At 39.9% G+C, this 54,203-nt stretch overlaps 1 protein-coding gene across 1 annotated transcript, besides 5 other annotated features; it reads left to right on the top strand.

Moving 5' to 3' along the window:
* Positions 22,839 to 23,133: an enhancer, noted in NCBI's record as "tiled region #11274; HepG2 Activating DNase matched - State 9:DNaseU". NCBI's record gives its function as "activates a minimal TATA promoter and a strong SV40 promoter by Sharpr-MPRA in HepG2 cells {active_cell/tissue: HepG2}" and the evidence as "EXISTENCE:reporter gene assay evidence [ECO:0000049][PMID:27701403]".
* KLHL31 (kelch like family member 31) lies at positions 30,548 to 48,388 on the top strand. The gene is made up of 3 exons (NM_001003760.5): positions 30,548 to 30,703; positions 40,999 to 42,203; positions 43,974 to 48,388. The coding sequence occupies exons 2-3, from the start codon at positions 41,032 to 41,034 to the stop codon at positions 44,704 to 44,706; spliced, it is 1,905 nt and encodes a 634-aa protein (NP_001003760.2). The 5' UTR covers positions 30,548 to 30,703; positions 40,999 to 41,031; the 3' UTR covers positions 44,707 to 48,388.
* Positions 44,198 to 44,417: an enhancer, noted in NCBI's record as "active region_24700". NCBI's record gives its function as "activates an Ori minimal core promoter by ATAC-STARR-seq in GM12878 lymphoblastoid cells {active_cell/tissue: GM12878}" and the evidence as "EXISTENCE:reporter gene assay evidence [ECO:0000049][PMID:35858748]".
* Positions 44,448 to 44,507: an enhancer, noted in NCBI's record as "active region_24699". NCBI's record gives its function as "activates an Ori minimal core promoter by ATAC-STARR-seq in GM12878 lymphoblastoid cells {active_cell/tissue: GM12878}" and the evidence as "EXISTENCE:reporter gene assay evidence [ECO:0000049][PMID:35858748]".
* Positions 44,879 to 45,173: a silencer, noted in NCBI's record as "tiled region #14005; HepG2 Repressive non-DNase unmatched - State 1:Tss". NCBI's record gives its function as "represses a minimal TATA promoter and a strong SV40 promoter by Sharpr-MPRA in HepG2 cells {active_cell/tissue: HepG2}" and the evidence as "EXISTENCE:reporter gene assay evidence [ECO:0000049][PMID:27701403]".
* Positions 52,539 to 52,833: an enhancer, noted in NCBI's record as "tiled region #10125; HepG2 Activating DNase matched - State 5:Enh, and K562 Activating non-DNase unmatched - State 21:Repr". NCBI's record gives its function as "activates a minimal TATA promoter and a strong SV40 promoter by Sharpr-MPRA in HepG2 and K562 cells {active_cell/tissue: HepG2 | K562}" and the evidence as "EXISTENCE:reporter gene assay evidence [ECO:0000049][PMID:27701403]".

Genomic DNA, 54,203 nt, shown 5'->3' with positions numbered 1-54,203 from the left:
TTTCTCTACTTGTCTGTTGTCTGAGTACACTTCCATATTCAATGGACAGTTGACTTTCAAAGAAAAGCAAAAGATTTCTGAATAATATGCAAGAGTTGAGCATGTAAAAAATTCCATGGAAATCTCTTGACCCAGACTGATAACTGAGTAATAGAAAAATTAAATTAAGCTATTCTTTAACTTACCACTAAAATTAAATTTTAGAGAATTTCCCAATGCTTTTATAAGGAAAGGAAAACATCTTGCCTTGTGTACCTCTCCTATTCCCTCAACATACTCAATAGAGACTTATTCAGGTTCAATGTCTGGGTCATAGTAATAAATTGGCTGAAAATAAAATTTCTGCTAAAATATTAAGCATGGAGATATTAATTCACAATGACTTAAGGCAAAAGTTTTCTGAAGCTTTCTGTGTTTTAAAAGTAAGCATATAAAACATGAAAGTAAACATATCATTCATTCATTCATTTATTCACTTAACAAATATTTGTACTGAGAACGTACTGTGTGCTAAGCTGGAGGTACAGAGCAAAACACATAGAGCACAGGCTGTTCTGGTACAAGAGCATTCTCGTGGTGGGAGATCTCAAAAAAAAAAAAACTGAATATATAAAAGTGGTTATTTACACCTATATTTTCCTGAAATACAGCTCTGGATTCCAGAATGGCTCTGGAATCAGCCATTTCTCCAAGGAACCGTGATTCCTTTTAGTAGAATTTAGAGCCTTCTTGCTAAAAGAGTGCCACTGCTACGGGGCTCTCAGTAAACACAGAGCTCTATCTCGTTATCTGCACATGCACACAAAATAAGTTTACACCAATAATGCCAACTCTATTCAAACACCACAGGGTTCATTCTGTTTTTCTCCCTTTCCATATTTATATCCCCCTTCACTGACAATGAGAAACCTGGCACCCATTATTCCTGATCTGCTTACTTACCTAATCAATCCTTCCCTATCACCAAGTTCTTATTGCTGCTGCCACTTTCTCTTACCACATATGCTCCCTTCACGCCACCCCCACGCTGCCACATCCACGCTAGACCCCGCTGGTGAGTGGGAGCCCTCCTCACTCTACCTGTGCCCTGATGGCCTGCACTGAGCCAGCCACTGCATGGGCACCCTCCTCACCCTGCTTTGGCCTCAACACCCTGAGTCAGGCTGCTCTCCCATGGGTACCTCTTCCTTCCTCTTGAGCTCTAATGTGAACCCCATAACAGGCCACTCTTCCAAGTGCACAGCCTCTTCACTGGTCTTTGAGCCTGCAATCTTATCTACCTTGTCAAATAGGTGATACAAGTAAAGAACAAAGACCAGAAAGCTAGCGTATGCATTATTTAAGGGAGTAGGGCAGGAGAGGAAACTTTGGATGTCAAACAGCTCCTCCTGCCACAAAGCAACCTTTTACTCTTTAACTTTTCTCCTTTGTACTGCCCCGGTTTATTAAAGACATTCATCTTCTATTAATCGAATTGAAATTTAACTAACAGCAGTGATCATTGGTAACCAGGGCAATAAGTTAAAGGACATTCTATTGTACTCTAAACATTTTTCCATCAAAAATAAGCCAGGTCTAAGGATCCTGTGTTGCTATTTTTCAGAAAATTCCTCTGGGGTCAGGTTGACCTACAAAGAAAGCTAGTTCTACTTCAGTGGGCCCCTTGTAAAGGTCTTTTGTTTGGCTGCTTTTGTTTTATTTTTATCTGGAAGACTCCGCAGAGCTTGTTACATAAGGAGAATAAGTTAAAACTTACTGAAAGTAGACTGATTGACGGAACCCTGAGACATAAATAATGTACTCACCTTCCAAAGATCCTTTGTAAGGCAGGGTTTTCTATTTAATGACATTCTACCCTTTTGATTCCTCTATTTAATGACATTCTACTCTTTTGATTCCTCTCACTATAGCCGTCCTTGACATGAATGCCTGAGAACCCTTGCCCCTGACTTTTTCCCTTGACCTTGCTCTCCAACCTAATCCTGGAATTCCTTCCTAATATAATTATAAATTCTGGGATTCCACCTGAGACCAACGATGACTTCTTCCTAGTGTAATTGACAGTCTTCAGGGCCCGGACATCATCTGTCACAGCCTGGAGCGCATATGGAGAAAAAGAATGGGGTATGTGTGCACAGGTGTGTTTGTGGAGAGCCCACATTGCTTTTCTCTCTCTGTCTCTCTTTTTTTTTTTTTTTGAGATAGACTCTTGCTCTGTCACCAATGCTGAAGTGCAGTGGCATGATCTCAGCTCACTGCAACCTCTATCTAATGGGTTCAAGTGATTCTCATGCCTCAGCCTTTCAAGTAGCTGGGATTACAAGTGGTCGCCACCTCACCCAGCTAATTTTTGTATTTTTAGTAGAAACAGCATTTCATTATGTTGGCCAGGCTGGTTCAAATTCCTGACCTCAAGTGATCCTCCCACCTCAGCCTCCCAAAGTGCTGGGATTACACGTGCCCAGCCTGCCAGCCTTCTCTTCTTATCTTTGCTTGAGTCACTTTAAGTCCCTTATTTGCCATATCCTGGGCAAGACTTTGAGAGAAAGAAAAGACGACTTAGAAGCCTCTCCTGCTCAGCACTGGACCACAATTTAAATTCATCATAGATGTGGTATATGTTACCCAAGCATCAACCCCAAATTTGAGGATTTAAGTCAGGATTCTCTCACGGGCTCTATGGGCTGAATCCAACCCCTTAAAAATGTTAGCATGTGTCCAGCAAAGCATTTAGGAAGTGAATGTGAATGTTGCAGATAGGGTGTGCCCTCCCGAGGCTGGTCCAGTGCCTTCCATTTCTGTTGTCCCGCAGCAACCACCACACCCTCTCTACATACATTGTCTGTTGTGGGGTACATGACATAGAACCACACACATAGTTTCCTTTATTTATTACACGATCTTTTCACCCATCCCTGTTGTTTTAAGAGGTCTTATAGATGCTTTTTCCTCTGCCTCTCCTTCCACCTTTTATCATACATTCCTTTTTACTGTTTACTTAGCCACAAAATCCGACTGTCTTAGAGCTGGCTCTGCCCACAGTTTTTGTAAAGAGGGAGCCAGATTCAATCATGACACCTGGCTTTATTCTGGACTCTTCCCTGGTGGGTTGAGTGACATCGAGCAAGTCACGTGGAACTCCAGCATCTGCTTCCCCATCCCAAAGTAAAGGGATGGGAACAGGTGATCTCGATTTCCTACCAAGTGCCACATGGGGCCCTCTCGGACTTTTTTTGGTTGCAATCCAAATAAAAGAAAACAATAGAGAAAAGGTAACATCTACTTTATTCACTCAACAACTATTAATTGAGAAAAAAGTAAGTGCTGGGGATACAGAGATGAATAAGACAGATAAGGTCACTGTATTAGAGGGACACAGTACACGAAGAATGGCAGATTGTGGTAGGTGCTCTGTGGAGAGTAAAGCATGCTAGTCCAATGAAGAGTGATTGAGCATGGACTAAGGAGGCCAGGGAGGGCATCTCAAAAGAGATGATATTTGAGCCATGACCTGGGTGAGAAGTAGCAGCAAGCCATACAAGGAATATTCAAGGCACAGGGAACACCAAATGCAAAGGCCACAGGTCATGTTTGAGGAAAAAAACCAGGCCAGTATGTCTGCAATGCATTAGACAAGACAGGAGAAGGCACAAAAGGAGGTGAGCAAAGGAGGCAGAGATCGGATCATGAAGGGCTATGCGGACCCTGACAATAGGACCACTGGAGGAAGGTAACAGAGAAATGACATGGAACTTTCTATGTGTCTGCTAAGTGCGTGTGAATGGCAGCAGGGAGTCTGGGGCAGTGGAGTTGGAGAAAATAGGCAAATTTGTTATATTTTGGAGGTAGACCTGGCAGGACTTGCTGAAAGATTGTTGGGTTGGGGGAAGAAAGTGAGTCATTCAGAATCACTGTTGGGTATTAGGATTGAGGAACTGAATGAATGCTGTTTTCACATGGGCTGGTATTAGCAGAACCTCAAGTCACAGGCATTAAATCCAATAGCTCTTCCAATCTTCTCATTGTATCTCCCTGCTTATCTCATAAATATCAAAGCTTTATTCTCCCATCGAGCACATGTTTATTGATTGCCTATATGTTTCAGGCACTATTTTAAAGTAACATAGCTATTTGGTTAATTTTAGTGTGGTTGTTTAAAACAGCTTAAATTGGAACCTACTTAATCAGTAATCTAAGCTACTGGTGAAATGAATTCTTTTTTTAGTATTGGCAGGCATTTGCAACAAATGAAGATGCCTTAGCTCAGTGCCAGCTGTGAGCAAATAGTTTCGGTTCTCAATTTGTGCTAATCTAGAAATTCATAGGAAATAGCCAGGATAAGGCTTGGGAATGTCTTGTCCTTGTTAAACTCTGTCCAGCTGTACTGCTCAGCACTCTCAACTGAAAATTTTACTTGCTGGAGAGGAGCGGCACAGATTCTAAGGACTCTTCTGGAGTCTGCTATTAGTAGGGGATATACTCAGTCCAGTCAGCTCCTTAGAAATGATTACCTTGTTGCTGCTTTTGTAAAGTACAGGTCTGAGCATGCTCTATGCAGTGTTTTTAGGTATGCAAATCTAAAGCTCAGCTCACCACTTATTACACGTCAAGTCCTATGTAGTTACACTAAGAATTGAGACCCTTTACAATTGAAACAAAAAGTAAAAGCCTATTTAACTGACTTGAAGGAAAAAAACAAAACAAAACAAAACAACAACAACAACAACAAAAACCTCACCCTGACTTATTCAACTGTGTAAATATTTCTGCTCTCTTGGTATTATCATTTTAAGATTCTTCTGATAAACAGGTGCACAGCCATTTATTGAGGTTGGCCCACTTCCAAATGGCAAAAGCCTCATCTTAACTGAACATTTTAGCTGCCATTTGCAGACATATCAGCTCATTTCCACTTGAGCAAGGCCCAGGCTCACATCCCAAGTTTACTCCTGGTGTTAGTCCCTTGTGTGAGTGCAGCTACATTGTAAAATCATCTACTTCTCATGCCTGAAAGACTCACAAACACTTCCTCACACCCCAGATTTCACCATCCCAACTCACAAAGTGATAGGTATTGTACCAGAGTAATAGGATATTAGGCAAATGCTTTCTCCTGTTGTAGAGAATTTTGCTAAGGCTCAAAGAGGTGGAAAAAAGGCACTACTACACCCTACATCTAGCAGCTGAAGCCAGCCACAGATCTGATAGAGTAACACCAATTGAAGAACCAGTTTTTGTGCCCCAACCCACCCACCCCAATCCCAATCATTATACGAAGACAATCAGGTAGCACAGGGGAAGGTAGTCTCCTCTCCCCAAACTCTGGGCAGAAAGGGAGTTTTGATTCTCTTTTCTCTGTTTCAATAGATCTATCCAAGCTGACTCAGGGAAAGGAGAATTGAGAGAGATGGCAGGGCTGAGAGGGAGCAGCAGAGGAACACCCTACACATCCACCATTTGGCGTGGCAGGATACATAAGTATCCCTTGAATGGTGGGGAACGTGGAAGTTTACTAGGACTGACTGTCTTTCTGATAGTTCTCCCAAGAGACAGCCACCCACTGGCAAGAGGTGGCAAGGGGTGAAATAGAGTAAGCATTGGAAAGTACATCATAGGTGTTAATTTTATTGCAATGCAGGTAGTCCTCAGTAAACTCAAAACATATAAATATTAGAATATGGGGCTTCTAGGATGTTTACAAAGTAGGAGGGTAAAAAGTGACTAGGACGAAGAAAGTATTTATTGATATTTCAATTAGATGGTTAAATAATTTAAATACTAAAGAAAGTGATACTAAACAATTTATAGATAAGGGCATCTCCATACTCACCCCTAACGGTTTTATATATGGTAATGAGCAAGTGCTATTTAGTGCCAAAGAATTTTTCCTTGTGACCAAGAAACTGAAATCTCCTTTACCAGGATAAAATTCTTCTTGAAGCTTTTTATTGTGTTTGAACACATGAAACACCTAAGATTTTCTCTTATGACCTTGTTAAGAACATTCTGGGGTTAAATGTGCACTTTGAAGGTAAGCTTTTCAGGTTCAAACTTTTAGATGACAGTGGCTTCGTGCTACTGCTATTTTAATGTTTGGTGTCAATGAAAAGACCAAACAAGTCCCACTGAAAAATATCTGTTCTGTAAATTGGATCATCTCTCAACCGTATACGTACAATTCGATGTACATGTTGGAGTTTTTTGTATCATGTCACCGCCATCATGTTGACATCTCATTCATCATAGGCTTGTCACATTCATTGCATTATTTCTATGGATAAATTAAAACAGTTTGGATATCACATAAATTGTGAGTTGGAGTCAGGAACGCAAGCCATACTCAGTATGTAAAACTCATGCTCGTGCGTATGTGTATGGAAGATATTTATAGCATATATTTCTACACATATTTGAAGAAACAGATTCTGTATATTTGTACAAATACAGATCTGAAAATAATTCACACAAAATATTATAATTTTAACTTTTCAAATTGATTTTGTGATATGGACCAATATGATGTTTACCTTACATAATGCCTGTTCTGCAAGTAAGGCACACTTTTGTCTTTTAAAAAAAAAATCAACATTTTTTTCCCATATATCCTCTGTGTAGACTAAAAAATAATCATTAATGCTTGTATAATAGAGCAGGACTTAGTCAGTAGCATGAGAGAGTTAGGAGAAAGCTTGGGTTGAACTATTGTGTGTGCCTACCAAAGTTTCTCAGTAACTGATATTTCTTGATTTGGCCCTTTTTAATACATATTAATTCAGAACTTAGGTTCTATGATCTTAGTGTGACAGTCAATCTGCTGTATGGACTAATAATTTTGATTATTTAGACTTTATGAGTAATGCAAGGGAGACCAAAAGAAGAATGGAGTCTATAACTACAAGGACAGTGGAGAAGTAGACAATTACAAGAACATACTATAGTCAACTTAATACCAATAAGTTTATAAATCTATATATTTTTATCAATTATCTAGAAAAACATAAATTATTAAGATTAACTCAAAAAGACAGAATAGTAACTAGAACAATAACCATAGGAGAAAACAAAAATAATTACTCATCTACCACTAATAAGGACTTCACAATGAAGCATGAATTTTTTCCCATTAAAGGAGACTTCCTAGAAGTCTCACTGTAAATTTCCCAGAACAACTCATTTAGTCACATGGTTAAGAGAGTTTGGAAAAGGTAATCTTATAGTTGGAAAGGAAAAGAAAGGGTGGAATGGAAGAAGAGAATAGTTGTTGGGAGGAGGCTAGAAATATTTGCTACACCAGCAATAATCAACTAGATAAAGTAGTGGAAGAAAGATTCTGTAGTAAAAAATTAAAAGTCACAAAACCACACCAATAGCAAATGCACATTGTATTATTTTAATTATGAAACTTTGTTGAAGAACAAAAGGAAGACCTAATAAAAAGACTGGCTGCTTCAATATTCAAAATGTCAACATGTCACAAATCAATCAGTGAAGTAAATATAATGCCAATCAGAATTATAAGCAGGTTACTTTAGAGAATTTTTTAAGATGATTGTAAAGTTAACATGGAAGATAAAATTCACAAGACTAGACAAATAAACTTTGACAGAGAAAAAACAGTGAGGTGTCAATTGTCCTCCAGATATCATAACATACTCTAAAGCTGTTATAATTAATATAGTGTGGTAGGCCGGCACAGTGGCTCACGCCTGTAATCTCAGCACTTTAGAGGCCTAGATGGGTGGATCACCTGAAGTCAGAAGTTCGAGACCAGCTAGGCCAACATGGTGAAACCACGTCTCTACAAAAGAAATACAAAAAATTAGCCAGGTGTGGTGGTGGGCGCCTGTAATCCCAGCTACTCAGGGGGCTGAGGCAGGAGAATTGCTTGAACCCGGGAGGCAGAGGTTGAAGTGAACTGAGATCGGGCCATTGCACTCCAGCCTGGGCAACAGAGGGAGACTGTCCCAAAAGAAAAAAAAAAAAAAGTGTGGTATTTGGCTCAGTAGTAAAAAAATAAATTAATAGAACAAGAATCAATTTAAGTAAATTCAATTTAATTTATTTTAGTAAAGAAGCATTTCTAACAAATGGGAAAGCTTGGACTTTTGGCAAATGAACTGGGACAATAAGAAAAAAATCACTGGGAGGCTGAGGCAGGAGAATCGATTGAATCCAGGAGGCGGAGGCTACAGTGAGCCGCGATTGCGCCACTGCACTCCAGCCTGGGCGGCAAAGAGAGACTCCGTCTCGAAAAAAGAAAAAAGAAAAAAATCAGGTTAGACCCATCATGCTATCTTGTTTAATTCTCACAACTTCACCAGTTAATGTTATATAGAAATTAGAGCATTTAACTAGGGAACGACAGATGTGAAGAAATAGGGAATATAATGCACAGTTCTGTCTGTTGACATATTTAATTATATTGTCTGTTGCTATCTCACAAAGAGGAGTAAATTTTCAGACACATAATTTCTGTGTTATCCCCTCTACTAATGCTATATATGTTATTCACAATAGTTCAGAATCCATTCATTCACTTACTTGAAAAGTATTTATTATTTCCTGATCAAAGCACTTCTAAGTGCTACGAGTAAAGTTGTGAACAAAATTAAGTTCTTTCCCTTGTGGAGCTTGCTTTAGTAAGAGACAAATAATAAATAAATAAATAAATAAATAAATAAATAAATAAATAAATGGTGATAATTACAATGGAAAACTACCTGGTCAAGCAAGGGAAATAGGGTGTGCCAATGGGCAAGACCCTTAGATACAGGCAAAAGGAGCCCTGGGCCCCGCACATGCCTCCTCCAGCCATGACCCCCCTCACGGAGCTGGAATTCTGAGAGCGAAGGACACATGCCCACATGTAGCCCACAGCACTGCCTGACAATTATGCTCCAAGTTGCCCAGGATCATGGAATTACCTGCACTAAGAGAGGGCCTGATTGGCCTCATCCTTTCAAAATGAAGCTCACCACAGGTCTGTGTGCCTGTAGGCCCCGTGGGAAGTCAAAGGCAGCTTTTGGAAGAGGCATGTTGAGGGCGCTAGGACGGACTGACTGAGGTGTTAACATGTGCATTCATGAAGCCCTACTGGACCTTAGACATAGGATATATGGGCCTCCATTTTTACCTTTGTCCAGCCCTGAATAAGCCTGAGGTGGGTCTGGCCAGGGGAATTAGAGCTGGGGTTTCTATTTTATATAAGAAGGCAGAGAAATCCTCTGTTAAGGTGAATAAGTAGAAAGTTATGGAAAGAAAGAGTATTTCATATAGGTAACAAAATGAACAAGTGAGGATATAAAATTTTAATCCAGAAGAAAAAGCAAATCAACCCATCCAAACCCAAACTGTGTACACACTTGTGTAAACAAGTCACATGAGAAATGTTCTTAGAAAATTATCTTAAGAAATCTCAATTATGTGGATCGAGATCTATTCAGCGTTCTAAATGGAATTGTAAACCCCTAGCAATCTCCACCTCACCTGTGCTGTAAGAGTGATTCTGGCTGAAGCCTAAAATGGAACGGCTGAGTGTGCAGTGAGGTCAGCAGCTATGTGTGGTGCAAAGAGAGAGAGATTGTTACGCTGAACTATAATTGGGTGGTAGAAATGTCACCAAGCCAGGCCTGCAGCAAAAGAAGGGACCAAACTGAACTCAGTAACTCTCAGTAGCAGAACTTACATTAGCATTTCTGCACATTAGTGAGAAGCACACAGCTCCTTATAAAACAAACTCCCAGCAAAAGAGCTTTGCATATTGAAGGCATTTATTCTTTTAGAAAGTACACCCAGTTAGTTATACTGTGTGATTACAATTATGTAAAAGAAATTATGCAATATAAAAAGAATGAAAACTGATGCAAGCAAAATGATACTAGTCGTTATCAGTTGTTGGGGTAATTTTTTTCTAGATTTCTAATTTTCTTTATTGAGTGCTTATTAGCTTCATAGTTGAAAGTAGAATTTTTAATAAATGAATTTTGCCAAATAAAAGCTCTATAGCTCCAAAGATAATTCATAAAATGATTAGATCTTATGAGACTCTGGTAAGCCGCTTAATTGGAAGAAAAATACTTTTAAAGTAGTAGCTATCATATATCAGCAATAATCAGTTAGAATGATGATTTGGAAAAGGATATATATATTTACATATATAGTACATATGTAAATATATGTATATATATAAATATGTGTATATGTATTTGTGTATATATGTAAATATATATATGAAGATAAATATAGGCCGGGTGCAGTGGCTCATGCCTGTAATCCCAGCACTTTGGCAGGCCGAAGCTGGTGGATCACCTGAGGTTGACAGTTTGAGACTAGTCTGGCCAACATGGCAAAACCCCGTCTCTACTAAAGATAGAAAAATTAGCCATACATGGTGGCATGTGCCTGTAATCCCAGCTGCTCAGGAGGCTAAGGCAGGAGAATTGCTTGAACCTGGGAGGTGGAACTTGCAGTGAGCTGAGATCGCGCCACTGGACTCCTGGGCAACAGAGCAAGACTCTGTCTCAAAAAAAAAAAAAAAAAAAAAAGATAAATGTATTTAAAGATTATTTATTCCCTTATATATATTAATCCAGGAATAAACCTAACTCTTGTTATGTGCAAATCTACATTTGTGAAGACTATATAAAATATTTTATCTGAATAAATGAAGTGACATACCTTGTTTCTGCATGGAACATTCAATACTATAAAGATGTCAATTTTCCCCATACTAGTGGATCATTAGAATAAAATTTCAGTAAAAATTCCAATGCAACTTTGCTTTAGAACCGGATATGGGCATTTGAAATTCATCTAAAGAAAAGTAGAAAAAAAATTTGGTTTTAAAAAAGGAAGAAAAACTAAAAAATAATAACAGACTGGTCTTTCCAGAAGTTCTATAAAACTACAGAAATTAAAACAACTTGAGGCAGGCATGGAAGAAAAGGGATGAAAGGAGAAGATGAGACTTGTGCATATGACATTTCTATCGTTTAATAAATTTAATGATGAGACTTCTATCGTTTAATAAAGAGGGCATTTCAAATCCAGGATTAATGATGGTCTGTTCAACGAATGGTGCTGAGGATGGTATTTGGGAGTAAAAGACACAAAAAAACCCCTCTAACTTCAAGTCATAATTCTACTTTATATACAGAATATATTTTGCATAAGGATTAATGATCACATGAATTAATGAGTGACAGATGGAAAAAACAGGGATATGTATTTTATAATTTGAGGATGAGGAAGTCTTTCCTAAATAAGAAGTAAAACAGAAATAAATCATGGAAGAAAATTGACAGACTTGACATAAAGAAATGAAACAATTCTGTAAAATATTGTAAAATAAATTTAAAAAGTGAACCGTAGGCCCAGAGCAGTGGCTCACACCTGTAATCCCAGCACTTTGGAGGGCCAAGGTGGGAGGATGGCTTGAGTCCAGGAGTTTGAGGCTAGCCTAGGCAACATGGTGAGACCCTGTGTTTACAAAAGATTAAAAATTAGCTGGGCATGGTGGTATGCACCATCCCAGCTGCTACTTGAGAGGCTGAGGTGGAAGGGTCGCTTGAGCCTGGGAGGTCAAGGCTGCAGTGTGCTGTGATTGTACCACTGCACTCCAGCCTGGGCAACAGAGCAAGACCCTGTCTCAAAAGAAAAAAAAAAAGCGAGTATTAGGCTGGGAGGATGACATTTGCAGCATATATAAGAGACAAATAATATAAAATAGATAAGCAACCAAATAACTAACAGGGCAAAAGGATATAGACATACAAGCCATAAAAGAAGAAATATTAAGTCTAATGCACATATTAAAAGATTTTCATCCTCATGCATTCATGACACACAAATTAAGAATCATTGAGAACCACCTTTCATATATTGTATTGCTTAATACACAAAAGATTGATAATACCCAGTATTTCAAGGTGGTGGAGGAAAGGAGGCATTTTTATATATGATGGCACAAGTGTAATTCAGTGAACCTTGTATTTGAGAATAGCTTTTTAAATAAACCAGCAATTTCACATCTAGAAGTTGATTCTACAGAATGACTTATACACATGCCCATGGATATATGCACAAAGCATTATCTGTAAAACTGAAAAAAATTAGAGTCAGCTTAATGCCCACCTATGAAGGAATAGATAAATTATGGTTTCATTGTGCTATGGAATACAATGCATTATCAATAAGGATGAAGTAAGATGAAGCAGATTATAGTAGTGTATACTTACTACAAAAGAAATGTATGATACATCATGGAGTTAGAAAATTGTTGCATAAGTGTGTGCAGTAAATAGCTTGATTATATTTTATTTTCAAAAACTCTTGTTAAAGGAGGAAGATTTTTACCTTTTATTTTATAAACTTGTATATTGGTTCAAATTCATTACTATTTTTTGTTTGTTTGTTTTGTTTTGTTTGATACGGAGTTTCGTTCTTGTCACCCAGGCTGGAGTGCAATGGTGTGATCTCAGCTCACTGCAACGTCTGCCTCCTGGGTTTAAGCAATTCTCCTCCCTCAGCCTCCTGAGTAGCTAGAATTACAGGCGCGTGCCACCACACCTGGCTAATTTTTGTATTTTTAGTAGAGATGGGGTTTCGCCATGTTGGCCAGGATGGTCTCTATCTCCCGATCTATGGTGATCTGCCTGCCTCAGCTTCCCAAAGTGCTGGGATTATAGGCGTGAGCCACCGCGCCTGGGCACTACTGTATTTTTAAAACACATTTTTTTAAAAATTAAGGTATTTGAAACCAAGTATCACTAAGTCAATCCACTTCCACAACTTTTCTGCCTTTCCTGGAGGAACAATTATCTCCACTCTGTTTACGAAAGATTCCTGGAGAGCTTTTAGAAAACAGGGATGCCTGGGCTCCATCTCAGAGCAGTTAAGTTAGGATATCAGGATTTTCAAGATTTGGTCTGCAGACCAGCAGCAGCAACAGTATCTGGGCGCTTCTTAGAAGTGCAAAATCTCAGGCCCCACCCCAGACCTACTATTTCAAAGTTTTCATTTAAATAATACCCCCCTGGTGATTTGTTTGCACTTTAGAGTTTGAGAAGCACTGATTATTCATTTATTGCCTACGTGACCTAGAGTAAGTTATTTAATTTCTGTACATTTCAGTTTCCTCAACTGTAAAATGAAGGAAAGTATTATCTGTGAAAGCTAAATGAGGTTTTATTCATTTAAAGTGTGTGTAAAGTGCCCAGTGCCCTGCCTGGCACATGGTAGATACTCAGTCAATGGTAGCTTTTATGATGGTGTTTACATCTCAAATATTGGACCTAAAATAATGGCGCCTCAGTAGATTGTTGTCCATTTACCAGCTCCCTAGATAATCCTGCATGCTCTGTCTCTCAGTAAGATCTGGAGACAGATGATCAGGACACATGGAAAGCTCACCATGAGCGGGCTACTCTCCAGTACAGCCATGTGCTTCTGCTCCCACAAATTCAAGCGTGCCTTTACCAAGGGTCAGCTGGGCATGTGCTCTGCTGTTTATGCCAATAGTACTTGTTGCTGAGTTACATAATTTAATTAAATATTATGTAAACCAATGACATATGAGTATAAAAAGAGTGGTTGTTTCTATGAACCACTAAACTAAATGCTTTCAAAAGGCCTTTTACAGTTGTCTCACCCACACCCATTTTCATTTCAAAAAACGGGTGTGGGTGAGACAACTGTAGAAGACAAGAGAAAATGAATCGTATACATTTTAAACTATATTTGGGTTGTTTTGCAAATTTCTTAACATTTTCAATCCAATGTGAGGAAGCCAAAATTGGAACTCATAGTTGCTGTTTTGTGGGTGAGTTTAAGAAAGATCAGTTGCCTGTGCTTGCACAAAAGGTCTTGGCTCTACATCAAAAGATTGGGGATAAGTGTACATTTATATATCTCACGTTAAAATAAAATGCTTCAGGCCTGCTTACTGAAGGTTTGGAGCTCAACAGGCTACAAAGAGAGCAATATCGACTCCTCCCCAATCCCTCCTCCTTTATACCTACTGAATGGGCTGATTCTTTCCCTGTTCTTATATGAAGTCTCAAGCAGATCTCCCAGTCACTTAAAGGTTTTAAATATCCTGAGCTCACCTTTGGTCTTAACAGAAGTCTTATTTTAGTAATTAAAATGTTCAATTTAGTGTAATAACCAAATTCCAAATTTTTTACCCTCCCTGGGCTGACACCTGACTTTGGCCTACAAGCCTAGAGTGAGGGTCTTGGGAGTCTGGGGCTGGGGGCTTAGGGCATGGTTGGCATCTTTTCCTCTTCCGATGCTTCCCCTCACAAGCTGTCTTTCTATTCCCTCCAGGACTGGGCCCAGGGCTGGGGTTATGCAAAGGGCACATGGACGGAACCTCTGTGATCTGGCGTTGCTGCTCATTGAGGTTGAGTGCTCAGGGTGGACTCTCATGGGGTTCTTTGCCCCATGGGAAATCCCCACTGCACTGTCCATGATGAGGACAGCCACTCCAATGCCTGGCCACTTTCACTGCCAACACTCAGCCCTCTGGCTTTCAGTTGGAGGGGTCCTCTCTAGGTTTTTTTCCCCTAAGGACCTTCTCAAGAAGGCTTCAGGCTGGTTTCCTTACATGGACCCACGTGGCCAAGCTGAAAAACTCTCACATCCTTGTCTCATTGTTGGTGAAACTCCAACTTGCTCCTAGTGCCCTTGTTTTCCTCTTTGCAATTAACTAACTGCAGCTCCAACCACCATAGCTTACCTCTAGGAGAGTCAGACACCCAGAGTCTCCAAATATAGTTTGCAGATTTCTAAACATTGTTGTCTATGTGAATGGGACCTTCTAGAGTTGTGCATTGTACAACCTGAACAGCCATCCTCAGAGTTCAGACACTAGTCCACTGAATTCCAGAGGACATAGATCAAGTTCCTTATGTGACTCCCCCAAAGTCTTTCTCACTTGGATTAAGAAGAGGGGAAGCACACTTCTTCCCTCACCAAAAGAATGGGAAAATGCCACAATCCTTCAAAAACTTTCACCTTAGGAATCCTCGATTCTCATTCTCTGATCTCTTTAGCCTTTGTCTCAACTCTTGGCTCCATCTTAAATCTCTTCTAAGAGTCACAGAAGCAGTTGTTTTGGCAACCTGATTTGCATACTACACTTCAAAATATGAGTTTAATTCTGTTCTTAGAGCCTAGCCCTCCCACCCCCACAGATGGGACCAAAAGTGTTCCTGTTAAACCTTTAAGTGGCGTTTAAAATTATCTGAGCAACTGTGGATGAAGTTGCTGCTATACATGGAAATACTATATGTAGGAGAATTAGTCAACAGGAAGAATTCAGCCTTGTAGAAATCTTTCCCAGAAATGCTATTTTCCATGAGTACAATTGAGATCACCCTTGAAATATCTATCAGAACAAGTCTAAATAGACAGAGAAGGAAGCTGGGCTGAGGGGTGCTATTGGTATAGAGATTGACTTTGAATGTTCACATTTGCTATTATTTCTGTTAAAACTCAATTTGGAAAACATCAAAAAGTCACAAGAATGGAATAGTCTTAGCTTTTTTTTACTGCTTTATAATTTAAGATGATTGTGCAAGAAGTGTCAGGCCGAATATTTACCAATTTGCCTCATGCAAGAGCTTTGAACTCTATCAGAACCATGTCCCTAAACCACCAAGGATGCGGCAAGAGCCAGTCTTATTAATTCTGTCTGTTCTCTTGTCAAGTAATCTCATTTGCTCATTGGAATCCATGTCTCTCTAATTCTACAAGCCTACCTGTACCCTCCCTACAGAGGAGACTCTGTATCATAATTTTACAAAATGTTTTTGATTAGATGTAAGACAAATGATAGCCTTCTTTGTTCAGAGAATTTTAAAAAGGGTGACATTTTACCTGTCAACTATTATTTTTGCAAATTTCGTACCGGAGGAGGTTTTGGCTCTTGCTCTGCTGCTCTAGTTTTGGGAACTACCAAGGTAATGCCTTTAGACCTTTTTAGAGTTTTCACACTGATTGCTGATTTAAAATATAAATAGGTGAAATTATTGATGCTGTTGAACTTTTTAAAAATTAGTTTTCTTCTGCCCTTTAAAAGGCATTTAGTGATACAGTCACCTGGAGGTGGCTGTGTGCCCGGCTGAAAACTGGAGAATGCTAATACTAAGGAAAAGAAGGAAAACAGATGTTAAAGAGAAGCAACTAGCAACCTCTGCCACAATCCATTTTCTCCCTCTTTAGCCCTCTCCTCATCCAGACCTCCAAATTTGCCAAATCAAAAGGATTTTCTCACTCAAAAAAGCATCACTTTCACAACCCAGTAGAGAAAACCAAAAATTCCAGTCTCCATGACAATCACTGCTGTGGTGGCAGCCATATGATACTGCAGTCGAACACATCCTGCGTTCAACCACTGCTCACTGACACCCTTGCTTGAGCTATGAGATGGTTCCCCTTCCACAAGCTCAGCCACGTATCCCGAAGCAGAGCGCCACGACTGTGTTCTGATGGGCTTTACCCCTCATTCCTGGGCTGCTCCAGAACCGGCTTCCCCGTGGTGCAAGCTCAACCCAGTGGCCAGACCACCTCTTCTCTCCTGCTGAATTCCTCGTTAGGCCCTTGTCCTTTTTGGTGGGCTTTACATGTTGGGGGTTTCAAGGTCAGCACTGCAGGAAGCAAATTTCCTTGAAGCCCTTCAAACTGCAGTAAAACTACATGGCCACTGGGTGGAAAACAATACCTTGTTAATGACCCTGAAACCCAAAGAACAGGAGCTGCAAACATGTGACCTGTGTTTTTGTTTTGTTACCATGGACAATGTTGAAAAAAAATTAGTTGCCAACATTTAAAAATTAGAACATTTCACATGAAACGCTGAATTTCCAACTTGTATTATAATCTAGAAATTAGAATCTCTCTCCACATTCTGGGCCTGAATTCCTGCGTGGCAAAAGATAGTTAAAGTGTTTCTTGGTATCCTGTGATAATAAATGCATTTGAAAATGTGAACCCTGAAATTGTACAGCAGTGTCCAGTGATAAGTTGAATGAATAAACTTAAAAGTAACTTTAAAAAGATTATCCTGAAAGTAAAAGTCAAACTTAAAATTCTCATTGATGACTTGAAGACTCCCAATAATGCATTGCAGATTCACTTCCCAGGATGAAATATACTCTGTCAGAGTCCCCATCATTCACCTGGCAAATTCCTCCAACTCCTTCTGGACCCAGCCAGAAGCACTGTCCCCTGTACTGAAACTGCCCCAGTTTCCCCAGGCCAATTCTCTGTGTTTGCATTATACTGAAATACTACTTACCTTTTTCTGATTCAGAAGTCATCATTCATTTGTCTCCACGACTGACTTGTGAGCAATTTGAGGGGAAAAGATGGTAATTTATATAGTGTGTTCCTAGCAGCTGAGCCATAATAGCTGGTTAATGTTTGTTTGTTTATTTATTTATTTGTTTATTTATTTGAAATGGAATCTCGCTCTGTCGCCCAGGCTGGAGTGCAGTGGCGTGATCTTGGCTCACTGCAACCTCTGCCTCCTGGGTTCAAGTGATTCTCCCACTTCAGCCTCCTAAGTAGCTGGGATTACAGGCACATGCCACCATGCCCAGCTAATTTTTGTATTTTTAGTAGAGACGGGGGTTTCACCATATTTGTCAGGCTGGTCTCAAACTCCTGACCTTGTGATCCGCCCACCTTGGCCTCCCAAAGTGCTGGGATTACAGGCGTGAGCCACTGTGCCTGGCCGATTAATGTTTATTTAATAGCATATCATCCTTTAGTCTGTGATTAAATACCATTTCTAAAAAGAAACTTTCCTGGCTCAATCAACTTCCCAGAATCCCTGTTATGCCTCTCAGAATAGAATAGACTTCTCCTTCCTAATGTTACATGACGGGTAATTGTCTTAGGGAAATTATTTATTTATCATTGCTTTCCCTACCAGATCCGTGAGGCCAGGGTCTGTATTTTCCTGTTCCCCTATATTCCCCCCTTTGCCTAGTACAGTGCCAGGCAGCTACTCTCATGTGGTCAGATGGCACATTCACAACAGTCCTGGGTCATGAGCCTCCTACATGATGATCCTGCAGCTGCCACTTGCTCCTGTATGCCTATTCACCACCACCTACCTGTGTTTGCAAGTTCCATGAGGAAGGGCCCATGCCTCCTCCTGCTTATCACAGTGTGTCCAAATCAGTGCCTGGTTCAGGGCCTGTGTGTATGGGACATCTCCTAGGCACCACTTCACACCCTCTCAGCCCTACCTTCCACTCCAGCCACCACCTCAGCAACCAGTTCTGTGCAAACTTACACCCACTTTGTGTAGGTGCAATCTGTTAGTGCCTCACCTGGGTCTAGGCCATGTACCTCTCTGTTCCTGTCCTTGAGTTTCTCCAGCCAGAGGAGTGGGACCCTGTGAGAACACCCTGGCCACACAAGCATGCATAAGCCAGTCTGCACAGTGTTAATATTTGTGGGGCCATCCTTGGCCAATGTGGACAGTTACGAGACCCACTTTAGAAAGCTTCTCAGGAGGTCCGGCGGTTGGAGCATGGTCGCCTACAATACTGGCCAACTTCATAATACATCCTTGTACTGTCTTTCCCTCCTTCCTTCTGTCCCTGGTCTCTCACTCTTGCTCCCTGGAATCACTTCTCAAATAAACTACCTGTCTCTGGCTCTGCTTTTAGGGATATTCAGGTCAAGACATGATGCAACAAGTTTTTGTTGAATGACCAAGTGAATGAATAAAACTATAACCATGTTGGATACATAAGCATAGTTGGGTCACCAAAAATATCGTAAATGATTATTGGCATTTGTGTAGCTCCTGAGAACAGAATTATCTCCAGTAGAAACGTGTGAGAGACATTTCTATCCCAAAGAATCCATTTAAAAGAACTCACTTATTTAAAAAAAAGAAAGAAGAAGAAAACAGTGGGTGCCAGGGGCTGGGGCGAGGGGAGAATGAGGAGGGTTTTTTCATGAGTACAGTTTCAGTTTGGGAAGATGAAAAATTCCACCTTCCTGGGGATGGATGGTGAGGATGGTTGCACAGTGGGTATGTACTTAATGCCATTGAACTGTATACTAAAAATGGTTAAAATGATAAATTTGTGATATGGATATTTTACCACTATAAAATTATAAGTATAATACATTCATAACCATTAAAAAACACAATGGTCATAAAGAAACATTGGCAGGAAATAAATGCAAATGTTGATAATTCCTGTGATATGGAGGTAGAATTTCATCAAATATATTTTTTAGCTTCCAAACTTTCTCCACCATGGTTGTATTGTATTCCTAACCTGATAGCAGCAATTATTAGTAACTACAGTAATAATTATTAAGAATTATGGTATTAATAATTCCATTTTTCTTGACATGGCCTCAAAACATACATACATACATACATACATACATATAGGCTAACACTAAACTTTTTTTTATTTTTTTTTCGTATACTTTAAGTTCTGTGCAGAACGTGCAGTTTTGTTACATAGGTATACACATGCCGTGGTGGTTTGCTGCACCCATCAACCCGTCACCTACATTGGGCATTTCTCCTAATACTGTCCCTCCACTAGCCCCTCAACCCGACAGGCCCCGGTGTGTGATGTTCCTCTCCCTGTGTCCATGTGTTTTCATTGTTCAACTCCTACTTATGAGTGAGAACATGCAGTGTTAGGTTTTCTGTTCTTGTGAGAGTTTGCTGAGAATGATGGCTTCCAGCTTCATCCATGTCCCTGCAAAGGACATGAACTCATCCTTTTTTATGACTTCACAGTATTCCATGGTGTATATGTGCCACATTTTCTTTATCCAGTCTATCACTGATGGACATTTGGGCTCCAAGTTTTTACTATTGTGAATAGTGCCACAATAAACATACATGTGCATGTGTCTTTATATTAGAATGATTTATAATCCTTTGGGTATATACCCAGTAATGGGATTGCTAGGTCAAATGGTATTTCTAGTTCTAGATCCTTGAGGAATTGCCACACTGTCTTCCACAATGGTTGAACTAATTTACGCTCCCACCAACAGTGTAAAAGCATTCCTATTTTTCTACATCTTCTCCTGCATCTGTTGTTTCCTGACTTTTTAATGATTGCCATTCTAACTGGCATGAGATGGTATCTCATTGTGGTTTTGATTTGCATTTCTCTAATGACCAGTGATGATGAGCTTTTTTTCATATGTTTGTTGGTTGCATAAATGTCTTCTTTTGAGAAGTGTCTGTTCATATCCTTTGCCCAGTTTTTGACGGAGTTGTTTGTTGTTTTCTAGTAAATTTTTTAAGTTCTTTGTGGATTCTGGATATTAGCCCTTTGTCAGATGGATAGATTGTAAAAATTTTCTCCCATTCTGTAGGTTGCCTGTTCACTATGATGATAGTTTCTTTTGCTGTGCAGGTCTTTAGTTTAATTAGATCCCATTTGTCAATTTTGGCTTTTGTTGCCATTGCTTTTGGGATTAACACTAAACTTTGAATACAAAAGAATACATCATTAACTAGACTGCTGATTTTTAATAATGATAATTTAATGATGATATTGTAAAATTTTGTTTTGTTCTATTCAATCGCTCATTAATTGGGACTTAATTTTCAAGGAGCTGGAAATTAGACCAAAATCATCATATGGCTTGTTTTTATAAAGGATACGCTGATAACATACTATACTTTATGTAAAATGTGAACATTGAGGGAAGTAATGTGAAAGGCTCTTTATGAAAATAAGGCTAAACCCCAATAATTACTCCCTTAATCTCTTTATGGTCTCCCATTTTTTATGATTACTATGTATTTTTATTATCATTGATTCTATCTTAACATTGGTATTCTTCTTTTAAGGATACCAATGCTTTCTTCCTCCACAATTTTGGATTTAACCAAGTGTATTTATCCCTGGATATTTCCCTAAATTTAGTGATCAGTGCATTATACTCTATGAAACACTCCACTGAATCCTGCTAGGAGACAGTATTCTGGAATTCCAACCCCATTTCATAACAGCCACAATTCCTGTATTCTTGGGCAAATTGCTTTACTTTGCTTATGACTGACTTTGATGAATAATTAAGACAAAACTAAGAATTCCTATATGCATTTTCCAAGATTATTCTGTAGAATACTTGGGCCACATGACAGTCCCATAAAATTAAGTTTTAGGATCAAATATATGTGAAAAAAGACTGAGAATTTATCCTTGGCTTAGAGATCAACAATGCAGAATAGCACCTAAAGGCTCTGGGAAGTCTTTCACTAAAAAAGTAGTAATTTATCTGTTCTGATAAATATAAATATATATACACACATATATACATACATATATATATATATATATATCTGACTGCTGGATTCTTTAAAAAATTTATTATCAATTTTAACATAGCTTAGAACAAAGCGTTCTAAGAACATACTTTAGGAGACACTGATTTTACATAAATACAAGTTATTAATTCTAGAAAGAAAAAAAAGGCAAGAAGATCTTCTTGGTGGAGCAGAGAACTCCCTGTCATTGCAAAACCAGAAGTGGTTAGGTGGCTGCTTGCTGAGGATATTCTAGTCCAGTCTCCTACCCAAGGAAGTCACTTTTATAAAGGTGCTTCTAATTTCAAAATGGTATGACAATTAGAAAATGTGCCCTGATGGGAAGCCCTTCATGGCAAACTCAGTTGCCTTCATGACCAGGCAAGAAGAAGTAAAATCACTCAGGGCCTTGGTGCAGTACAAACCGTCGGTGGGTGATGGAAACTGTGAAGGGAGAGAACAACTGCCCTATCTAACGGGAGCAATCACCACTCAGCTTCAGCTGCCGTTCCCATGTAGATGAACAAGCCTAGCATTACTAGATAGTGTGATGATTCATGAAAAGCCTAAAATTTATATGTCAATGGAAAACTCCCTTAATTTTGAATATTAGCTCAATAAAATAGAAAATGAAAACACTGTAAAAGACAAACAAAATACTCATTGTAGGCCAAGTTTGACCCATAGGGCAATAGTTAGGAGTCCTCCTGTGTTTAGAAATGGGTAGCCCTACCCTAAATAATCTGAGACGGACAAGATGTCAGATTTCCTCTGCTTAGTTTTCACTAGCTTTCCTCCATTCTGGTTACCTGGTCACCTCTTGTTATGCCTGTCTCCTTGCTTGCTTAGGAACCAGATCGATTGGAACATGTTAAAAAAAAAAAAAAAAGAGTGAAAAGGCATTGAGTGAGGACATGAAGGGACATCTATGTAGAGAAAGCATGGATTTCAGAATAATAGATATTATAATTTATAGTATCTATTTTAGCAGCTCAGAGGCATTTTTTTTTAGTATTGTGCTCTTCCCAGCTGTTTTCCAGGTAGTAAGGAGTCACTGTGTTGCCTGAAAGTACTCACAGACTGCCATCAAGCTTTCAGAATGTAATTTTAATATAGTCTTCTGTTCAGAAATAACTCTTGCAATTTAAAACTGTCTTAAGACAACATGTAATTGATCTCAACATGCATAAACACAAGCCAATATGGTTTCAAGATTTTATGAATTTGGGTCTTAAAAAAAAAGAACAGGAATAAAAAATGATTACTAAGGTTTCACTTAAAAGGGATTGCATATCTCTTCTCAGCTTCTATAAATCTTTCATAATCATGTAGCTCTTGATCAGAGTGAAGCAAGCAGAAATATTTTAATAGAGTCAAAGGTCAGACTGTAGCTAAGTGGGTGAAATGGGACAGAGTGGCAGGCAAGCATTGGATGGGGCCATCTCTTCATTAGGGCAGTGAGTGAAAAGGATTTTTTAGTCGTTTAATCACCTTTTTAAGAAAATTTGACAGTGCAACTAAAGAGTGGATGATCTTTGGGGTCTTGTTTAATGTTACTTCAATATTGTTGAATTCCAGAGTTAGAAGGTCATTAATGCAAGCAAATGACTCATCACTAGAGTGACAGACTTTCTGGAGCATTGCCCAAGTATTCTGGCACCATGCTGGGGATAGAGATGTTAAAAAAATGAAGACGAGGAAGGAGACAAACACATTGTTAAAATGTAGTAAGTGCCAGGATAGACAGGTATACATCATTACAGAAGAAGGCACTTCACAGCCTGGGAGATGGGCAGGGGTGGGGGAGAGCCAGGCAGATCAGGGAAGGAGACACAAGGAGAAGGCAATTGGTAGGGGAGGTACGCCATTCAAAACTTGTTAAAAAGGAAAAGTTAAATCATTTTAACTCAATGTGGCCACATGAGCCAGTCTCTAACTTTTATTAAGACAAGTGCTCTGCCAGGAAAGCAGGTTCTCTGAATAATAGGCTTCTACATGCTAAAAGGGTTGACTTTTCTTTTCTTTTCTTTGCTTTTTTTTTTTTTTTTTTTTTTTTTTGAGATGGAGTCTCGCTCTGTCACCCAGGCTGGAGTGCAGTGGTGCGATCTCGGCTTACTGCGACCTCCGCCTCCTGGGTTCAAGTGATTCTCCTGCCTCAGCCTCCCAAGTAGCTGGGACTACAGGTGTGCGCCACCACACCCAGCTAATTTTTTGTATTTTTAGTAGAGACAGGGTTTCACCGTGTTAGGCAGGATGGTCTCAATCTCCTGACCTCATGATCCGCCCGCCTCAGCCTCCCAAAGTGCTGGGATTACAGGCATGAGCCACCATGCCTGGCCTGAGGGTTGACTTTTCAATGGTGCTACAGCAAATGAGAGTTTGGCATTCATATGCAGATTTTTTTTTAGACATGTTTTCTACGTTTTGAAAACTATGCCATACTGTGTAAGTGCTTGCAATAAATATGTTTTCTCCTTTGCAAGTGTGTCTTTACACTAGAATGGTGCTGCTGCCTCCAAAATGTCACAACAGAGCATGTGGTTTGCAAGTGCCCACTTACGTCAAGAACCTCTTAACTATATTGAGCACAGAACAAGTACAACTAGCACTTCTAGATACTATTGGGATAGGCTGTATGAATTCACCAAATTAGCTGCAGTTTCCATCAAAGTTTTTATTTCATTGATTGGACCCATTGTTATTTTTCCAAAGTAAAAATTCGATCAGACTTTTGAACACATTGTCTTGTTGCTGGAGTTATCTTAGCCAATGCTTCTCACTTAAAACTCATGTGTTTGAAATAATAAAACATATTTCTCTGTTTCTCCTTAAAAAGGCAATGTTTTGGCCAGGTGCAGTGGCTCACGCCTGTAATCCCAGAACTTTGGGAGGCCAAGGTGGGTGATCACCTGAGGTCAGGAGTTCAAGACCAGCCTTGCCAACACGGTGAAACGCTGTCTCTACTAAAAATACAAAAAATTAGCTGGGCATGGTGGTGGGCACCTGTAATCCTAGCTACTTGGGAGGCTGAGGAAGGAGAATCGCTTGAACCCAGGAGGCAGAGATTGCAGTGAGCTGAAATCACGCCACTGCACTCAGCCTGGGCAACAAGAGCGAAACTCCATCTCAAAAAAAAAAAAAAAAAAAGGCAATGTTTCATTTCTATTATCAGAAAATTCTTGGAATACAGACTTTCCTCCCACTTGTTTGGGGAGTCACTAACAGTTCCTTTTTCAGACAAAGATTACTTCTTCCACATAAAAGATGAAAAATGGCACTTGTCCCGTGTGACCGATCCCTGAGCCAGCCATTCTTAGTGAAGATGGATAAATACTGGTGTAACCCAGATGTCAGCTGAGGTCTCCCATAAAATTGGCTTGACCTTTCTAAGTCACAGCCATGGGGGACCTCTGTGTCCTTGCCAGGATTTCAGAGAATTTCCCAGGTCGTAGGCTCATGTCTGTCACCACTGACTCCAAGTTACTGCTCTGCTGAACTCCCCCTCATGGCCCAGCCACAGCTCTCCCCTCATGTCTGCTCTGTGCCAACTGGGGTGACTTTTCATTGATTCCACTCAACACACCGCCCAGGCATTTATGTATGGCAGACTTTACTGAAACTTTTGTGCTATGGAGAGCACTTGTTGAAACAGAATGCAAACGGCGGAAAATGAATCATTAGGCATCTTTGTGGTGGCAGGCCCTTCAACCACACAGCCATCAGTAATTCCTTGTTTTCCCACACACAACATCTTCCTGTGATGTAGCTCAGCCCCTGTCTTCTGCAAGACTCCTACCATCTCCATGCTTCCCTGTTTTCCAGGCTGTCTCCTCTCAGCTTCTCTCCCTCAATTCCCCTGCAATTTATTATGCAGAGCAGCTGAGCTCTGGAGCTAGCCAACTGAACAACCAAGGAGGAAAGAATCCTTTGAAAGGGTGCTGGGCAGCTCATAGAACCTCCGCTGTATGATCAGAGAACCAGGCCAGAAAAAGGGAGGGAGCAAAAGAAAGAGAAAACTCTGAAGCCAGGGTCAAGACCAACAGCTCCAGACACCACAGCTGCCTCCATGTCACAGCTTCATGTCCTAAAGCCTCCTGCTCTGGACCCAGGGATGCCACCACTGCCCCACTGCCAGTGCTGTTCATGCAAACCAGTGCTGCTGATACTGCTCAGCCCGTGCAATCCCCACTGCCAAAACAACGTCCTCTCTGCCTGCTTCTTTGCATCACTAGCTCCTCATTTCTAGTCTGGATGCAGGCATCTGATCAGCCAAGCCTATGTCTTGTACCCATTCTTGCCATAGCTGCACAGCAGCCTGACAAATGAAGCATCTGGTTTTTGGCTTCTATGGTGAAAGACAGACTTTGCTTTCTGCCTGACCTCACACAGTGGGAAAATCCACAACCATAGGAAAGGGGTTGAGATGTGGGGCAGCTGGAAGTAAAATCCGTCTCCTTCACCTTTCCACTGCCTATTTGGCTCCTGGCCTTTCTGGCTCCTTAATGACTTTGTACAACCAAAGACCTAATATAGTCATTGCTAAAAGGTCATCTTCTCAAGTCTCGCCTTCTAAGAACCCAAATCTGGGGCAATTTTGTTCTCTTAACCTTTCCTTTCTTTTGCCTGAAATGAAATTACCCATTTCATTAACCCCAATTTTAAAAACATGAAGGTCCATGCCCAAAATTAATGAAACCTTTCTCAGGTGTCCAAGGTGATGAGTCATTTATGTTCTAGCAACTATCTAAGAGCAACTTTCAGACAACTTCTGTCCCTAAAATTGTTTTTATTTTGAGCTATTTCTGATGTATCCTGGGATTATAACAGACAGAGCGGTCACAAGGGGAATGGATATTCTATAGATTCCCAAAGGTTGAATCTTCCATCCAAGCTTTACTCCTGCACCATTCACACACCTGCACTATTCACACGCCTGCCCTGCACTATTCATACACCTGCACCATTCACACATGTACAGTGTCCATACACCTGCAGTATTCACACACATGCACTGTCCATTCACCTGCACTGTTCATACAACTGCACCATTCATACACTGACACTGTCCATGTACCTGTACTGTTCACACACCTACAATGTCCATACACCTGCACCATTCACACAAATGCACTATCACCTGCACCATCCACACACATACACTGTTCATACAACTGCACCATTCACACACATGCACTGTCCATACATCTGCAACATTTGCACACATGCAGTGTTCATACAACTGCACCATTCACATACATGCACTGTCCATACACCTGCAACATTCACACATGTACTGTCTATACAACTGCACCATTCTCATACATGCACTGTCCATACACCTGGGCCAATCAAAACATGCACTGCCTGCACCATTCACACACATGCACTGTTTGTACACCTGCACCTTTCACACACTTGCACCATCCACACACCTGCACTCTCCAATATTAGCCAGTTATGGCTATTGAGTGATTGTAATAGGGAATATCCAAGTTTCATCACTTGAAATATACTAAAAAATGTAGAAGCCAGACCAAATTTTGAAGCTGTAGTACTTATTCTGAATGTAAAATATCTAATTACTAATTTTTATATTAATTATGTATTAAAATAGTAATATAGATATATTGACTTCAATAAAATGTTTTATTAAAATAAATGTCACCTGTTTCTTTTTACTTCTTTTTTTTTCTTTTTTTGAGATGGAGTCTCGCTCTGTTGCCCAGGCTGGAGTGCAGTGGTGCAATCTTGGCTCACTGCAACCTCCACCTCCCAAGTTCAAGCAATTCTCCTGCCTCAGCCTCCTGAGTAGCTGGGATTACAGGCACGCACCACCACACCTGGCTAATTTTTGTATTTGTAGTAGAGATGGGGTTTCACCATGTTGCTCAGGCTGGTCTCAAATTCCTGACCTCGTGATCTGCCTGCCTTGGACTCCCAAAGTGCTGGGATTACAGGCATGAGTCACCAAGCCTGGCCTCTTTTTACTTCTTAAAAGTAACCCCTAGGTCATTTAAAATTACATATGTGGCTTGCATCATGTTTATATTACACTACTCTACACACTGAAATGCACCTGTAAATTTCAGTCAATTAGTACATAGCCCTGAAGAATCAAGAAGCCTCTGAGACCAAAACAAGAAGCCTCTGAGACAAAACAAGAAGCCTCTGAGACCAAACAGTCACAGTTACACTTTTTGAAAACACTTATAAAATTATCTTGTGTGAACAAAATAAATCTATTCATCATTCATCTAGCAGTGTTCTAGATTAAGTAATTAATTAATTAACCATTATTGAGAATCTACTATGTGCCATACACTATGTTGGAGAATGGGACAACTGTGAACAAATCAGACTCAGCCACTGCCTTTGTGTAAAGTCAAGTAGTTAAGAGAGCACACCTGGGATCCTGACAACTTGGGTCCAAATTCTGACCCCATCCCTTACCAGCCATATGATCTGGAACAAGTTAAAACAGCCTTAGTTTTCTTATATATAAAACAGGAATTTTATCTGGTAAAGATGCTGCAAGAATTAAATTAGTAAAAGGCAAATAGAAGCATACTATGTTAGTCACCTAGTGCTGTATAACTTAGCAGCTTAAAACAACATGCATTTATTATCTCACTGATTCTTTGGATCAGGGATGGAGGCAGAGCTTCCCTAGGTCCTCTGCTTTAGGCTCTCTCACAAGGCTTCAATCAAGATGTTAGACAGGGCTGGGGCCTCATCTGAAGGCTTAACTGGGGAAGGATTGACTTCCAGGTTCACTAAATGATGATTGTCAGGATTCCTGTCTTTTGGGATATTGAACTGAAGGCTTTAGTTTCTAACTGGATGTTCCTTGCTTGGGCATCTCCAACCTGGCACTAGGCTTCATCAAAGCCAAGAGAGAAAGTCTGCTGTTAGGACAGATAAAAATCCCTGCCTTCATGGAGCTTACATTTGAACTGGCTGTATGGCAGAGAGTATCAGGAGGTTGGTGGAAGAGAGACAGGCACTAGCAATAGAAACAAATCTAAATTCCATTAAGGTTACATCCCCAAATTACGGAATGTTCATTCTAAAATGCCAATCTCATCATGACCCTCTTTTTTATTAAATATGCTCCAATTGGTAGACTCATTGCTTTAAAGACAAAGACAAAATTTCTTAATATTCACTACAACCTACTGTCCCATGCTGTGTTTCCAGTGTATCTACCATAGCAGTAGTCGAATGGTTACACAGACTAGCTACTCTGAAAATGATTTTTAAAGTGTCTTAGATTTTCCATTTTTTGCCTTTTATTCTTCCACTTGTGTTCATATCTTAACATTATATTATATTGAAAGGAGCATCTCAGTGATGTTCCAGTAAAACTGGAATTAATAGTCTTGAACCCTTGAAGAAGATAATATTGGTACCAACATCTTCTTGAAGGCCCTTTCCATCATTATATCATCATTATCATAAATACTGATATAAGGCTGACTTTTATTACAATTAAAACGGGATTGAAGGCCAAGGCAGAAAGATCACTTGAGACCAGGAATTTGAGACCAGCTTGGACAACATACTGAGATCCTGTCTCTACAAAAAACAAACAAACAAACAAACAAAGATGGAAGGTTCTGACCCTTTACCTGAGTCAAGGAGGTGGGACCAAGTAGAATTTCTTAGAAGCAAACCATAATAGAAGCTTCTTTGATTTGCTCCTGGCGCTTTCTGTGCTGGAGATCTATGGGTAGAAGCAAAGAATTAAAAAAAAAATCCAAATAGTTTTTCCTACTAAAAAATTGGTGGGAATTCCAGCAGAAGTAGTCAATAGACAGATGCTATCCAGTGAATTGAGAGTCTCAGGTGAACTGGAGACTGGCACATATAGAATCAGAGCCTTAGAGTTGGAAAGATTTCAGAGATGATGCAGTGCAAGCCCCCAGCCATAGACAGAGTCCCTTCAATGTCACACCAGTCCTGCAACTTCTTTTACTTCCACCCTTCTAATTATAGAGAACTGGCTCTTTTACAAGGCTGCCATTTTCATCATTAGAGCCCAGCTGTTATCTGCACTCTTCTTCTTTATTTTAAGGTATTTCCCCGGAATTACTGCACATTAAAATTTTTGACATTTTAGGCTACAGAAATTTTGACTGAATCCTCTTGCTGTACAACAGCCCCCACAACACTTGCTCTCAGGTGTCTCACTTATCTTAAAAGTCCTCTCTTTGTCATACTTCTCTTCAGATGTTTCCAACATGCACCGCCTCTGAAGTTTTTTTGTTCCAGCCATCTCTGTAGGATGAAGAGTAAGTTCTCAGAGTGCCAAGATAGCAAAGTGATGCTTAACACATCATCTGACTAATGAAGAATAATTAGAACATTTATTTTCCATGATCTATTTTTCTATTATTGTAGCTTAATATCATGTTAACTTTTTAAGCAACCATTTCACACTCTTGGTGCCCATTAAAATTTGTAGTCAATTATAATCATTGAATTTTTTTTCTCATGAAGTGTTGCCAAAGTAGATATTTCCCAACCTGCATGTGTGCTAGAGTGTGTGTTAATCTCAGACCTCTCTGTGATCACTGGAAAATCGCTGGCCATAAACCTCACTTTATTAAACTCTAAAATGAGCCTAATAATGTTAGAACCACATGTGAGGTGCTGTAGAAAGTACCATATCTGGTAGATACGTGCTCCTCTTATAAAGAATAGGCTATTTATAACCACTATCTTCTCAAAAGACCGTAGGTGACCAGGCTAATTACCTTTCCAAAAACTAATTTTTAATCCACAGCCTTCCCTTCTCCTTACTCTACTAGAATCCCTGCTTCCAACAATTAAACATCCATCGAATTAATTTTCTTTCCTCTCACACAGGTTGATTGAGCTCTTGACTTTCTTTCTTTCTTTCTTTCTTTCTCTTTCTTTCTTTCCTTCCTTCCTTCCTTCCTTCCTTCCTTCCTTCCTTCCTTCCTTCTTTCTTTCTTTCTTTCTTTCTTTCTTTCTTTCTTTCTTTCCTTCTTTCTTTCTTTTCTTTTCTTTTCTTTTCTTTTTCATTTTGAGCAGCTGGTCAGTTCAAGAAACCCAACCCCTCTCCACCAACCGGAGCCCCGCCCCCTGCCCCCGGCTGGCTGGAGAGTTGAAGGCCAAAGACGGAGAGGAGGGCGCTCGCTGCTCTGCTCCCGGGCCAAAGCGCAGGCTCGGCCTGCCTTATCCAGTGGGACGGCAAAGGGTCACTCTAAAAATTGCTGCAGCCGGGTCTTGTCAGGTGGCTGCTGGTGGCTCCCCACCGGATTTTCCTTCTCCCTCTCTCTATCTCCACAGATCCCTTCCCAAGAGGAGTCTCCTGCTAAAACTTCATCATCTCAAGTTGACCTGCCACTTCACCCAAGGAGGGTAAGGAGCTGGGACCAGAGTCGCCAATTCCTGCCTTCTAGATCCTGGGGTGTGTGTGGATGTGTGGGTGGGAGAGGGTGGGCTGAGTGTTTGTGGTTGTAGAGCTATTTTACTGAAGGGAGTCTACAGCTGGGTCAGGTGGTTCATGTCCCTAATCTGAAGTTGGGAGACAGAAAACATTTTTTTGAAATCTGAGAAATGTAACGTGTTAGGAGAACTTCACGGTAACAAAATGCATGACAATGATGCCCTACAAATGTAAAACCACCTGTAATTTCTAACAAAAATTCTAAATCTCTAAAGCTTAAGATATATTTTTCTTTCACTACTTTATAGAGAAGGAGAAGGAGAGAAAATTCTTAGGCTTTGTTCACAAAGTTTAGAATTCTACCTTTATTTTTATCAAGAATCATTTTAACATTTGTTACTGATCAGTTTGGATGAAATGTTACCAGTTTTAACTAAATCTGTAGCACAAAACTCAGACAACTCTGAATTCCCAGAAATATAACCTATTGATGAAATGGAAATATCCTTCCTAAAAAAAAAAAAAAATTTGTTATTTGGCTAAAAAATAGGTTTTTGTCTTAAATGTGCACATATCATTATGCTGACATATATTTTATATTAAAAATCATGTTGGAAGTGTAATGGTGAAGTGGAAACCACCCCCCTACACCCCACCCCGAGGTTGGACTTAAAATGGCAAGCCACAGAAGCCAGGAGGGTTTCTATTCCTGGAGGTAGGGCTGATGAGCCCCGACAGATGCAGCGATAGGAATGTGGCCAGGACAGGGAGCAGGCGCAGCTGATTCGCCCCTTTGGCAAAAAGACATTCTGGGATCCCAGTTCATACTGGCATGAGAGTGACAGTGACACTTTAGCACACATGGCTTTCCAGTTTACCCTGTTGTGGACTCCCAGGAAGCATGGGTGCAGGGCAGTGGGAAGGAAAATGTTCTCAAATATGAAGTAACAACTCTTTTCTATAACCAGTTCTGGGGGTCTTCATCTGGGATCAGCTGGGGCCAGGAAGAATTTAAGTGCAATACTTTCACATGGACTTGCCCACTTACAGACAAGGGTCCAATTATGTACCATTGCTTGGCAGCATTATTCTCAGTCCAGTCATTTTGGATCTATTTCGGGTTATGGATCTCATGAAAACGCTGAGCCCAGTGTGTGGAAAGTACACATAAACATATGCACACAGTATGTTTCAGACTATTCCGCAGGACTCATGGACTCACCTGATACCCAGCCCTGATCAGGAATGCCAGATACAAGTCAGGTCATCCAGCTACATTTGAATTTCAGGTAAGCTACAAATCAACTTTTAGCATAAGTATGTCCTCAACACTGCCTGGGACATACTTATACTAAAGTATGATTCATAGTTTATCTGAAATGCAAATGCAACTTGACATCTTGTATTTTTATTTGCTAAATCTAGCTGTTCAGACCCAGACATATAGATCCCATGTAAAGAAACCTTGTCTCAGTTCGTTCATCCCTATCTGATAATGAGTAGATTCTAAAGATATGGAAGGCCATATTACAGGGAGATTTAATGTAGGAACAGATTTTGACAATTCTGACAGCAAAAGTCAGCTGTGTATTCATAACTGTCTGCAAAATTATAGAAGCAAAAGTAATGCATCTCCTTGTTTGACAGTTGATTATACTGAAATCCTGATAGGTTGGACGTTCTGCTATAGGTCTATCAAGTGGTTAGAGCAGAATGAACACCGAAACCCAATTTTCAGTTCTATGATAATCAAAAAGGCATCAGTCTTAAAACTCAATTTCTAACCTCCTCTCCCTCCAACACACAAAATACTAGGAAAGAAAAAGAGCCAGTTTACTAAAGTTTTCAACAAAACCCAAACAAAAACTTTGTACTGTGTCCTTGTGTCCTATATACAGCCTTAGAGAATAGAATTGTAGTTAACTTAGTGCATAGAGTCTGTATACTTTATAGATAAAAGTTAGGCACAGCCTCTAGCTAAGTTGAACCATATGAGATTGAAAGTATTTGCTTTTAAACAAAAAATGATAATTTCATATTCAATCTAATACTTCTAAAGGAAGTGCTTGATTATCTGATAAACAGATTCATGCAAGCCCTCCTTGTCCCTATTTATTTGGCTTACCTAACCTATTGGATTTTCACATTCTTACTACCCTTAATAGGATAAAGAAATCCACAGGATCGATGTGTCCCCAAACAAATTTATTTTACATTCAAAAAGGTAACTCTTTTATTCTAGTATTTGGAACCAGAACGAACCATTTCATGTTCTCCATATCAAAATTTTAAATTTATAAACACCAGCTATACCTTGCACTGTCTCTATCTTCCCATGTTAGAAAAAGCTAACTTTTAACCTACTACAGTTTTTACCCTACCCTGGATTTAAAGAAGACAATATAGGGGCCCAGGGTTTCCATGGGTTTGAATTTTGCCCCAGCACACACTGCACACTTACTTATGTGATATTGGACAAGTTTTTTTTACTCTTTCTGATTCTTAATTTCTTCATTTGTAAAATGAACATAATATAACCTACCTTTTAGGATATCTGTAATATTTAAATTTAAAAACTAAAATGATGTAAAGTGCTTAACCCAGGGCCCAGCACATAGTACACCCTCGATCAATAAATGCTAGCTATATAGCTGTTTTTTAGGTGAAAATGGAGCTATCCATTCACATTAAATACATAAAACAGTTTCCTGCTTGGTGATGTATATTTAAGAATTAATATACTTAAATTTGGCAAATACAAAAGATGAGGAAAAATGTAATGATTTACGTAATTCTGCCCAGCTGCTTATCAGGTGTTGAATACATGGCACTAGAAATGGCCCAAGAGCCAGGATCTGCAGTAGGCATGGGGAGGGGAGTGTGCAATTGCATCTCTGTTACCCTTCTGCCCAGTTTCTAATGGGCAGCTCTTCCAGGGTAGTCAAGAGGTTGCTCTACGTGATAGCAGATACAGCAGAGGGAGAGGAGGCTGTGGAGTCCATAGCCAGGGAAGGTGAATGCTCTGGGCTTCCTCCACAGAAAGAAAGGATAGCTCCAGTAGCATAGGGACCCTTCTACAACCCTCTGCATCCTGTGCAAAGTCTTTTCTTTGACCCAAAAAGGGAAGGGACTGGCAGTGCTTCCAAATAGCTGTTCATCCCATTACACAACCTCAGCTGCTCTGGCTAAACCTGCTCCTCCTTCCAGAATTCCTACTGGCAGGAACAGTGTGAAAAGTGCAAGCCACCAACAGTCCTGGCGGAAGCTTGTAAAGTTCTTCCTTCCTTTGATCCCAAAAGGTAACATATTAGAGCCCCCCTTAGGCAGCCAGGGAGAACCAAGCCTGCTGTCATTTAGGAAAAATGGAGAAATGGCCTTCACACTCTCCTAGCCACTGGCAGCTTAACAAAGATGCATGCCTGGCCATGCAGACCATAACCTGAGTCAAAGCCCTCCCTAGGGTATACTAATCATATCCTGGCTGATGGCCCTGGCTACTGAGCTTGGACCCTGGCTACCAAGCTTGGGGATGCCCTGAGCAGCTGACAATAAGACCTTCACTCCGTTAAAAAGAAAAAAGAGAGAGAGAGCTTTAAAAAAAAAGAGAGAGTAAGTAAAACCCTCATCCAACTTTGCAAAGTTAAAATATCAATTGAATCAAAAAGAATGGAATGTTTTCAAAATGTATTGCTCAGCATGTAGGTTATACTCTATATATGAACACACACATGTAACTCATTTTCGTAACACCTCTTCCTCACAGCCACATTTTGACTGTCACTGTGACTATCATTGATGATGACCTAGAAGTGCACAGTGAACATTTGTATCATCGTAGAATAAAACAGTGAGAGTTCCTGTATGAATTGCTCTGACTACATGTTAATATGTGACCTGGTTACTGGATAATATGGTTTTAAAAATACTCAGATTTTCCAGCCATCTTCTATTAGCCCATACCATCAGCCTTGAAGCCCAGCACTATGACCAAATTAGTAAATTGAAGTGAATTAAATTGTTCCACTTTCCTTTCCTGTACATATATATTACTTTGCTGGCCTTTTATGACTTCTTTCCTTAAAGATTGCCCTTGCTCTTAACTTAAACATGATTGTGGAAAACTCATGGTTGGTCAAGTGGCATGCTGTGTGTCTGGGTGGGTGTGTGTTTGTTTGCACCCAGTGTGATGTACCTTGTGTCTGTACCCAGAAAGGCTCCAATGTGAGAGGCCGGGAGAGTTTGTTGAAGCCTTTCCTGTATGCCCCATGACAACATAGCCTCTGGGTTCTGATCCCCCATAAAGAGGGAGCTAGTCTTTTCTGTAACAGGGCCTGGAGCATAAGATGTGGCTTATTGATTCTTACTAGACTACGGTTCTCCTTAAGTTGAGAAAAGCAGTGGCTTTCGGTGATGCAGGAGCAGTGCCACAGGCAGAGCATTTATTAGGACATAGGAACAAATGAACAACTCTGCAGCCCTGAAGTCAACATCAGAGCTTTGTTCAGCTTCAAAGCAATGATCCTGATCCCCAGGTTCCTCTGAAGGATCTGCAGCAGTGTCCTTATTGGAGGAACATGGCACAGACTGAGAACACTTGGGTGGGTAGATGGACAGCCTTACCTATGAGTTGCAGACCCGGCAATGAGATATCATGGTAGCTCTAAAGAAAGACTGAATTTATGAGTTTACATAGGAAAATTCGGCCACAAGAAAGTTGTTTGCAGGCTTTGATTTCAACGGTTTCTTTTCTTTTCTTGAGACAGAGTCTCGCTTTGTTGCCCAGGCTGGAGGGCAGTGGTGCAATATCAGCTCACTGCAACCTCTGTTGTCTCCCGGGTTCAAGTGATTCTCCTGCCTCAGCCTCCTGAGTAGCTGGGATTACAGGTGCATGCCACCACATCCAGCTAATTTTTGTATTTTTGGTAGAGACAGGGTTTCGCCATGTTGGCCAGGCTGGTCTTGAACTCCTGGCCTCAAGTGATCCACCCGCCTCGGCCTCCCAAAGTGCTGGGATTACAGGAGTGAGCCATGGCACCCAGCCTGACTTCAAGTTTCTTAAATGGTCTCCTGCCTGTTCCTCTCCTTCTCCTCATTTTGGAGAGAGCTAAATAAGCCAGTTACCTCTAAAGAGTGATTTCACAGGCTTTAAAAGCCTTCTTTTCATTAAAAAAATATATAAATACATAAGTGTTTGCACATGTGTATCTATCTATAAGTTTTCAGTAATGTTATAGATTACCTGAACAACATTATCAATTGCCCTGATTTAATTGATATTTATAGAACATTACACCCAACAACTGCAGAATACAAATTCTTCTGAAATGCACATGGTATATTCAGCAAGTCAGTATATATATACATATATATAAATATATGTATTCTACAAAGGCTACTCTGATAGAAATTTGTATGTGAATTATAGAAGGACACTTATTTACAAAACAGAAACCATGCATATCCGGGAAAAAGAGTAGATCTGCCCATTAACTGGTTAGCTCGGATTCATTTGTCAGACTAGCTAATGTATCACCCAGAGGGGTCTTACAGAAATAGGACAAGCGCAAGAGACTATAAAGAAAAAGAAGGGCATGGAAGTTCCCATGGGTGGAACAGGCCAGGGCTGAGTCAACAGTGGGAACACCAGGAGCAGCATGAAGGTCAGGCAATGGAGGAAAGAGAAGCCATCAATAGGAAGTAAGAGAAAGAAAATGGAGAGAGAGAGCTTTTACTGATTTCACTATTTCATCTAGCCTCAAGTTGCACTCTCTCTTCCTGGAGATTTCTTAGTCCTTCTAGACTGCATATGAATTTATCAGGTTCAAGCCTTCCTGGCATCCAACCTCCTGTATGTATTGACCGAATATTACCTGCCCAACTGTCTCCCTCATGACCTCAGCCATCTCTGAATGCATGTGACAGGCTGAGTCACACCTCCTTGCTTCAACTTGAAACATTTCCTCTACTTCTAATAACCTTCTCCCTCCTATACATGCTGCTATTTAAGACCCTTCAGTTACCAAGACCCAACAAGATTCATGTTATCTGCAAAACCTCCCATTCTAACACCACCCCACCACAATAGTCCTTTTTATTTGAATCCTTAAATCCAGACACACAATCTGTTCCATGTACTCTTGTTTTGCTCACCTAACCTATAACCAAATGCCCCAAGTTTTCTGAACTTTCGGGGTTAGCCCTACCTATCAAAATAAAAATAATCTGTTTCTCAGGCTGTGTATTTGTATGTATTTCTTTTCTCTCCCTGGTGTTTTTTAAAAATCTCATAGAAATATTTACACATTCCAGAAATCTTCCCTTTGTTGCTGTTTGCCACTTCTTTTCTGAGTCACTATGTGACTGTCCCATATTGCCTCCTGCACCTCATGACTGTTTGTCCATGATGTGGTGGCTTTCTCTGATTCACTTCATTCTAAAGCTTAAACAGGCTCCTTTCTCTATTCCCAAAGACAACTAACAAAGGCTATTGCTTGTCATGAAAATGGTTCAAATTTTTTTGAATATTCACTTTTTGTCAGGTGCTCTGCAAAATGCTGTTACAGGCTCCTCATTAGACTTCACTGACAAACCTAGAGGCAGGCACTATTATTATCTTCTCTTAAGAAATAAGTTGATGGAGACTGTAAGAGGCTAGGTAATCTACCAAAAGTCACACGGTAGATAAGTAGTAAAATTGGTATTTATGTTATATTTTCATTGTCATCCTATTTGAAATATTATAAAAATTTCTCCTGTGATTTCTTTTTTGACTCATGGATAATTGAAAAGGAAACTGTTTAATTTTCAAGTATTGAAAATTAAATGGCTTTCCTAGATAGCTTATTGTTATTAATTTCTAATTTAATTCTATTCGGATCACAAAGTATGCTGAAATACTAAGATCCCTCTCTAAATATTATATGTATATCAAACAAATTGAAATAGTCAAATAGCTACTGCCCTGAACTTCTCTGAGTCCCTCCCACCCTTCCACCCTCTCCTCGGTCTATTATCTAGTAACTGAAGAATTACACAGTGTACCTTAGGGGGACTGCTGGGACCCAGGTCCAGCACTGTGGCCTGAATCCATTCTGGTTAGTAGATATCCTGTTTTATCAGAAATTAATATTTTAAATATCACCCTTACATGCTACTTATGAAACAACATCTTAATGATGGATAACAGAGTATTTAGAATTTCAGTCTGAGGCACTCAGATTACTCCCCAGGCTCAGGATTTCCTCTAAAACAATAAGCATTTGCAAGCCCTGTATCTACATGAATAAAAAAAAATGGCCACAGGAGTTCTTCCAGGAACACAGACAGGACTTTCCCCCCAAAATTTTCTCTGCTGTGCTAACCTAGCTCCTTATTGATATTTTGCATTTGCCATGTCTTGTGTCTCTAATATAAATTACATCTTGTACTGCTCCATCATTCCCAGCACTGGGCTGCCCACACCAAGATGGATATCTGATAACTGCTTGCTGACAAATATTCAAAAGTTTCTCCCAGAAAATCCAACAAAGAGACACTCAACACATAAGCTAATGCATTTGAGCATTAAAATGATAGAGGGTTCATAATCTATTTTCACAAGGTAAGGATGCATTTTGCATTGTTTGCAAAAAAAGAATGAGAAGAAGGATGTATGTGCTACAGCCTTGTAAAAAATATAAATGTGAATATGATAATTGGAGCTTAAAGAGGAAAACAAAAGCACTGGAAAAGAATTAGACCATCTCTATTTTCTGCCTACCTGCTACTCTTCTTCTGCATGGATAGGAACAGGAGCAAATACAATAGAAGGGCTACAAAATTACTTTAACACATACACCACCCATCAAATTGAAAACCCTTCAAGGAGAGCCAAAGCTGAGTTTTACCCCTCAGGATGAAATTACAATGGGATTTAAAACACACACACACACACACACACACACACACACACACACACACACAAAACAAAAACAAAAAATTGTAAACCACCTAAATACATAAATGCTTATCAACAGGATAATAGTTGAACAATGTATGATATACCCTTACTATGCATTACTATGCACCGATTATAAGGAATGAGGTGGATTTATACATGTACTGCTATAGAAAGGTGTACATGAATTACTACTAGTGAAAAGAGAAAATTGTTGAATAATTAGCATAAACCTGTTTGATATAAGTTTTCTATAGTGTTATGTTGGAGCTGGCTTGCACTGGCTCACAAGAGCTGATTGATGAATTTTCAGAAATTTGGTAAACTAATTGTTAAGCAGTTGATAGCTTGAAATCAGTCATGATGAGAGTATTTGCACCAAAGAAATCATCAGATTAGGCTGGGCAAGGTGGCTCATGCCTGTAATCCTAGCACTTTGGGAGGCCAAGACAGGTGGATTGCTTGAGCCCAGGAGTTTGAGACCAGCCTGGGCAACATGGTGAAACCCATTCTTTTCAAAAAATACAAAAAAGGTAGACAGGCATAGATAGTGTCATGCACCTGTAGCCCCAGCTATTCAGGAGGCTGAGGTGGGAGGACTGCTTGAGTCCTGGAAGTCAAGGCTGCAGTGAACCAAAATCACACCACTACACTCTAGCCTGGGTGATAGAATGAGACCCGATCTCAAAAAAAAAAAAAAAAAAAGTTAAAAATACTTGTTTTCCCAGTCTGTTGCTTGCCTTTTAAGGAGTCAGTTTTGTTTCATGGCTTTTATTTTTCTATATTCTGATATTTCAGTCTTTTCTTTTATAGCTTCTGGATTTTGTGTCAGCTGAGAAGGGCCTTCCCTAACCTAAGTTATAAAAACAAAAACAAAAACAAGATCCCTAGCTTGTTCTGGTCTTATATAAGTTTGTGTATGTGTGTATGTTACTTAGATATTTAATTCATCTGGAAGTTATTTTAGTGAATATATAGAGTAGCAAATCAGTTGACCTAATGCTGCCATTACAAGTTCTTTCTCATTGATTTTTAAGTGCCACATTTATCTTAATATATATACTTACACACACATACACTATATAAATATATAAATATGCACACACATATATACTGTATATATCTACACACACATACACACATATACATATATGGGTTTCTACCCTTTATTTTGTTCTTCTGAATTTATAGGTTTCTACCTCTTATCTTATTCCACTGAATTTCTTTTTATTCCTGATCCAAAATTTTTAGTTCCTCTAATTTTTTGCATCTGGTAAGAATTCCTTTATTTTTAAACAAAATTCCTAGATGTTCTTTTATACTCACTCCCTCAGTTAAACTCTGAAATCATTTTATTAAGTTCCAAAAAGAAAAAATATCTTATAGAGGTAGCAACTAAAATTTCACTGAAATGACATCCATCTCTTCATACAGGAATGTAGAGTCCCTGTCTGTTAAATCCTCTGGCAAAATCCTATAGTACTTATATGTGTCTCACTAAATTAGAGTCAAGTATATATATCTCTTAAAATATAACAGGTTTCATTGCTACTGCAAATAAAATAATCTTTCCATAATATTTTCTACATTTCACATGTATTCCTGAATTTTAGTATTTTACTGAGGAAAATCTTCAGAGTGTTTATAATTCACTTTTTCATGACAGTAAACTAAGCCCTTTAAATGATATTTAACTACTATTCTACTATATAGCTCAATCAGAAAATGTTGGTTGGGTATAGTGGCTCACATCTGTAATCCCAACACTTTGGGAGGCTGAGGTGGGCAGATCACTTGAGGCCAGGAGTTCGAGACCAGTCTGGCCAACATGGTAAAAACCCATCTCTACCAAAAATACAAAAATTACCTGGGCATGGTGGTGCACACCTGTAGTCCCAGCTACTTGGGAGGCTGAGGCAGAAGAATAGCTTGAACCCGGGAGGCAGAGGTTGCAGTGAGCTGAGATCATGCCACTGCACTCCAGCCTGAGCGACAGATAGAGGCTCTGTCTCAAAAAAAAAAAAAAAGAAAAAAAGAAAAAAGAAAGAAAGAAAATGTGGTCACTTTTTCTATATAATTACTTGGCAATACAGTTATGGAGAGATTTCATTTGATAACATAAATCTTCCTAGAATTGTCTTCAATGCTTCATGCTGAAGTAAACTGTCTGTAAAATGTACATCTAGTTTAATATGTCTTTAAATCTATTTTAAAAATTAATCTATTTTATGCCATGAAAACTATTATCTTTTGAAAAAGTTTCTCAATGTAGTATTTCAAAGTCTAAAGCACAATTAAAACAAAACCATGTTTTTTTTTTTCTCTTTTTAGCAAGCTCTTGCCTGTAACAGTGTATTTGCCAACATGGCACCCAAAAAGAAGATTGTCAAAAAGAACAAAGGAGATATCAATGAGATGACTATAATCGTAGAAGATAGCCCCCTAAACAAACTGAATGCTTTGAATGGGCTCCTAGAGGGAGGCAATGGCCTTAGCTGCATTTCTTCTGAACTAACAGATGCTTCTTATGGCCCCAACCTCTTGGAAGGTTTAAGTAAAATGCGGCAGGAGAACTTCCTATGTGACTTAGTCATTGGTACCAAAACCAAATCCTTTGATGTTCATAAGTCAGTCATGGCTTCATGCAGTGAGTATTTTTACAACATCCTAAAAAAAGACCCGTCAATTCAGAGGGTGGATCTCAATGATATCTCACCACTAGGCCTGGCCACTGTCATTGCATATGCCTACACTGGAAAGCTCACTCTCTCCTTGTATACAATAGGAAGCATTATTTCTGCTGCTGTTTATCTTCAGATCCATACTCTTGTAAAGATGTGCAGTGATTTTCTGATACGGGAGATGAGTGTTGAGAATTGCATGTATGTTGTTAATATTGCTGAAACATACTCCCTAAAAAATGCAAAAGCAGCAGCCCAGAAATTTATTCGGGATAACTTCCTTGAATTTGCAGAATCGGATCAGTTTATGAAACTTACATTTGAACAAATTAATGAACTTCTTATAGATGATGACTTACAGTTGCCTTCTGAGATAGTAGCATTCCAGATTGCAATGAAATGGTTAGAATTTGACCAAAAGAGAGTAAAATACGCTGCAGATCTTTTGAGCAATATTCGCTTTGGTACCATCTCTGCACAAGACCTGGTCAATTATGTTCAATCCGTACCAAGAATGATGCAAGATGCTGATTGTCACAGACTTCTCGTAGATGCTATGAACTACCACTTGCTTCCATATCATCAAAACACATTGCAATCTAGGCGAACAAGAATCCGAGGTGGCTGCCGAGTCCTCGTCACTGTTGGGGGACGCCCAGGCCTTACTGAGAAGTCCCTTAGCAGAGACATCTTGTATAGAGACCCTGAAAATGGATGGAGCAAGCTTACGGAAATGCCAGCCAAAAGTTTTAATCAGTGTGTGGCTGTGATGGATGGATTTCTTTATGTAGCCGGTGGTGAAGACCAGAATGATGCAAGAAATCAAGCCAAGCATGCAGTCAGCAATTTCTGCAGGTACTTGATCTTTTATTAGGAACTGAAATGGCTCAATATTATAGGGAAATAGCCCTAACATAGAAGTAAATTAATCTTGCTTATTAACTTAGTCCATTGGCTTAGTAAATCAAAAATAATAATAATGCCACCTTACGTATGTTCAGCACTTTATATTATATAAAGTACATTCATTTATATTTTGCACTATAGATTTCTGAAACAAGCCTGTGAGGTGGGCGGGGAAGATATAATTATTCTGATTTTACATATGAGAAACCTGATACCTAGAGAAGTTATAACACCAGTAAGCGGCAATTCACATTTACTCACTTCTAGTTGGGTACTCTTCACAATACACTGACTTTTGATAGAAATTAGATACAAATTCAGTTTTTAACACTAAGTAGTAAGAAAGAATAGAATAATACAAAATGTATTTTAAGTGACTGCTACTGACAACTGTCAAATTCATAATTGGCAAATAGAATGAGATCATTAAAAATGTGGCAGCTAATTAATTTGAAATACTTATTTGAAAACCGAATAACAGAAAATGTGTCAGTATTTTTGATACATACAGAAAAGAGTAAAAGAGTAAAACACATCCTTCAGAAAAATGGAATTCAAATGCCATATTATTTTATATATTTATGATTAAAAATTAAACTTCCATTCATATGAAATGTTCAGAAAATCATGCTTATATCATGGTAGTAGTACAAAGTCAAACATAACTAATGAGCAAGATCTGAAAATTTGTGTAGTATTTCATGAAAAATATACTTTATTATTCCATTATGTGTGTATGCATTTTAAAGAACACAATTAACTGATTTTTAGTGTTTAATTTGTAACTATAGTTGAGTTTAATTTGGGAGTTAAATGGGACAAAGATGAACATCAGACTGAAGGAGTGAGTTCTGTATTTACAATACTTCTGAACTATGTCAACAGGAAAGCATCAGTTCACTATGCTTATTTTCCTCCTGCTGTAAAGACACCTTTTAGTACTCGAGTCGCTTTGTGAGGTATTGATTGCAGTGCTTATACATGGATAGTTCCGAGCACTGAAAAAAATATATATTTATCCCTAAACTAAAAAGTCTTCTCTACTGACAAGTGCTGGAAAATAGAAGAGTATCCAAAGTTAAGCCTTTGTTGATGCTTTTAGACAGTTCTATTGGTCTCAGTCTAACAGACAAGAGAAGACTTTGCTGAGTGGCTTGGCTTTACTGTCGCAATGGCCAAGAGAGGTGTAGGATTAAGGGGTTTGTGAGAAATGGAGAAATCCAGTCAGTCAATTCGTATCTTAAACTGTGACAGGGAGCTAGGAATGGTTGGCATCTGAGGATATGCAGAATTGACTTTAATATGGCGATGCCCTTCTCTGATCGCCACTCCTCTGATCGTCACAAATGCCCAGCCTCCCCCATGTGCACATCTCGTAAATCCCACTGGATGATAGATATTTGAATATGGAGGAAAGGGGGACTGAAAGCTCAGTCTCTGTGGGCTCTTCTCCAAGTGGCCCCATAAAGGGAGTGCTTATAAACGGAGGAGAGGCTTATAAACGGGGGCGAGGGGTGGTCAATGCCTGCTTTGTCTTTTCCAAGTGTCACACATTTTTACTGGCTGAGAGAGAAACTCCAGCCTCCAGGTGAGGTGCTGGGCCAGGTCCCTCGCCTCCTTGCAGGGGTAGTGTCAGGCTTCCCACTCATGATTTGCAAAGTAACATGGGGTCCCCAGCTGCCGCCGACAAAGCTGTTACACCTTCTCTATCATTTCCAGATACGATCCCCGCTTCAACACCTGGATACACCTGGCCAGCATGAACCAGAAGCGCACGCACTTCAGCCTGAGCGTGTTCAACGGGCTCGTGTACGCCGCGGGCGGCCGCAACGCAGAAGGAAGCCTGGCCTCGCTGGAGTGCTACGTGCCCTCCACCAATCAGTGGCAGCCGAAGACGCCCCTGGAGGTGGCGCGCTGCTGCCACGCTAGCGCGGTCGCCGACGGCCGCGTGCTGGTGACCGGAGGCTACATAGCCAACGCCTACTCGCGCTCTGTGTGCGCCTACGACCCGGCCAGCGACTCGTGGCAGGAGCTGCCGAACCTCAGCACACCCCGGGGCTGGCACTGCGCGGTCACGCTGAGCGACAGAGTGTACGTGATGGGCGGCAGCCAGCTGGGGCCGCGCGGGGAGCGCGTGGACGTGCTCACCGTGGAGTGCTACAGCCCCGCGACCGGCCAGTGGAGCTACGCGGCGCCGCTGCAGGTGGGAGTGAGCACTGCGGGCGTCTCGGCGCTGCATGGCCGCGCCTACCTGGTGGGGGGCTGGAACGAGGGCGAGAAGAAGTACAAGAAGTGCATCCAGTGCTTCAGCCCCGAGCTCAACGAGTGGACGGAGGACGACGAGCTACCCGAGGCCACTGTCGGCGTGTCCTGCTGCACCCTCTCGATGCCCAACAACGTGACTCGGGAATCCCGGGCCAGTTCGGTATCTTCTGTGCCAGTCAGTATCTGAGCCCAGGTAGATGCAGGGACGCAGGAAGAACACGTTATTTATTCGTAGAGCCACGTGGTTAACCTCTGAGTTCGCGAAAAGGAAAATATTTAACATTTACTACACTGATTGTATTGTAAAATATGTCGAGGCACATGTCCTGATGGCTTTAAATTCCTGGTATGGCATAATCTACCTCTTTTTTTTTTTTTTTTTTTTAGCAAAATACAGGGCAATGGCCAACAAAAGAAACAATTTATTTCAGCGGCCACTGGGTGGCAGACGGAATTCGTTATAGGCACTCTCCCAAGGCGGCATGTTTCCTAAATGTATAGCGGTTACACCCACATTTGAGATTTTTTCCTCTACACGTTAGTACACTTGAGGTTTATGTAAGTGATTTCATGTTCAAAAGTTTATTTTCCTCTCTCTCTTTTTTCTTTAGGAAGTTGAAGATATTCATATAGATTTTATTTATTTAAAAATGGAAATTGTCGATCTCCATAAAGACTTAAGATTTAATTCTGTATTTCAACGCAATTTTCCCCCCATATGTGATTGAGTAAAGGATTTTGAAAGATATCCCATGACAACGTAATAAAGCTTAAAACAAGATCTGACCGAAAAGGAATAGGGATTCCACCCAGGGACCCTAAATTTGATAACCTTTGTGTTAGCGGACATTCCTCTTCCTCCATGCCTCAGGCCCCAGTTTATTTTCTACCATAAAATCATGCTCTCAATGAAGTAATTGATATGAATCATTTAATTTATAGCATAAATTTAAGTCATTTGGTTGTTTCAACTAGAAGGATTTGCATTTTATCCCTTGTCCTCTATTAAAGAAGAATTTCACATACCCTGGGAGCCTTACCCTCACCCTAAAAACTACACCAACCTGGTTAAAGGCAACCTTGGCCCTAATGTACACCCCGCGAAGATCACCAAATAAAACTATGTCCCTAAGGACCATTAGCCTTAAGCTTAGAGAGCTTGAAGTTTACACAACCAATAACAATAATTTTATTTGCCCCAATCTTTTATATGATAAGAATGATAGAAACATTTGGAATTTGTAGATTTGGTAGTAACTGGATGAATGGGTTCTCCTGTTGATAAATGCCATTGTTTCCCATTTAATATGGATCCTCCTGATTTCTTAAGTAAAAATCAAGCACTCATCTCACGTATATAAAAATATATACTCATTCTGTCCTATTTTTATTAATCTCATCTGCTCCAAATGAGCTTTGGATTTATAATCAAAGTGTACCCACTTGATAGCACTTTTCCTATATGTTTGCCAAGTTTTGGGGAAAGGGAATGACTGTAGTAAATGATACATATTTTCCTTTTTTATAATTTATCACTTTATTCTTTGACAGTTTATTTGTTTTGGAGAGGAAGTGGCCTATCAATTATGGGTTATGTGCAATTGGATTTTGAAAAATAAAACAAGCTATTTAGGAATTGAACATGAGATATATGGAAATATAATTTGGTTTTTGTTAATCTCATCCTCTCCACCTTGTGTAGATAGGTTATTGCTAGTTATGATATTTATTTCTAAAATATGTTATTTGAACTGTGAAAAGTGGTTCATATAGTACACTTTGTGGAACAATTTTATATCATTACCCCGATGAAAAGTTCAATCTCTGGATATTTAATGATAACACTCAGGTAAGGGCTACAAACGCTGTAAATTAAGAACAAGATATTATTAATGTAAAAGCGCTGGGCTGTTTCCTTATCCCACACAAAGAATCTTTTACCTTGGTATATGTGGATATGGTATATTACCTTGGTGTATGTATATGTGTGTATACGCACACACTCATACAACTGAGAAGCCTATAGTATATGGTTAATTTTTGGAGAAAAGGGTGTTTTATTGTGGGTTACAGATCATAAGTGAGTGAATAGATGTAATTCCTTGATGCACACCAATAGATGTGTTCCCATTGACATCTTAGAAGTATTGTATGAAGAGGAGGACCTAGGGCTTGAAATGAAATGAGAATCAATCAATTGCAACATTACATGATGGAATAATGAGAAGAGATACTGAAACTAGAGGATTTTTCATCTATCAAAGCTTGATAAATTAGGTTGTGCAAAAACTTGGCAGTGGCTTTCTAGAGATGAAACTGGAGACATGTTAGTGCTGGATAAATCATTTAAAATTACCATTTAATTTATTTTCTACATTGTTTATCTGAAGACTCAGAAAATCCACATATTTGAGCTTACCAGACTCTTGGGTGCATTGCTGTTCTATCTTCTGCTTCAACAGTTAGGAAAATAAAGACCAATATGAATTTGGAATGTCAGAATTTCTGACATAACACATTGGCGAGGAGTATGGAATGTAAGGGTCGGTGAAAGTTTCATATCCTGGAACATCTTGCATTGCCAATTGAAAGACATAAAAGTATGCAGAATCAAAATAATATGTGTCCACTTTCATGTGTAAGTGAAACATATTCTTTACACCAACTATTGAAGCAGTTGCTCCTAGAAACCTAGTTTCTCCAGATTTCCCAAGTGGAAAATATTTAGTATGTTTTAAGCTTACATTCAATTACTCCAGAGTCTTAGGACCCAACCATATACTTCCTTTTATTTTTTATTAAAGAAAATGACTTGTTATTTTTGTAACGGCTGAGTCCTGTGATCAAATAAAAGCATCAGTTCAATATATCAGGGAAATTGCATGTTACCCAGCAACTGAAATAATAAAATTCAAGCTCTCTTTTTCTAAATGGGCCAGAGACCTGATGAGAAAGTCTCCAGGAAGCCAAACTTTAACATACTTTGTCCATTTTTAGTTAGGTTCTTGGTGCCAAGTTGTCATCCCTGATGCATTAGTTGCTTTCAGTGCATTGAATGAATTTTATTTTTACTTCCTATGTTGTAAGAATGGTTTTGAATAGAAGGTCAGTGATGGTACAGATTCGTATAATTTTAAAACATGATTAGATGGTAGTGAAGTGTTATGAGTGAGGAGGTATAATTGATGTCATGAGGAAGTGAGTACTGAATGGTTCTATGATTTAAGGTAAAGCAGCAGTTGTAGTAAGTGTATTTTACAAATACACATGTAAATAGAGGTTTACCTGGAAATATGTACGTTCTAAAAGGTCAATTTTTTAATTTTATTTTTTTGCTGGTTATCCTGGCCAAGTGTCTTCAGAACTCATCCAAGTTACGAGACGAAATAAACTAAAATCACCTCATTAATTTTTTTCCCTTAGTTACAACCAAATGAATTTATGTAATCTCTGAATGAACTACATCCCTATTCCAGCCGCTGATGAATATGTTCTCCAGCACAAGGCAGCATTAAAAGGAAATACTTTTCAGTATTTCTTTTCATGCCAAAAAACCTACAGAATAATTTTCCAAACAGTCCTTTATTCGTAATTATAAGAATTAAACAATCTAAAATATTAAAGATTTACCCTCCAGCACATTCACTGGGTAAAGACCATTTAATTTGCCCTCTCAGGGAATTTGAAATAAATTATTTGTCCTGGATATTCTTTAAAAACTTTTTATTTATTCAGCAAATTTTGGCAAAAAAATTTCTTTCTTTGCTTAAAACATTCTGGTACTATATAAGGAACAACAAACTAAAATGTATGTAGTGTTATTTTGTAATCTCATCACTATCAATAAAGCTGCATTCAATAAGACCTTAGTCAATGACTAAATATGGACAGTTTTGAAATATCCTTTCTCTGATGATTGGGGTGTTTGTTTTTTTCTCTACTTAGTTTTCGTGATGATTCACCTAGACAAAACAACAGCAAATGACAAGTAATTGAAAAAATGTTTCAACAGCTTGAAGACTAGTGAAAGAAAAAGGTATAAAACATCAGTAGAGACTTGCTTTGTAACTCAAAGAAAAGCCCAACTCTGGTCTAGCTCAGCCCCGACTATTTAGAAGTCGTAGGTTAAGTGTGGTTTCTCTTCCTGTTTCCACCCTGACCACAGCCAGCTTGTCACAGGTTCATCATCATTTGCAACAAAACGTTTTAGGAAATAAAATCGCATTGTTGTGTAGACAATCCCTTATAGCCTTTCTCTTCTACCTTACCCCTCCAAATGAGCAAGTAAAATGTAACCAACATAAGATGCTCAACCTTTGATCTAATGTAGTACTTAAATAATAACATTCAGTTGAGGCCATCAAATCTAGGAAATTCTAAATGGCAGCAATGCTTTTCTTAAACTTCTCCAAGCCCTGTAATCATATAAATAGACTAGATAGCCTCAAACACAAAACAACTGGTGCCACAGTCCAAATTTTGAGCAGACCAGCCAGATGCCTCAGAGTTTCTTTGCATTTTCTTTAAACTCCCACATTACTCCAAGCTTCCCTACAGATTTGTACAGCCTCCCACAACAATCTTGGGGATGTCTCCACTCTCAATTACAGTGGGAAACTAGGCAGGATCTTTTTTCGCTAGGCCAGGTATAGACATGATGTATGCCCTCTCCAGGCTTCAGCACTGTGCTGAATTCTGTCTACATCTCTTTGGCCAGAACAGCCATCTGGCCTACTTAGATGAAAGGGAGCTAAGAAAAAGGTCTTCATGTCCAGGAGGAAAAGTAAAGTTTTCATATAGCATTGTCTCTGCACAATGAATGGCTAGTCATCTTCATACCTGGTTACCAAAGGAGCAAAGAGCTTCCCAGTCAAACTGCCTCCCCTCAGCCACACTGCTCTGGCCCTGATCACACCATAACAATGCTCTTCTCTCCCTTTCCTGGGTCACAAGACATGTACTCAGCTCCCCTATTATACCTTGCCTTTTTTCTTCTGAAGAACAAGCCCAGACAACTCTTGTAGCCTTTTCTCAATTCAGTGCCCTTACAGGTCAAGAGCATGTATTAAATGTATTCTGCCAGCCTTGAGTGTTTGCACAAATCTGGTTCCCAACAGCCATCAAATAAACCCATTTAATGTTAAGAATTGCCCTCCTCACCCCTCCCTCCCTGGGTCTCCTTGTTCTTCTCTTTCTGGAATCGTCTTAATTCTTCTTGATCTAACCTCTTCTAAAAGAATGTTGAGTGAAAATGATACATCTGTGACTTAATTCCTGCCACTCTAGCCATACTAGCAGGTTCCCAATACATGACGATTTGGGGAGAAGAGAACACATGTAGAGTCTAAAAGAGGACATACACGCATCTGTTCTTAATCCCCATTAGCAGAAGAGTATTCCTGAAAGGAAGAGGGGGAAGGAAGCTAAATGGTGGTAATCTGTCTCTCAAGTTTTATTCTGCAATATTAATGAAACGTTTCCATTTTTTGCAGAGTTCCAAACTGAAAAATGCTTTATTTCATTACAATTCTGCATATAAGTAGCAAAGAAAATTCTGTATGCCAAAAGAATCCTTTGTTGTTTAACAAATGTTCATTAGACATAATTATTTCCCAGCCTCATGCCCCTGATCATATTCTGTCTTTCTCTGCCCTGCTCTGTGCTCCGTCCCCTAGGGACTACATCATCCAGACTCAGGCTCTTTGGCTGAACATTTTATTCATCCAACGGGAGGTATCAGAAGGAGGTCAGAGGGCAGAAGCAAGTGGTTGGGATATTTTTTTCTGCCCTCTTCAGGCTTCAGCACTGTGCTTCTGGCCTAGGCTGTAACTTTCAACAACTCCAGCCCAGTGGCCTTTCCTCCCTTGTTCAAATCTCGCCATGCTTACGTGCCATCATAGCTTACCATCTCTGGATATTTTCCTGTTGATTTATGTTCTGCCATCTCTTTTAGAATATCATCCTTAAAGGTGAAAATTTTGTCTCGTTCACAGATGTACCTCCGGTGTCTAGAGTCATGCCTGGTGTATAGCAGGAGATCAATTTTTTGTGTGTGAAGTAAATAAGTGAATGAGTGAATGAAACAATAAAACCATCATGACCTACTGCTTGCTGATCTCTATTCCAATATTACTCATTTATTTAATCAGCAAATACTTATTAAGCATCTACTGCATGCAAAACACTTTCCCTTACCCCAGTAATCACTAGAGGGAAGCACATTAAAGTACACAACCATGATAACTAGGACTTTTCCAAACTTGCTGCAAGCCAAAAATTAAATTGTTAAGACACATTACAGGTGGAAGGAGTTATGCAACCAACACTTTCCATTTCTCAAAAAAAAAAAACTCAAAAGATTGATATCTCTATAGCTATGTCCCCATTAAAATTTTTTAAATTGCATGCATCTTCTCTATAATTGCCAATTCTTCAAAAACAGGTTAGGACTAGCTTCATCATTTAGCTAGTAAGCATTTATTCAGTGCTTACTAAGTACACACACACACACACATCATTTAAGTGTGAGTGTGTGCATATATACATATATTCTGCGTGTGTGTGTGTGTGTGTAAAATATATGGTCTTATGCTTGCATTCTGAAATTAAGAGCCATTATGATTACATCACCTTGTCTCATATGAGAGCTAAATAAGTTAATAGGTAAAGTTCATTTCTTTAAATACTTCTCATGGGCAGCCATGTTTTCAGAGACACGGGGAAACCTGAGAAGGTAGAGCCTACACACAGATACCCAGGGGCCTTTTTCTGACTCAAAAATGAGAGATAAACAGGGACTCCTGGAAGCAGAACCCTTGCAGCCCAATCCCTGGTGCCCTTCGGAACCCCAGACCAGTCTCCATTGAAGGTGTTTCATTTCCCTCATGGGTAAAAATACTGAGGACAAGTCACTCAATGCAGAGTCCTTGGAGATGGACAGTGAATCTCTGGGCCTGAGTCTTCCAGAGACACTTGGAGCGCAGTAGTCCATTCTCATGCTGCTAATAAAGACATAACTGGGACTGAGTAGTTTATAAAGGAAAGAGGTTTAATTGACTCACACAGTTCAGCATGGCTGGGGAGGCCTCAGGAAACTTACAACCATGGCTGAAGGGGAAGCAAGTACATCCTTCTTCACATGGCGGCAGCAACAAGAAGTGCTGAGCAAAAGGGGGAAAAGCCCCTTATAAAACCATCAGATCTCGTGAGAACTCACTCACTATCACCAGAACTGCCCCCATCATTCAACTACCTCCCACCGGATCCTTCCCCCGGGGATTATGGGAACTACAATTCAAGATGAGATTTGGGTGAGGACATAACCAAGCCATATCAAGGAGAGTGAGATATTGCATAAAGAAATAAGGGGTGGCAAATTCAGCTGAAAGAAGGACCGGCTCCTGCTTTGGAGGCACTCCACAGAGCCACATTTCTGAAGATGGTGAGGTGTAATGGAGACTGATCCTGGGACAGCTTTGGGAGCCTGCTGGAGATGGCAGGGCCACAAATGGACAAACGGAAAGAGTTACTATTGGAGGGGAGCCTCCCCATGTGGGACTGCTTGTTTTGAACAGGGACAAACTAGCTCCACCGAAAATCCATGAAATGTTAAGGCATTGCCAATTTCCATCATTCCCCCTGAATTCTTAAATTAAAATCCCACTTGATAAATTAGTGCCTTTGATGAAGCCATCCAGTCCTCTGCCCCTGCCTGCCGGCACTGACCAAATACAAAAGAAAGAGGGAGTCTTGAGGGGAAGGAGAGCCCTGTGACCTCTGCAGGAAGATCAGGGTTCCAGGCTGCAGAAGAAAACTTTAAATCAAGGGAAGAATGACCTTGCCCAGGGCTTTAGGCACATGGGTCCTCCGCTGCAGCATGTGCCACTGTCACTCCCTGACATGCGCTATGCAGAGAACAGGTATTACACAGCACTGCTTTGATGTCTCCCAGGTTTAATGTAGGGCCAAATAGGGCCTAGAGTGGCCAGAGCTCACAGGCTGGTTCCTCTGGCTGTGGCCGGCCTTTTCCATTTTTCCCTAATGCATTGTACAAACATTATCTCTTTCCATTTGTGCAGTGGGTAGAGCAAAGTTACAGAGCACTACTTTATAAAGCCTGGCCTCCCCCTCTCCCAGCCCCACTGATGCCTTTTGCTTAGTCACATGTTTGGGTCAAAGACAGAACACTCAGCAAGGTTCAGTGTGGTTGGCTGTGGCTCACAGAATACAGGCAACCAGGGGCAGAGCTGCAGTACTCATTAAAACCGTGGAGAGCTTGCTGACTGCCTCAAAAATCAGCAGTCCTGAGTATCTGTGCCGTGCTCTGCTAGTGTCTGAATGCTAGAGAGAGCACTCTACTCTTTTTAGACTTCCCAGAGATTCTAGTATCTGCTGCTATGACTGTTTTTTGTTTGTTTTGTTTGTTTGTGACAGGGTCTCACTCTGTCACCCAGGCTCAAGTGCAGTAGTGCTATCCTCTGCTGACTGTGTCCTCAACCTCCAGGCTCAACTGAACCTCCCAAGTAGTTGGGACTATAGGTACATGCCACCATGCCTGGACTGTGACTGTTTTTATAATAAAGACCCAACATACTTTAAGGAGGGGAAAAGAGCTGGCCAAACGATTTTCTGCCTGGGTCACAGAATATGGTAAAGTCAGGGAGAACATAGACTTGATTTCACCAGACTAAGAAGCCTTCAAGTCATTCTCAGTGAACGCCAATCCTCTGATGTTACAAGCGCTGTGTTGGGTAGCACTTGATGAGAATCTGAGTAAGTCCATCTCTTCACTTGAGGGGACAGTAGACCTTCACGACATAGAAAACCGAGACTAATAAGCTTTTATTTCATAAATGAGGATGGTGCACCTTAAAGGAAAGACACAGTCACTGGAAGATACAGCAAAATCACTCCAATCCCAAGTGACTGACACCACAAATACCTTAAAGGCGTCTCAGAAGAATGTAGAACAACTTTAGACAGCAATAATGGGTGATTTGGATGAAAATGCTCACCTTCGCGGAAGCCTAAAATGACATTCCCAAGAAGCTCTGAGATGAAAAGAAAGAGTTCAGGAATCAAAGAACAAGAATAAAATGCTAAAAAACTTAAAACACATGAATGAAACTGGTTGTAAATAATAAAGACAGCCAGTTAAAATCTCTGCCGGAAACTGTGCTGAAAACAATAAATTTGCCTGCTCTATTTAGGAGAGTACATGGATGACAGCAACTTGGAATGAGACAAAGACAGTGAATCAGAAAATGGAAACCACATAGACTATCAACCAGGACTCAGTGTGAAGAGACTCACTGATGCTGCTAACATAAATGTTTCCTCTAACAGGCTTGAAGGAGAAAAACAAGGTTATTTTTAAATTATGTGAAGAAAATAAAATGAAGAGCTTACAGATCTAATAAAAAGTCACCAAACTGAACATGTAGTCTGAAAATTCAGAGCTTAAAGGTGAGATTCAAATGCCTCAGGTGGGCCGGGCTCAGTGGCTCACACCTGTAATCCCAGCACTTCGGGAGGTCAAGGCGGGCGGATCACTTGAGGTCAGGAGTTCAAGACCAGCCTGGCCAACATGGTGAAACTCTGTCTTGACTAAAAATACAAAAATTAGCCAGGTGTGGTGGCGTGTGCCTGTAATCCCAGCTACTCAGAAGGCCGAGGCAAGAGAAT

This window comes from Homo sapiens, chromosome 6, assembly GCF_000001405.40.
Source record: "Homo sapiens chromosome 6, GRCh38.p14 Primary Assembly".
Lineage (NCBI taxonomy): Eukaryota > Metazoa > Chordata > Mammalia > Primates > Hominidae > Homo > Homo sapiens.
Note: the sequence above shows the minus strand (reverse complement) of the source record. Positions and strands in the feature narration are given on the sequence as shown.

What these genes read in the sequence shown, in the direction of transcription:
- KLHL31 (NM_001003760.5), top strand. Translation starts at nt 41,032, where the DNA reads ATGGCACCCAAAAAGAAGATTGTCAAAAAGAACAAAGGAGATATCAAT. An exon ending in GCAGTCAGCAATTTCTGCAG is followed by an intron (nt 42,204 to 43,973) that starts GTACTTGATCTT and finishes TATCATTTCCAG; the next exon opens with ATACGATCCCCGCTTCAACA.